The sequence below is a fragment of the Ochotona curzoniae genome, unplaced genomic scaffold, assembly GCF_017591425.1.
Source record: "Ochotona curzoniae isolate NIBS_2020 unplaced genomic scaffold, NIBS_Ocur_1.0 contig_883, whole genome shotgun sequence".
Classification (NCBI taxonomy): domain Eukaryota; kingdom Metazoa; phylum Chordata; class Mammalia; order Lagomorpha; family Ochotonidae; genus Ochotona; species Ochotona curzoniae.
Genome location: NW_024466599.1, coordinates 50,433,880 through 50,490,725, shown reverse-complemented (window position 1 = coordinate 50,490,725; position 56,846 = coordinate 50,433,880). Strand labels below are relative to the sequence as shown.

Genomic DNA, 56,846 nt, shown 5'->3' with positions numbered 1-56,846 from the left:
CGTCATCAGAGTAATTGCCAGCTACACGGAGTGGAGGAAGGAATCACCCAGATTTTACTTTTATTAAACAGATCTTCCAATAACATTAACTTCTTTTTTATTTATGTTTATTTGAAAGGCAGAGTTACAAAGAGAAGCAGGCTATTCTTTTGGATCTCCCACATGGATGCAGAGGCCCAAGCACTTGGGCCATCCTCCACAGCCTTCCCCGGCCCATTCGCAGAGAGCTGGATTGGAAATGGAGCAGCCAGGACTTGGACCGGTGCTGATAGGGGATGCCAGTGCTGCTGGTGGGGGCTTAACACGCTACACCACTCCACAGGCCTGTTAGGCTCATTTCTGAGCCTGCCCCTGTATCAGCAACACCTACCCAGGTTGGTCCTGGGCTTCTCCTCCTGCCTCCTCAGCCCTGGGGTTCCTTCCTTAGCTGAAAATCCTGGGGAGATTTCTCCAGCAAAGCTTCCAAAACCGTGTTGCTCTTGTCTCTCACGACTCCTGTCCTTGCAGGTTTGTGCCACTTAATGCCCACCTCCCCTGACATTTGAGCACAGTTTCAAGAAGGTTCAAAAGGGGGTGTGGGTCTAATCTGCCATATCTGCTCCTCGCCAAGAGAACCCTGTCTCTTTTTTCACAGTGCAATGCTCTCTGGCTACTGACCCTCCTCTTTCCCCCACTCCACAGAAAACTTCTGTTTTAATGAGCTTTTCGCCGAGTCCTGTGGGCCTCCTTCAGCCCTTGTGTTGGTGTGCCTGCGGCTTTGACGCATCCTCCTGCCCCTGAGTGGCCCCTCTCTGGGCTGGCCCTTCTCCTCTTCCAGCCACATCTGCCCTTCTGTCCCTCTGTCTATGAAGGTGGTGCCTCAGCATGCGTGCCAGCATCTTTCATGTCTGTTCTTCACCTGCTGTGTTCTCAGGCTCCAGAGCCACGTGCACGACTCCTGGCAGGTGCTCTGGGAGGGCTTCCCGGAGGAGGGCTTCCCGGATCTGAGCAGGAGAAGTGTGGGAGGGGAGGGGAGGATATTCCCAATCGAGCAAATGAGCCACACTACAGAGGCCATGGGATAGGAGGCAGCATCAGAAAGGATTAGGGTCTCCCAGAGGGTGGTGCAGTTGCAAGCTGTGCCCAGAAGGGATGGTTTGGGGGAAGGTGTCACCAACTCTTGTCAGAGTGGCTGCCCGAGTCCTCCCATGCCTCTGTCCCCTTCTCCCCATCGCCACCGCCACCACCCTAGCTCTGTGTCCCAAACTCACTGCCTTCACCTTGCCATGGCTTTCTTGGAGCGGATGCAAGGCTGTGTGCTGGTTGTTGACTCCCTTCCATGCAGCCACACTGCGTATCTCAACCGCTACCAGCCAGCCACCTTAGACCCCCAGCCTCCCAAACATGGCCAGATGTGACATGGCTGTGCCCTCCTCACCTTCAGCCCCTATCCTGCCTCTTGTCCGGACGCTCCTTGCCTTCCCTCTGCTTGGCCATTATACTCCTGGCCAGCACCTTACTCTTCCCCTAATCTGGCCGGCACCCGCACTTCCCCAAACTCTTCCCCGTCGGCTGCAGTCCTGGTCCCACCCACTCTTCAAGAGATTTCCCTGGCCTTCCCTCTGCCCCTGCCTTGCCTTCCCCTTGGCCTGCTCACCGTCCACCGTGGCCAAGAGAGCCCTTGGTGGAGCCATTCATGTGTTCACAGAGCGTGGCCTTTGCAGGGCTGCAGAGTACACCATGAGCTCGTGAGTTGGCCAGAGCTGCCGTAACCAAATCCCACAGGTTGGATGTTCAACATCAAGGTACAAGCAGGATGGATTTCATCGTCTCTTTTCCCCTTTGAGAAGTATGGCAAGTGCAGCCAGTGCCATGGCATATTCCACCTGCGGTGCTGATATCCCGTATGGGCCCCGATTTGTGTCCTGGCTGCTTTATTTCTTATCCAGCTCCATGACAACGTGCCTGGGAAGGTGTCTGAGGATGGCTTAGCTCCTCGGGCCTCTGAACCCATGAAGGAGACCTGGAAGAAGTTCCTGGATCCTGGCTTCAGATAGGCCCAGCTCTGGCCATTGTGGGCCATTTGGAGTGTGAACCAGTAGGTGCAAGAGCTCTGTCTCTCCTTTGTCACATTTGGATGAACAGAAACTGAGGAGATCGCTTTTTGTGGAAATATTTTATTAACCTACACTGCAGCCATTACCCACACATTCAGGATTTCACGCTTTGTTTAGGAATACACAACCTTGGGCCCGGTGCGGTGGCCTAGTAGCTAAAGTCCTCGCCTTGAATGCGCCAGGATCCCATATGGGCATCGGTTCTAACCCTGGTAGCTCCACTTCCCATCCAGCTCCCTGCGTTTGGCCTGGGAAAGCAGTCAAGGATGGCTCAAAGCCTTGGGACCCTGCACCCGCATGGGAGACCTGGAGGAGGTTCCTGGTTTCCTGGCTTCGGATCGGCACAGCACCAGCTGTTGCACTCACTTGGGAGTGAATCATTGGACAGAAGATCTTCCTCTCTGTCTCTCCTCCTCTCTGTATATCTGACTTTATAATAAAAATAAATACATCTTAAAACAGCTAGCTTCACATAAGGATTAACAAGAGCTTTTTTTTTTTTTAAAGATTTATTTTTATTATTTTTTTCATTGGAAAGGCGGATTCACTCCCCAAGTGAGCGCAACGGGCCGATACTATGCCGATCCGAAGCCAGGAGCTCTTTCAGGTAGGTGCAGGTTCCCAAAGCTTTGGGCCGTCCTTGACTGCTTTCCCAGGCCACCGGCAGGGAGCTGGAAGGGAAGCGGGGCTGCCGGGATTAGAACCGACGCCCATATGGGATCCCGGGCGTGCAAGGCGAGGACCTTTAACCACTTGCGCCACCACGCAAGCTTTGCATGACACCTGGGTTCTTTGTTAATCCTTATCTTATGTGAAGCTAGCCGTTTCTGGGATTGTTTTTCTTAGGTTAATTAGGCCTAAAGATAGCAAGGAAGAAGAGATTAACATAGAGACCGGCATGCTTTGATTCATTATTTATTGCCGGAGGAAGATAAGAAGAGAAGATAGCACTGGGACCAGGGACCCTTTCTCCTGTTATTGATGACTGGGGCAAGGCAGGAGGGAGAGCGCGCTGGGACTCTGGCTGCCGCCTGGTTCAAGGCTGCCAGGTGTCCGTGGCTTGTGATAAGTTTCCTTTGGTGTGCTCAGCTCCTTCACTCCTTCTCTATAACTCTGTCTTTGAAATAAAAATAAACACTTTTTCAAAAAAGTGTAGTAAGGTACATATAACGAAGAAGTTGCCATTTTGGGCCATTTTTAAGTGTACAGGTGGCTGGCAGTGTTCCAGCATCAGTGCAACTCACACTCCGTTGGTCCATTCGTCTCCCAGCGGGTGTTAGGGCTGCTTCTGTGGGTACAGACAGACATCCCTGAGGCTCTGGCCGCCATCCTTCGGGTGTGTGCACTTTTCAGAAAAACTCACGAATAATTCCTATCATGAAAAACTGTGCTTGGATTTCAGAAGGTTTCTGCACCCAATAGCCTTTTAATTCAACTTTTCCACAAATAGCTACACTTCAGAAGTGGAATTGTTAAATCACGTGGCAACCTTGCTTTGCATCTTTTGATGAGCCACCACACTGTTTTCCAGGGTGGATGCATCACTTTACACGTCCAAATAGTTCACAAGGCAGCGCCTCGTGGCAGTTCTGACTTGCACTTCCTTCATGATTAGAAGTGCTGAGCTTGCTCCCTTGCACATGCTGGCCAGTCATATATTTTCTGTGAAAAAAACATTGAAGTCCTTTGATCATTTTTTTATATCACATTGTGGTATTTTATGGTTGAAAAATTTTTTTTCCAGATTCATTTGTGATTTATGTGAGTCACAGAGAAAGAGACAGAGAGAGAGAGAGAGAGAGAGAGAGAGAGAGAGAGAGCGCTTGTATCCACTGGTTCACTCCCCAAATGGCCACAGGGGCCATGGTTTAGCCAGGCTGAAGCCGGGCACCTGAAACTCCATCTGGGATCTGGGTCTCCCATTTGGGTGCCAGGAGCCCAGTACCAAGACCATCCTCTTTTTTCTTTTTCCCCTAAGATTTACTATTTTTGATGGAAAGACAGATTTACTGAGAGGAAATCCAGAGAGAAAGACCTTTTATCCACTGATTAACTCCACAGGTGGGCGCAACAGCCAGAGTCCAGCCAGTCCAAAGCCAGGAGCCAGGAGTCTCTTCTGGGTCTTCTACCGGGATGCAGAGTCTTGAGGTTTTGGGCTGTCCTCAACTGCTTTCCCAGGCCACAGGCAGGAAGCTGGAAGGGAAATGGAGGAGCTGGGAATTGAATGGGAGCCCATATGGGATCCCAGTGCATACAAGGTGAGGATTTAGGCACTAGGCCATCGTGCCAGACCCCTGGGCCATCCTCTTCTACTGTAGCAGGAGCTGAAGTGAAAGTAGATTTGGGATTTGAATCATACTGGATGCCTGCATTCAGGTGGGTTACTTAACCGCCTGCACCATGACACCAGCCATTGTTGTTGAGTTTTAGGAATTCTCTGTGTATTCTGAATATCATTCCTATATCAGCTGTACAAATATTTCCTACAATGCTGTGAGTTGCCTTTTCACTGTGTTATTTTTTTAAAAGGGGGTGGGGGAAAGATTCATTTATTTTTAGAGTTACAAAGAGAGAGTGAGATCTTTCATCCACTGGTTCACTTCCCAAATGTTAGCAACAACCAGAATTGGGCCAGAGTTGGGCCAGTCCAAAGCCAGGAACCAGGAGCTTCTTCCAGGTCTCCTACATGGATACAGGGTCACAAAGACTTGGGCCATCCTCCACTGCTTTCCCAGGCTACAAGCAGGGAGTTGCGTTGCAAGTGGAGCAGCCAGAACTTGAACTGGCACCCATTTGAGATGCCAGCACTGCATGTAGAGACTCAGCATGATATGCCACCATACCAACCCCAGTGTTAGATTAAGTCCTGCGGTTTGTGGAGGATCTGGCTCCTGAACTCCTGTGAATATTTCTCAAAACTGTGATCCAGTGCTGTGAAGAGACAAGACTTCAATATGATGTTGTTGTCTGGGAGATGAGCCACCTCCCTGAGCCATCCCGCAGTGCCTCCTCATGTCTGCCTCACGAGGTCGCTGGAGTCAGCCGTGGGAGCCGGGAGCTGGGCACAGGGCTCTCCCACGGAGGAGGCAGGCGTCCTCACTGTGATTCATCTTCTGGACGACACATGTGCTCATGATGATTCTCCATGAGCTCACCTGTGTGCAGTCACCTGCGGGCTGGCTTACACTCGCTCCGAGAGCCCATCGGCCATCCTCTCGGCTCCGCCAGGTGGATAGTCACTGCCCCTGGAGAGGAGATGGCTTAGTTCACTCTCTCCCTGTGGCTGGCTTCAAAGATTGGCACCTGAGACCAAAGTGAGTGGCAGTTGAACAGCCCAGCACATCCTTCCAGAAGCAATGCCTTTAACCCTTTACCTTGTGTTTCTGGTTTGCTCAGTGAGTACGACTAATCCCACAGAGGCAGGTCCTTTCAACTCCTGATTTGCCAAGACATTTTTACCAACGATGGGTGAACTTCTGCTTCTCCAGCTTCACTCCTGAGGTGATTGTCAGTTTATCCCCACACTGGCAGGCTTTTGAACCAGTCCTAGGACCCTTGTTGGGCCAGCCTGAGCCCAATACATAACAATTTCTCCTGCTCAGGGCCCCATGACCTCGGGCAAGCTTCACCATCACTGGCAGCCTATTTTGGAAAGTTCTGGAAGGCTGCATGGTCATGTGGATGTGCACGGAGCCCTCTAATCAATCCTCAGAGACCAGGACTATTTATTGTTGAGTGTACACCTGACACAGGGCAGGTCCTCCAGGAAGAGGCAGCCAGGCTCGCCAGGGCCCAGACCTCTGATTTTTGCAGTCAGAACACCCCCACGTCCTCACTGTTGAGTCTGGCTGTGGAACAGTGCCAGACTCTGCTGTGTACATTTCTGGGACCGAGGGAGCTGCCAGGTCCCAAGGCCAAGAATTCAGGCTCCAGGGGAACTGTGCCCCGGCCTCTGGCCCTTGGCGTCTTGAAACTTCATCTTCCGGAAACCAAGAGAATCAAAGTAAAGCTTCACTCAGCAGGGAGAATCGTGCCTGGTGCCAGCACTTCCAGCAAGAGCCATGTTCTGAAAATAGATTGTAATACACTGGGCTCATCTACCTTTTAGGATGCATCTACAGAATTTTCCTGTTGCATTTTTAAAAATATTTATTTACTTTAATTGAAATGTCAGATTTATAGAAAGAAGCAGAGACAGAGAAAGATCTTCCACTTGTTGGTGCACGCCACACGTGGCTGCAACAGCTGGAGCTGAGCCAATCTGAAGCCAAGAGTCAGGAGCTTCTTCCAGGTTTCCCATGTGGATACAGGGTCTCAAGACTTTGGACCATTCTCTACTGTTTTCCCAGTCCAAAAGCAAGGAGCTGGAAGGGAAGCAGAGCAGCCAGGACACGAAGTGGTAACCATATGGACTCCCCACACACATGCAAGGTGAGGACTTTAACCACTTGGCTACCACGTCAGGCCCTACCTATGGTTTTCATCTCTGGGAGTCGCAGACAGCTTCCTGTTGCCCAGGGATGCATACAAGATCTCTGTTTTCAACAAGCTTATTGGAGAGTTCCTGTGGACAGCTACACTTGAGGAACTACCGACTCAGACTCATTACCATTAAGCTGGGGGTCTTGGAGACCACCTGGACCACCTGGGGCTTACAGCCAGATCCCAATACCAAGTCTAGCCCAAGCCAAGTGGGAACATGCAAAACTTTGTGCTCAAGGTCAAGTTCAGCTCTCCCTGTAGAGTTCAATGACTTAGATTCCCAAACCCACAGCTTTGATCCTGAGGGTCCCAGGGACCAGGTCTGAGCCTGCACCCATAGCCCAAGAGCCTCTGTACTCCGGTGCTGGCATCCAGATATGCCTGTGACGCCCTCCTAACAACATTGCTGAATTCACAGCAAAATTGTACAAGTTTTTCCATCCACTACCTCCTAATAATGTGTGTCTTGGGTAGGACACCAATCCGTGACTTGTTTTAAGCAGTATTAAGCAGGGACCCTCAAACATGGACAAGCTGGAAAGTGCTGCCACAGGGTATTCCTGCGGGTGGCGGTGGCCTTGGGGCTAATGAGCAGCTAAACAGGCAGTCACCTGTCACCACCACCGCCCCCTGGGTCAGCCCTCATGGGTGACCAGCTGGGCCCAGGGCACTCTCCAGCACTTGAGTCATGCCCTTCTGTGACAATGAGAGCTCCATGAGAGAGGAGGGCTCAAGGACAGAGGGAGCCTTTTGCTCACAGGACCAACTAGGATGAAGGGCGAGGCCACCAGAACTCCAAGCTTACTAGGACCCTTTCCACCTTGGCGTTTGAGGCTGACATGGAGCGTCCCAGATTTCTCTCTACGGCCAACATCGAGTGGATGGGTCTTGACTTTGTGCAGACCCACAATGACACTGTGAACCTGTCATGGCCCATCCCTAGGTGTCAGAATGAGCAGGATCCCCAAACAGGAAGTTGTCAGATGCAGAGGCTCATATTCCGCCATTCCCAGCTGGGAGGGAACAAGGCACAAGAAGCCCCGAGGCTGCCGCCCTCTCTTGAAAGCATATCCAAGATAGTCAAGGCATGCGTGAGGGTGCAGGACTGCACACATGCACCGATCCCCACCGAGCCAGCACCCCACTCCCCCCCACCCCTCATCCCCGTCCTCACAGCATTTTTCCCAAGCCCTGTTCAGCCCAGCAGGTGGATTCAGAGTTGTGCAGTTTCAGAGAAACAATGGCTACTACCTTCTCAAGAACACCTCCAGGGCCACTTTGTTCTGGCCCCTGTCAGCCCAGCCAGCATCCTGTTTTGCTCTAAGGTACTTGACAGCTCCGGGTTTCTCTTCTCAGAAGTTTTGCTGTTTGTTCTCAGGCTACTTCCACCTCCCAGCTCCTACCCTGCTCCAGTGCTTTGAAGTGCCTTCTTTGGAAGCCACCGGCTCAGATCGGCTCCGTTTCAAATGGTGGAAGGGAAGGGCGGGAGGCATAGATCCTCCCCTTCTGGGGCCATCTGCCAGTCTCTGGGGTAGGAAGCGGGAGGGAGGGATGCCTGGGCTGGCAGGTGGGAAGATGACACAGCCACTTTCCCACCCCATCCCCGCCATGCCCCATCCCAACCCAGGAATAGAAGGTAATGAGGGTTACTAGAGAGCACAGGGAGAGCTGCAGGAAGACGTAAGGGCAACTGTGGGTGGGGCAGCCGAGCTCCCTAAGTATTCTGGCAGGACTGGGAAAAACAAGGCTGACAGTGGACAGGACAAGGACAGCTCCAGGGGGTCAGAAGGTGGCAGTGGAGGGTGAGGCGGCCTCAGGGCAGGCTGGCCCTGGGCAGCTGGAGATCTGGTGGGCCCAAGGGACCTGCAAGTCCCCTCTCAAAGGACATAGACCCTGAGGCTTTCCTGAGCATCATGAAAAACGTGACTCATGCTTGGGATTCTGTTTGCTACCCAGGAATGACCTTGGCAGGCTGGTGGCAGTCTCCTCCCTCCTGGATGAGGTTTCTAGTACCTACCTGCAGGTACTAGACCTCCCCCAGTCTGTAGGAGGCAGAGAGGACTCTGGGCTGCTGTGCCTGGCCTCCAGGGAGGCAGTGACTTGAAGAACACCTGTTCAGGGGTGGGAGTCTTGGGGAGCTGACCCTGCCTGGCAGCAGCTGCATCTGGGGAATGAAGACCCTGGCCACCCTAGTCTATGCTAGTCGTTAAAGGGACAGCTCCTGGGCTGTGTGCACTGAGCAGGAACATAATCAGACTGCAGCAGAGGGGCCCCGTTCTATGGGCAGCCCGCGGACGCCCCCTGGTGGAGAAGGATTGCCCTCTTTTTAGGGAATTCCTGCCACCCCTGTGAGGGGCCTGCAGGGGTGCTTAGAATCTGGGGAGCTGGCTGCATCACCCAAAGGCCCACACTGTCAGTTAACATTTTAAAGATATTTAGATAAGGTGAAAGTGCATATGCAATCATTTATGTCTGTAGTGGTAATGACCTGGTTACTGTTGCCAGCGTTCTTCATTCCTTCGTGCATGTCTGCCTTTCCATCTGCTTTCCTCGGCTTGGAAATTTTCTTCTAACAATCCTTGTATTGTAAATCTGCTGGCTGATGCTTTCAGATTGTATGTCTGCAAAATTCTCCATTTTGTATTCATTTTTGAAAGTTATTTTTGATATGCAAAGAATTTTAACGCGGCAATTCTTTTCTTCCACAGCAATAGTTATTCCTTTATCCATGGTTTTGTTTTCTGGTTTTCAGTTACCCACTCTCATTGGTAGTCCAAAAGTATTTCATGAAGCATTTCAGAAATGAACAACTGAATGAACAAGTTGTCACTAGCATTTCCAACAGTATAGTTCTAGTTGCTTTAACACTGTTGTTAATCTCTTGACTGTGCCTAATTTGTAAATTGAACTTTATTGTACAGGCGTCCCTGGAGGAGGGACTATCCCTTGGATAAGGGAGGACTACTGGCAGTGAAGCATGTTGGCACGGTCTTCTTTTTTCCTCTTAACATTTATTTTTACTGGAAAGTTAGATACACAGAAGGAGGAAAGACCGAGAAGATCCTCTGTCTGATGTCACTGCCCAAGTGGCTGCAACAGTGGGAGCCAATACGAAGCCAGGAGCCTGGAGCTTCTTCCAGGTCTCCCACACGGGTGCAAGGTTCCAAGGCTTTGGGCCATCCTTGACTGCTTTCCCAGGCCAACCACAGGGAGCTGAATGAGAAGTGGGGCAGCCGGGACATGAACCAGTGCCCATGTGGTATCCCAGCACATGCAAGGCAAGGACTTAAGCTGCTAGGCTATCGTGCCAGGCCCTGGCTACTGTTTAAAAGGCTGAGTCACAAAGAGAGCGAGCATGGGGAAGAGGGAGAGCTCATTCATCTGCTGGCTCGTTGCCCAAGTGGCCCATAGCAGCCAGACTGGGCACACTGAAGCCAGGAGCTTCATCAGGGTCTCCCCTGTGGAGACAGGATCAGAGGTGGAACAGCTGAGACTTGAAGCAGTGCCATATGGGATGCTGGCATTGCAGGTGGCAGTTCAACCAGCTATGCCATCAGGTCAGCCCCTGGGCCACTATCTTCTGGCTGGGATTGTTTCTAACAGGAAATTTGCCGTTATCTTAGTTCCTCTACACCTTGTCTTCCCTTCTCTTGCTTTTAAGATGTCCTCTTCAGCCTTGGTTTAAAAAATATATATATAGTTCACTGCACTTTACATTGGACCACATAATTTTCTCAGTCTGGGAAAAAACTGTAGCCATTACTTCTTACAGACTGTATCACACCTGTTTTTGTAGGAATTTCAATCACACAAGATGTGGCCCTTGTAGTTGTCCCACAGGTCTCCAATGCCTGAGTCCTCCCTCAAATGATTACCATGTCTTCAGCTTGGATATGGTAGTCTTCACCTTAACAGGTGCTTCTTAGGCTTGTTTTCAAACACATGGTAACTCACTTGACTATCCTTTGTACTCATGTCAGTGTGTCCTTCCTGGGTCAGTTTTGATTGGTCATCCCCACATTACTCATGCTTCCTGCAAACCTGGCGGCTTATCACGTCAGCTGCTGTAAACACCATCTTGGGTGTTAGCTAGCTTTTGTATTCCCATGTTCTCGATCCTTGTTCCAGAGTCACCGGAACACTTGCGTATAAGCTTTGGTGACTTGGAACTTGAGCGACAGGGCTCATTTCTCCAGCACTAGGCTAACACTTTTCTTGGTACTGTGTCAGTGTCATCAGGATCATGCTGTCCGCTGTGGGAAACACAGACACTAGTTTTGGCTCCCATGCTGTGCCTGCAGTCCTGTTGTGGGGGGTCCTCCACAGATACATCCAGTGGAGCGCGCAACTGGAGCACAGGATGGAAACATGCAGACACTCTGCCCCAAGCCTCTCCTGTGAACTCAGGTCCCACTGCCTGCCCTCCACTCAGGCAGCTCACTCATCCTGGAGCCGTGAGCACCCGCCAAATACTCGGGAGAGATGACTTCTGGTTCGCATCTTGTAAGGATCACTGTACTTTGTCCTCTCAAGTACGCTGTCTTCATCTTTGTTAGATACATAAGGAGCAGGGCAACTTAGCAAGACAGAACACTTCTTTGGTAACTGACTTTTTCTAGCAAACTATCACCCAAGGAATAAAAGGAGCTCCTTCCTTATCTATCACGGGCCATGTGCCCAAAATTATTTATTTTTAAATGAAGGAGTCAAGGCTGGACTCTCTTCAAATAATGAAAACAAAAACGAAAGCAAACCACTCCAGAGTGGTGAAAGGCTGAATTTCTGCTTGGCGCTGGATGCTCTGATGTACGCTGTTGGAGGCCAGAGGAAGGCTAGGTGGCAGCTCTCTTTACATTGGACCATACAGAGCGCTGCATGCCCTGTGCGGCCTTCACTTCTTTCCAGTCCAGTTTGGTGTCAGGAACCTCATCCTCCGGCTCGGGGTCCTTCCTCAAGGGGCCCTGCGGGGAGGCCACCACGATGGGCAGAGGGCCACATTCCTCACGAAACTCCACAACGTGCAGGCCCTTCTTATCGGCCAGCTGTTGGTGTGTTTCCTGGGCAAGGTGAAATGCAGAAATTTCTCTGTCACTTCAGCTGATGCTAGGCAACGGCCGCATCACGTGGCTCACCTGCCATCAAGCACTGCAGCCCCATCTCCGCTTCCCACCCTCCGCAACACAGGCACGCAGGAAAGGCCTGCGCCTCCCTCATCTTCCAAACTCCCTCAACATGTGCTGTGCTGTGACCACAGAGGCCCTCAGGCAGGAAAGACAGGGAAATGGGAACATTGGGGATGCCACAGGCAGCACCATGCTGGGAAACCTTAGGACAAACAACCCCATTTTCCAATTTAGGAAGCTGCAAGGAAAAAAACGAAAGTATCTCCAGATTAGAAAAGACTTTTAAAGACACAGCAAAAGCTTCTAACATATTGACCTTTTCTGCCACCTGACTCCAACTGTATAGAAACTAGCAGAACTTCTGTTTCAGATGCTGGGACAGGGTTACCTGGTGGGAGAGCGCGTGGAAGAGGCCCCGGGTGAGGTTGAGCATGTTGACAGACCCAGAGACCTTGGCGTACATGTCCTTGATCCCGATGAGCCGGCAGATAGTGATGATGGCCCTGTGGCAGTGGAGGCCGTAACCTAGGAAAGAGAAGGCCAAGTGAGACCACAGCCACTGGACCCCGTCGGCCTTCAGCTCTGGGTTGTGGGAAAGTGGTTCACCTTCCAGCTTGACCACTTCTCCCTGGCGTGACCCTTGACAACTTCCCATACTTCCAAGAGGACATGGATTTAAACGGAACAAAATTTCTATATAACCTGAGGTTACCTGAAGTCACTTTTTAACCACAGAACTTTGGGTCAATGCAAATCAGAACATTTAAGAATCCTACATCCAGAGCCTGCTGGATATGAAGGTCACAGCCTCATGACCCTAAATCCTGTCTTTTTGTCTACCAGACACAGAGGGGCCACTTCTGCAGGCCTCAGGTAAGGGCAGCAAGCTGTAAGAAAAGGGACATCCAACAGCTCAGAGAATGCTTGACAAAGAACGGGTCCTCAGCTCTCTCCCATTCACACTGTGCTCTTCCCCACCAGAGCCATCATGAGGCCTGCTGGTGCTCCAGGCACTTTGTGCAGCGTGGCTATCTCCTATCTCCCCAAGGCCCTGGCCATGCTCAACCCTAACCTGGGCCTCTTCATTCTGGTGCTTTCAGGATGAGCGAAAACACAGGAGAGGATAGGGCTGTTGTGAACCTCTCCACTTTACCTGCTGCTACAGGTAATGGATTCTGTTCATAGTTACCTCTGGGTTGCTTCTTCATCCTGATATGCGTCCTCTTAAATCTTAAAGAAATGTCATGGAATACTGCAGGGCAAAAGCACAAACACAGGGACTCAGTGTGGGGCCTCGGTGCCTGTGTGAACAGGAACAAGGGCACCACACGCGCCTAGACAGCCAGCACACAGCAGCCAAGGGTGAAGGGCACGTTCCCCCTCACTCACTTAATGCTCCGGTTTGTTTCCCTGTTAGAGATTTCTAAGAAAACACAAAGGTACCCACGGAGCTAGACTGCCACACACACTTCAGCAGAGTTTAAAAGACTACCCACTCACTTGTATGGTCTTCGTATCGTTCTATGTAGTGTAAATAGTGAATTGCTTTATTCTTTGCCTGAAAGAAGGAAAAAGGTTGTTTAAATCTCTTGTTGAAATTGACGATGTCGCAGATATTTCAAAGTATTTTTTACAAAACATATTTTGCCTGTGCAAAAATGTCAATGTATACTTTCAAAAGGAGTTACTTTTAAAAAGTAAATATAGTATCACCATCAAACCTTAAAAAATGAACAATCCTTAGTACCATGAGCATGTGGTATTAACTTAGACAACTATCTTATAGATTTAGTAAGCAACCACAAATCTGATTTCAAAAATGATGTAAAAAACATAAGTATTTCTGAAATGTTTGTTTTTTTTTTTATGAGATAATAACCTTTGCCAGCACGCTTCATGGGACAAATTACGTATTACTTTACAGTTCCCATGGTGTCTAGCACAGAGCTTATAGATCTTTTTTTGAGTGACAACAAAGAAAAAAGTGCACATACTTTTCTGAAGGCATCTATTCGTTCAGTGGCTTTCCCAACAGCAAAACCTTCAAGACAAAGCACAAAAACATGAAAAGGGAGACAGATTTCACATCATACACATTTTATCACATGCCAAGTTTTGGCTCCTCCACTATTTCACAGCACTTCATCTCTCTACTGCCTACCAAAAGAATGGTCATCCAGAACCAGTAAGGGCACAATACTTGCTTATCTGTCATGTGGCACTCCTGAAATATGACACTGAATAATTTATGAAATCCAAGGTTACACACATAACATTGCCATTACCTCTTATAAATCTTTACACTCAATATGCTCAATTTTAGCCCAAAGCCTTGGGACCCTGTACCCGCATGGAATACCCAGAAGAGACTCTGGGCTCCTGGCTTGGGGAGTGAATCAACAGATGGAAGATCTTCCTCTCTGTCTCTCCTCCTCTCTGTATATCTGACTTTGTAATAAAAATGAATAAATCTTTTAAAAAAAAAAAGACATCTGATGTTGGGGAAGGAATTTGGCCTGGTGCAGGGGTGGGGAGCATCCAGTCTACAGTTTGTGTAAGGACTGCAAAATCACTTGATCTGACACCTGCATACAGGACTCAAAATTCAATGAAACTATAGCATGCTAATTTTTAGTAGATACTTTTGTATGGTCTGTGAATAGTATTATAAATCTCCAAATGGCCATTAGAACAAAGGGTTCCCTAAGCCTGGAGTGGTTAAAAAACTGGTTCTATGCCTGATCCTACACTGGGGTGCCTGGGTCAGATTCCCAGCTCCAGCAGACCCCGGGAGGCAGTGTGGACTGTGTCCCAGCTCTGGCTCCAGCCCAGGTGCTGCAGGCATGCGAGCAGTCAGTTAGGGGATGGGAGCTATCGCTGAGTCCACGTCTGTCTCTGAAAGAAAAGAAAGCATCTGACGCCTCCAGGGGAACAATTAAGACATAGGAAGACTGATCCTTTCTTTTCTAAGGGATTTCCCAGCTTACCACAGGTTAAACCGCTAAGGCTTTAAACCCAGGGACCCCGCACAGCCTGTCCCGTCCTCCACCAGCGGGCCATATGCCACCACGCCCTCTCACCTGCTGCTCCGTTCCCGTTGCCCACTGCCACCAGCACCCGGACGGACCTCTTCCTGCCCTCTTTGGCTGTCATATTGAAAACATTCCTCACCTGGAAGACAAAACGCCCCTCTACCATCACACCTTAGGAAAATTCCGAGGTAGGCACCTGGAGCGACCTGTCTGATTTACTCTCTCCCTGTCTCACTACACACTCATCACCCCCACACGATGACTTGGCACATTTTCCCCCAATTCTGTCAGTTCAAGTAAAATGTCTCCAAAAGGAAGCCTCCCTCAGACTGCTTCTTGGGGAACAAACGGAAAAGACTTTCCCTCCCAGTTCCACAGGGTTCTGGGAATGTTTAGCTGACTTTATCCCAACAGGAATTTGAAACTACACAACAGAGTTATCTTAATGAATAGCCCTTAACTGCTGATTGAACTTAATCTTAATGAGTATATACAAGAAACAACACAGCTGCTGGTTAACCTTGAACATTATTTATTACTGATAAGACACTGTCCAGAATCAGAGATGTTAAAACATGAAGTGCAGTTTATGGAAACGATCGCACAGGACTGGAACTGCAGAACAGGAGACGTGGTGGTTGCCGCTGCTGCTGAGCTGCGGGCCATCTCGGAGTCCAGGCCTGCATGTGAGGCAGAGCTGGGATGGCAGGCCACCAGCAGCGCCGCTCATGCAGCAGGCAGCTCTCCACTCTTGGTGGCCCCTTTAAGGGGAGTTAAAGGCAAAGGGGGCCTGAGACCACTGCCACGGACAATCGGATAGGAGATCATTCACATGCATCAGGATTCTTTAAAAGGACAGACTTGCAAAAGCTAACAGCTGGGATGACCAAGACACAAAATGACACAGATCTCATTTCTACCATGCAATGATATGGATGAGGCAAGGCGGGCCACAAACTCAATAATCATCCCGCAAAACAGTTAGCAGTGTTTAAGAAGCAAGCAGCACCGGCTCAAGAGGAAGTTGACTATTTCAGACAATGTCCTGCAAAGACTGAAGCTGCCTGGGCTGCACTGCTGTGCCAAGGTCTGCGGGCAGCCCCGAGAGCACTGCCCTCAAGAACTGATCATTCATGGTATTGCTCAGCTTCCTGCGGCTGCTCCCTATATACATGTGGTCGATAACACCAAGGACAGACTGTTAACGCTACTTCAGCTTTAGGAAGACAGAAACAAGCATTATCCCCAGTTCCTCCCGGGAAGGGCAGCAGTTGGGGCCAGCGTGCAAGTGCGAGTTTGAGTCCTGGCTGCTCCACTTCTCATCCGACTCCCTGCTAAAGGGCCTGGGAAAGCAGTGGATGATGGCCCGAGTGTTTGGGCCCCTGCACACATGTGGGAAATGCAGACGGTGTTCTGAGCCCCTGGCTTTAGCCTAACCAGCTCCGGTCATTGCAGCCATTTCAAAGTGAATCAGCGGACAGGTGTCTGTTTCCCTCTGTCTCTGGCCCTCTCACCCCTCCTTCTCTTTGTCACTTTGCCTTTCAAATAAATAGATCTTTTCTTTTTTTTTTAAATTTTAAAAGGACAGCAGTTAGGACAATCAATATCAGTAACTACAATTAAAGTTCCATTATTCCCTAGCAGAAGTCAGCTCCAAGACAGCTGTGCACCAAAGGCTTTTCCCGGGGGCTGCCCCAAGCCCACCCCCGCCCCTCCAAAGCCTTAAGCCGCTGTCAACCTCAGCATGCCTACCTCCAGGATGCGCGTATCAAAATCCTCGTACGTTTCTGCAAGGAGAGGAAACAAGCACAAAGATGACGGTGTCTGTCCCACCTACAGACGAAGGTGTTCTCCAAGAGACACCGTCCACACTTTGGGGTGAGGATCTCACAACCTTGGGGGCCATGCCCTGGGCCCCACCATTACTCAGACTGCTCCAGCAGCAAATTCATGAACTCAGTTGCCAACCTCCCTGAATGCAGCCACACCCTCCTGCCGCTTCAGCACTCACATTCGTGGGGTGCCAAGACAACAGTCTCCCAGCTCCCAGCACCCCAAGGTCCCTGCCCCTGGGTGGGTCTTGTAACCTTTCCCACTCAGCCAGGACCTCATCAGAATCTGCGAACCTTCTCAGCTTACTCATGCCTTTCTTTCTCCAACCCTGAGTCCACACGGCCACCTGGTCACCCCTGGCCCGCTGGGGCACCTGCACAGAGGGCAAAGTGCAGCACACACTCGGGCTGTCACAGATCCACAGCCTCCCAGTCAGCCAAGTCCTCCCTGCTCACCACAGCAGCTACTTCGCGCTCTGTGTCCTATTACATTTTTTTTAGAGCTCTTTATTGTAGAGGATTACAGCTCAACAGCAGAACTGAAAGCTTCTGCATGCATCGGTCAACTTCAGCCAGCATCCACTCAGGGTCAATGCCTGCTCCAAGCTCTCCCCAGCACCTTCCCCAGGGAGTGGCTCTGAAGCCACGGCCAGCTTTCCCACCCCCACATCTGAGAGGATTCTGGCAGCTATGCTCATCATCGATGCCCTCACTCTTAGCAGGTGACTCCAGAGCTTCCTCAGATGCCACTCAGCAGCCACATGGCTCAGGTGAGGCTCTGCCCTGCCTTCTGTGAACTCACACAGCTAGACACTGGATTGAGGCCCTCACTAGGGACCTGGCACATGGGTTCTCTTCTCCCCCTCTCACAGCTTCCGCTTCTGACGGAAACATCTGCTGTACTCCAAGCAAGTTCACCTTGATCTTTCTGCCCCTGCCTCTCCCTTCTTGAAGCCAAACTTCCCCAGAAGGCAGCCAAGCTGGTGCCCTGGTGCATATTTCTTCTACCCACTGGTAAGAGAGAGATTTTCAGATGATTTCCACTTCTTTCCATACTCAGGGGAGGAAAGCTCTTGTTTGCTCACATGGCTTAAGGCTCGTCAGTCCTGAGTTTCATGCAGACCTTGATGGGGCCCAATGACTGCTTGGCTGACTTCCGAGACTGAGAATGGTGTTGCCCAGGCCTGGGGTTCCACGGGGACCCCTGCGGCCCACTGTTGCGAAGCTGTCCCATTGGCAGCTGCTATAGAGCCATGATGTCCGTCACATTTCTGGCTCTGAGAGGCCACGTGATGAAGCCTCTGGGAACCCAGGGCCTTGCTATCTCCTGGGAGGCTCTGCGCCTCTAGCATTCTGCAAGATGCAGCGGAGATAACACCACGAGACGTTATTTCAAAGACGCACAAATCACCTTTTGGAAAAAGGTAATCTAAATAGACACATAAATAAAATCATTCCAAGGAAATTATGAACTACAAATGCTCTCTCTCACACAGAGGCAAGGAAAACCAGAACTCTGTTACCTCCATTGGGACCAGGGTCAGGGGGCCCAAGACTGACGCCTCCCCAGGTGTTGCCGCTCCAGCCCCGCTCCCGCGTAACCTTCATCTTCCTCCTCCGGTCCCACTCTTCCCTCTGCTGGAGCATGTCGGCCTCGACCTTCGCCTGCTCTTCCTTGCTTCTTTGCCCAATGGTCTGCACTGCCCCATTTCTCATAAGAGGGACATTCAGACCAGGCCAGAGGAAACCAGAACGCCCTGAGGATTTAACAAGATGCACAAGTAAGAATCTGTAGAATCTTTAATGTTAAAATGTCAGGCACAGCATCACACAAAGATAATGAATATCAGTGAGATCTGATCAACGTCTCTTAGCACTACCCAAATTATAAACATAACTACTATGTGAACTAGTCATTCTATTTCATAGTATTACCTAGAGAGACACTCACACGTAAGTATACAAGGCACATGTGTGCTGGACAGAATGATCACGGAAACATTACTTATAAAAGCCAAAAACCCAAGCAATCTAGCTCTCCAGCAAAAAAGGGAATGGTTGCTGCTCTCGGAAAGCAGGAAGCATCCCAGGCAACGCCACAGGGCTATGTCATGCTTGCTGAGCAAATAACCAAAAGACTCCATCTGTGGGACTTCTCCCCAGAATCCCAAGGCAGTACACAGGCCACCGAGCCCAACTCATGAACTCTTCATGAGAAACTGGTAAAACACCCCCAAATCACACGTGGCAGAAACAGGACATCCAGTCGCCCCGTACCCCAGAGAGGACTCACCTTCCCCGATGATCTGGCCCCTGTTCAGATCCTTTCTTTTCTTCTTCTTGGTTCTTTTGCCTCTGCCTTTTCTTGCTCCTGCGCCAGTCTCTGCCAACGCGCCTTTCCAGAGCTCATCTGCTGTCACTGGAATGAAACAGGATTTTAAAAACTGCAGGCCTCAAGCAACCATCTATGATCACCTGCTGAGCATGAAAAGCCAGAAGAGGCCAACTTCATGCCCATCACTGAGGCAAGGAAAGCGAAACAGGATAGCCCTTTGTCTGAATCCTGTGCTTCCACTTGGGATGCCCAAGGGGAGAAAACCCCATCACTACCCACCCCACAAGGGATGCAAAACAGCTCATTATACTGTCTTACCAGTAGATCTGCTTCTCTGACAGGCTATCAGTCATGGTACAGTGTATTCCCTGTCCTTTCACCTCCATCAAGATAATCATTAACTAACCTTCCTAAATACAGCTAAGCCCAAATGCACAGCAACATGCCCGGCTGATCCCAGATAGTGCAAGGACTGAGGCTGCGTGCTCTGCTCTGTCTGAAACAACCATTTGCTCTTAGCTAAGACGATCAAATCACCTTGAACTCTAGTCAGAGTCTACTGAGTACTAGAATGAGTACCAGGGATCTGATAGTTGACATTTGGATGTGTGTGTGCATTTCTCAGATGATACTCGTCTTTAATACGGCATGTGGACTGTGGCACGGCCAGCTTAACCCCATCTGCGAATTCCTATCATCCACAAATTCCATCAGTACTTTGCCTTTGAACCTGTAAGATATTTAAATTCTTTACTTTTGACCATTACTGAAATTTTTCTTGGTGTAGCATTATTGATCGGATTTAAATTCTGCCTTCTTAAGGACTTGCAGCCTTTCACACTGTGCATGTGGATTTCATACTCACGGGCTCTATTCCATTACCAACTTATTGAATAATCAGAGCCTCACAAATGCTGTTCCAGTAAAAACTCTTTAGATACCTACAGGAGACTCTGTTCACCTGAACTACTCAACACTTCTGGAAGACAAACACATGTCTCCATTCTCCCTTCACACTTAGAGCTTAAAAGCTACCTGCTTGCATCTTGAAACATCTTACTTTGATCCTTAGGTAGGTAACTTCAAATGGAAACATGCTTTGGATTTATAACATTTTTCAGTACTTTGTGTCTATAAGGTATGCCGTTTTCAAACTATACTTCCACATTACAACCAATCTTGATAGTGAGGTTGAGAAAAAGTGTGATTCCACAGTCCCCACTGCTGTGTGCATTTCTGATCAAAACAAAGGGTAAAGTTCCACCTTCAGTCAAAATCAACTCACACAACAAGATCACAGCTAAAGACAAAAACACCAACCTCAAACTGAACTACTGGGAGAATTCGCTGTTTTATTGCTTAGATAATGGCCCATATAAATTTTACCAAAAATGTGAACATTCACTTGTAATGGAATTACTAAGAGATCGACCAATTACAGCGTTTTCCTTCACTTAGAATAAGTAAATTACTCACTAATGCTAAAAAGGAATTGAGACTGGTATTGTGGTAAAGCTCATTAAGCCACTGCTCGTGATGCTGGCATGCCATCCTGCAGCGCTGGTTCAAATCCTAGTTGCGCCAGTTCCAACCCAATTCCCAGCTCATGTGCCTGGGAAACCTGTGGACTTCCTAGCTCCTGGCTTCAGGTTGACCTAGTCCTAGCTGTTGCTGGTGTTTGGGAAATGAACCAGAAGATGAAAGATCCAGTTCCACTCTGCCTTTTAAATAAAAATAAATTGATAACTTTTAAAATATACAAAAAGGTGTTTTTAGAATAGGTTGATGACTATTCAAAAAAAATCTCAAAGTCTATAAATCAGATGCAGGCAATTTAATATACAAAGTCAACTCTTAGGAAAAAACTGAGGCCATGAGCACCTAGGGAAATGACTCAGGGCTCCAACTCTGTCTCCTCATCAATCCTAAATCCACATGTGCAACTAAGACTCATTTAAAAAAAAAAAAAAACACTGCTAAGCTCCCTACCTCCAGGTCCTCCTTTCTGCTCTGCTGTAAAGTGATCTCCTTACTAGAAGACTTCCCAGTTACAGTGATCTGTCGGTTACACCTCGAGTCACAGTGCTGCTCGGAGCAGGACACAGAGAAGTCCAGGGCACACTGCTGCATGTCACACAGCAGACCCAGTATTTCTGCATCTGGAAAGATTAAGGCGGTGTGCTGCTTTTTTGTCCACCCCGCACCCCCGTAGTTACTGAATATTCTAAAAGGATCAAGAACTGTCTTTATAATCCTAACTTCTTTTTTTCTGTCTAATACTAAATGGCGAATTCACCCCAAATCAGATGGCCTGTCTGCTCAACTCAGTCAGGCACAACTAAACACAGTGCATGGGCTGCCTTCTGCGTGTTAGTCTAGATCAGTAGGGACTGGGCCCCCATGAGGGCATTCAAGTAAAGCCCTCTTCCTCGAAGCACAGCTGGCAGCACACGAAGGCACATCCTCAATAGCACATCACAAACTTACCACAACAGTACCGACTCATGTAAGCAGAAAAAAAAAAATCAAGAGACAAAAACACCTTTTCTTTTCCTGCTTCATGAAGTGGGACGACTATGGCCATAATACATACGCTTAGTGAAGAAACTGTAGGGTCTGTGCTGCTGGCCCGGCAGGCTGCAGGGAGGAGAAACCCAGCACTGTGTCTGCAGCGCATGGCTCAGGCTGGCATCCCAACGGCTGTCTCGGCGTCCCCATGACGATGCAGGGGCTGTGGGCAGGGGAACATAACCGTTGACTTAGACACTCCTGAGCCACAGATAAACTACCAGCACCAAGTCATCATCTCCAGGCAAATCAAGTCACTAAAATCCTGACCTTAGAAGAACCATCTTTTTGAGGACACTCTAAAAACAACCTTTGACTGGTCCAAGAGTGTCCATCCTGGAGAAGTTATAGTTCATCCACATAGCAGAGCTGTCTAAAGGAAGCAGGCGCATCCATCTCAGGGTCTCTGCATTGCACTATCCACCCCAAACTCAGCAAGGGCTGCTCTGAGCCAACAGCGCCCTCTGCAGTTTGCACCTAGGCAGCGTGCGAAGGTGGGAAGACCTGGGCGTGATGGTTAGAAGAGCAAGATGCAGCAAAGTGCAGAACAGTGACTGGAGTTACCTAACTTCTATGTTCAAAAACCAAGGCGAGAGGTGTGAGAGTATTTTCCAGACTAACACCAGGAGTATATACAAGCAACTGATAATAACGACTGCCTATAGGGAAGAAAAACACAGTTGAGGTTGGTATGAGGGGCTCGTGTTTTTCTATTTTTTGGAATTCTCACCATCTGCATATGATTTAAAAAATCCTAAAACAGCCCGGTGCTGGCCACAGTCACTGGACTGATGCCATGGGCAGCAGTGTCCTGGGAGGCGGAGTCGGGGAGGATGGACAGAGGAGCAGTCCAGCAAGAACAGCACACGCCCCAGCTCTGAGTGTCGCTAGGCAGCCCAAGGCTGCAGGGAAGTGATGGAGCTGAGGACCGGCCCTGGAGGGAAAAGCTAACTTTGCCACCATGGTTTTTCTCAAGGCTAAGCAAGGTCACAGAGAAGCCAGTAACAGCTGCTCCTTACCACAGCGGGCCCAACGCCAGACAGGATCAATGGTGAGCCAGGGACAATCTGGGGGAACTTCAGGGGGGAAGCAATACTGAATGGCTCCAATAAGCTATCCAAAAAGCTCCGCTGCATATGGATATTGAAAATAGAGGAATGGTCTCTTGCATCTCTGAAGACCATTTAATCCCACCTTTCACTTCAGAACAGTGAAGCACAGGTCCACAGTGAGGGACCTGCCCAAGAACAGAAGACTAGTTAACGGGTGGGATTGAAACACCAACCACAAATCCAGAGGAATTACTCAGATACATGGCAGCAGACCTCAGAAGACACATAAACCTATGGGCTCACCGAAGAAATCACTAAATAAAAAGTGAGGCAAGCGTGGTGGCTCAACTGGCTAATCCTATACATATAAGCACCAGCATCTCATATGGGCATCAGTTCATGTCCCAGCACTCCACTTCCCATCCAGCTCCCTGCTTACAGCCCAGGAAAGCAGCAGAGGAAACCCAGAAGAAGCTCCTGGTTCCTAGCTTTGAATTGGCTCAGCTTCGGCCATTGGAGCCATCTGGACAGTGAACCAGCAGATGGAAAATCTCTGTTTCTGTAAATCTGCTTTTCCAGTAAAAATATATAAATCCTTAAATAGTTTATTTATTTTTAAGATTTACTTATTTTTATTGTAAAGTCAGATAATATAGAGAGGAGGAGAGACAGAGAAGAAGATATTCCATCCAATGATTCACTCCCCAAGCGATCACAACAGCTGGAGCTGAGCCAATCCAAAGCCAGGAGCCAGGAGCTTCTTCTAGGTCTCCCATACAGGCGCAGGGTCCCAAGGCTTTGGGCCGTCCTCAACTGTTTTCCCAGGTGACAAACAGGGAGCTGGATGGGAAATGGGGCTACCAGGATTAGAACCAGTGCCCATATGGGATCCCGGCACGTACAAGGCAAGAACTTTAGCCACTAGGTCACCGCACTGGGCCCTGGGATAGCTTTTCCTATAGCAGAGAAACAGCCAAAGCAGAAGCAGGGAGTGGTTCTTTGTGCCTCTGTTCTAAAGTGATATGCACTGCCACTTCTGATCTAGCTCTGTGTTTAATGGCATGAGAAAACAGCAGAGGAGATGGCTCAAGTCCTTGGGCCCCTGCAGCCATGTGGGAGACCCAAAGAAGCTTCTGGCTTCTGACTTTGGACTGGGCCAGCTGTAGCTGTTGCAGACCTTCGGGAGTGGACCAGCAGATGGAAGACCTCTTTCTCTGTAACTCTTTCAAATAAAAATAAGTAAGTCTTTAAAACAAACCCCTCAACCGCACTCCGCCACTCTTTAACTCTGCTATCACAAAATATTGGAAAAACACTCTGGGGACTCCAGGATTTTTCATTACAAACAGTGTGAGTCATTCACTTAGAAAACCATGGAAATGGCAGTTAGACCCAGGAGCCTCACCACTGCTGAGTGAAGTCTTCAACGTCAGAACAGAAGCTGCTGGGAAGGTGTGGAGAGAAAGCTGTCTGGACCATGAAAGACCTGTAAGTTTCAAAGAAAACATTGTAAATACACATTTCTACACACTGAGGCTGGGGAAGGAACATTTTAAACAGTAACACATAAGATTAATGTCTACAGAATAAAGGACCAAATACAGGTGAGTCACTGCTGGGTTCTAAGACCACTTGCCAGGTAGCTGGCATCACACACCTTCTCCGTTCACCCCACATCCTGCCAGTTACCAAGCCCTACAGCCCATTCCTCAAACACTGGCCGACCTGTCAGCTGCACCCTCTCCTCTGGGATCCCTGTGCCACGCTCTCTCTTCAGTCACAGGGCACCAACAGGCTCCTAACAGGTCTTCCTCCTGCTTGCAGTCTCCCCCCATTGAACTGGCCACCTTCCTACACGAACAGGCACCTCACTTCACAGCCCTGAGATCTCACTCTTGGGCTCCCAAGGACCTGTATGGCCTGCAATAGTCCCACAGCCCTGAGTATCCGCTCCAGCCACCCGTCCCTCTCCACTCTCTCCATAAGCCTTGCCCAAAGCAGTCAGTTCTACCACGCTTGTCTGAAATGCCACCTTTTGGGCATGGCTTCCTGATCCTGCACCATCCCTTGCTCCTTGCTGATGAAACCCTTGCAAATCATGTCTCTGGTAAGGACAGTAAGGACTCCGATCCAGAAAATACAAATAACTCTTGGGCCCAACACAATAGCCTAGTAGCTAAAGCCTTGCCTTGCAAGCGCTGGGATCCCATGTGGGTGCTGGTTCGTAATCCGGCTGTTCCACTTCCCATCCAGTTCCCTCTATTGCCCCTGGGAAAACAGTGGGACATAGCCCAAGCTGTTTGGGCCCCTGAACTCACTTAGGAGGCGCAGAGGAAAGTGCTGGCTCCTGGCTGCAGTCTCGGCCAGCGCTGGCACTTCTGGCCATCTGGGGAGTGAAACAGCAGGCGGAAGATCTCCAGTTCATTCCCCCTCTCTAGCTCTGCCTTGCAAATACACAAAATCTTTTTTTTTTTTAAGAAGGTAACACGAAGTTACCAGCTGATCCAACAACTCCATTCCTAGACGTATACACAAGAAAACACGTATATACAAAAACACCACACAGAAAAGCTTTTACAAATAGTAGGCACAATCGCCAAAAAGTGGACACAATCCAGATGTCCAACAACTGCAGAATGGGTAGAAAGAAGGTGTGTTCCTGTTAACCAGACAGCACCTGCTCATGAAAAGTGATGAAGCACCAATACACATCACTGCAGCCCAGCGGAAACTTGCAATGTCACAATGACAGCCAAGTCAGCCACAAGGGAGAGCCTCATGATTTCATTCACCTAATGTGTCCAGAACAAGCCGACTATGCATGGACAACAGATTAATGACTGCCCAGAGCTGGTGGCAACACGGAGCTGAGAGGGTTATGAAAATGTTCTGAACTTGTGCACAGTTCTTTAAAAATACTTATTTAAAAAAACAATGGTCAACATGATGACTCAGTGGCTAAATCCTCTCCTAGCACATCAGAGATCCCATACAGGCATGAGTTCGTATTCCAGCTGCTCCACTTCCCATCCAGCTCCCTGCCTGTGGCCTGGGAAAGCAGTCGAGGATGGCTCAGAGCCTTGGGACCCTACACACACGTGGGAGACCCAGAAGAAGCTCCTGGCTTCAGATCAGCTCAGCTCCGGCCGTTGCAGCCAGCTGGGGAGTGAACCAGTGGATGGAAGATCTTTCTTCCTGTCTCTCCTTCTCTCTGGGAAACCTGCCTTTCCAATAAAAATAAATCTTTTTTTTAAAAATCATTGAAATGAACACTTTAACTGGGCAAATGCAAATTATACCTCAATAACAGTACTCCAAAAAAAAAAAATTAGACAAGCTCTGATGCCAAGTGGTGTTGCGTGCAAAACCTGCAAGTGTTGTCGGTTTCATCTCCAGTGGGATCTCAGCCCCCGTGCCCCCATTTCCCTCTTCTGAAAGCGGGAATAACAAGAACGTCTTTTCACAACTCAAGGCATCAAGCACGTGAAGAGGGGGCATAGGCAGACCGTAGCGGCCATACAGCAGGTGCCCCCTGGTTACAGGAACCCGGCTGGAGGGGCTTGAGAAGGCAGACGTGCTGGCCACAACCTCAGCAATGCAATGTCCAAGCAGGCCTGCAGCCACAGAGCTGCCGGGAAGGAAATTTTCGGTTTTCAGGGGAGATGATTGGATGTAACACCTCCACAGGCGGGGTCCAGGGAAGGCACCGACCATCACCAGGCGGGTCCTAGAGGTCCCAGTTCCGCACAGACTGCCCTTGCCCGGGCTGCACGACCCCAGCAGGGCCACCCTGCCCTGGACGCTGTGGGTGGCCGGGAAGGATGCGCTGGACCAAGGGTTCCTGTGTGGGACCCTCGCCAGTCCAGGAGAAAACCTGGTAAACCGGTCTACCGTCCACTTAAGAGACCAGGGGACGCGCAGCCCAGAGAGGGAGGTCACACAGCACACTCGGCGGGACGGAGGCTCGGTCTGAGAAGCCACTACCCCCTCCGCGCCCCAGGCCAGCCCCGAACCCGCGTCTCCCGCACCCCGGCTCTCACCCGCCGGCACGCCGCACAGAGCCGGCAGGCAGCGCGCGGCCAGCACCGCGGCCGCCATGCTGGAGCCCGGTCGAGCCCTCCAACCTCCGCTCGGGGAAGCCTTGTCCACCGGCTACCGCGGCTGCTCCTCGGCCGACGGGAGGCTCCCGCCTGCGGCTCAATTGCTACGGCCCTCGGCGCGGGCGTTGGTGGGAGAAGGTCGGCCCGGGCGTGACACAACCTGGGCAGAATCCGGCGCTGCGCGGACAGCCTGAATGGGGTCCTCGCGTTAGGACCTGTGGGCGGGGCTGGGGCGGGCCGGGTGTGGGCGGGGTCATCTTGGCCGGGGCGGGGTCATGCTTGGACGTCATGTGGGCGGGGTCGTCTTATCCGAGGGGGCGGGGTCAGGCATTGGAAGTCTCGTGAGTGAGTGAGTGAGTGAGTGAGTGAGTGAGTGTGTGTGTGTGTGTGTGTGTGTGTGTGTGTTCGTTCAGTTCTGATGCTAATACTTGCTCACACACGCCTATCTCAGCCTGGGGCCATGGTTTGAAAGTGTTTTGTTGTAATTTTACTTATTGACTTGAGAGACAGACATGCCATCCACCACCAGCTGCCAGGACCTGGGCTGGACCAGGACTACAGTCCAGGGCTCCTACGTGGGCGGCAGGGACCCAGGTACATCTGCTGCTCCCCCGGGGTGTGAACGAGCAGGGGGTCCCTCGGTCATGACCCCTGCAACACAGCAGGAGCAAGGACACGGGGTGTCCTGGAAAAGCCTACGGCTCTTGCTCAGCCGTGCAGGTTCTGAATTTGGTATTAGAAAATTCGAACAGGAAAAGTCGTGACAGGTTATACTATCAAGATTACAGGCAGGGCCCAGCACAGTGGTCTAGCAGCTAAAGTCCTCACCAGCTAATCCCAGGAGCAGGGGTTCACTCCACACTCCACACTTCCCTTTGCTATGGAGCAGGATCCTAAGTTAGAAGCAACTCTGGGGAGAATACCATAATGGCAATTGAAGCATTCTGTAGTAGTTCTTTTGGCAGAAGCGTTGTAGATAAGAAGATCCATATCTAGAATTGACAGTGTTGCACCTCCCATGATACAACTGGCCCAGTGTTACCATCCTACTGTCAGAGCTGGCTGAGTCCCAGTGATGTCACAGCACTGGCGCCTGCTGTCCAGGCTGGCCCTGGCAAGCCTGGTCATAACCTCCCTCCACAGCCCTTGATCTACAGGTCCTTTTGGCCAGGAAAGAAAACTGGCATCTACAGATGGGTTATTCTACCCACCTCGTTAAAATCCTCCTCCATGTAGAAGTAAACTATAAAGGATGTAAAATAATTAAGCTTGAAAATATCATCTAAAAAGGCTTGAAAATATCATCTAAAAAGGCTGCTGAATTGGAATCAGAACTGGGTATCAGAAAAAGACATTTGTGGGGTGTATAGTGTGAAACTATGCTTGAATGTTGCTCATCCACCCCACTCCATGGCTTCCTGATGATCCATATGAACCCTAGAAATAAGAACTGGTAACATAAAGAAGATGACCACTAAGTACCCAATTCCCTTCACTAGTCAATCAAACATCCTCTCTTGCAGCCCGAGTGGCAAAATGAAGTACCTCTCATGAAGGGCTCCTGTCCTTTAGCTAAAGTGCCAGCTTGATAAAAGGGTGCCTGTTAGAAGGCAAAGACACTGTCTTCCAAGACATCTGGTCCTGGAAGTGCCACAAATGTCCAGGATGGAGCAGGGGTGGCTGGAAGAAGCAACTGGCAGCAGTTCAGAAGGCAACAGCCCAGGCAAGCAGAACAGCAAGTGCTGCTGACAAAATCCAGACATCACGAGCCATCAACACACTGACCCTTCCACACTCCTTCTGCACTCGACCCACTCCTACCGCTCATAAAGAAACATCCACTAAAGGGAGAGGCTGAAATCCCATGTGGCAGTCTTCTTCTAATGGCCACAGGTTCTTTGATACTATTCCTTCTGAGAGACCTGGGCAAGATTGTATGAGGAAACTTTTGTCTGTTCACTGGAACACTCTTGGAACACTGAATTACCAGTTACTTGTTCCTGAAATAGGATTTTACCACATTCTTTGTAATTCTTGGTCTCCCCTTAAGTTCTAGCTCAGTAGTGTCGACTGCACACTGGGTCCCAACAGTGAAGCCCAATCGTCCATCACTACAGTTAAAGCTCCTCAGTGACACTGAAAACCCCTGCCATGTGGGCCCCCCAGCTCATCGCGAGTCGGCCGGCTGTCCAGGCAGACACGCAAGCGTCCCGAGCCGTCCTTCCAGCACACTCAGGTGCTCAGACCCTGCCTCGGAACGCAGCCTCACCCTCAGGACCAGATCTGCTCCTCTCTGGCGCAAACTGCGAAGTCCAGTTCCTGAAAGAAGGAAGCAAGCACCCTCAAAATGCTGATTCTGTCTTCCAAGAGCTGGGGACGGGCCCGAGCATCCGAGAATTCCGTCGGACGGCAATCTCTTTGGAGACTGGAAAGCAGTGACATCATACCCAGGCAGCACTTCATGGTGACCCTAACTCCAGTCTGCCACCTCATCCCGGATGCAGAGACCATACTGCCAGCACCACCAACCAGCCCGAGCTGGCGCAGATGTGCAAACGTCATATTAGCAGGCTGCCGGCTGCTGAGACTTCTGGGAGATGGAGTTCGTGGGAAGACCGCGCCTTGATTGGGAGCGCAGCCGCCGGGGCGCAGGCGCGCTGCTTGCCTGACCTGGAGAGGCGCCGTTTGCCCCGAGCCCTAACCCTGTGTGCCGGAGGTGAGGGTTGCGGGTGTGTGTCTTGGAGGAGCCGAGGGAGCAGAGCAGCCGAGAGGAGGGGAGGTGCTTTCGGGAGCAGATCGGGGAGGCACGGGCGGAGCCAACTGCAGTGTGGAGGTGTCCCAGTTCCGCGAGGTGCGGGCGCAAAGTTCTCCCCTCACCCGGCAGGTGTGTGCGTGTGTTCGTGTGCGGGGCCGTTACCCGTGGTGTTTACCCCCCCGTAGGTCAGGGTCGAGCTTTTAGACTGTAAGTCTGGAGTTTTCCTTCGCTCCCCATCCCTTCTTCCTTCTCATAATGGGGACTTAATGAATGTGGGTGGGATTGACACTACATCTAGGGTACCACCCACCCTGGTTGCTCCCTCTTTCCCAGATAGCGCCTCAGGTGACTCTTTCAGATCCCTGACCTGGGCCTCCTCACGGATGCTCATCAGGGCTGCGTGGAGGAGGCAGGATTTTATAAGGGGTGTTGGGGGAGAGCAAAAAATAGCAAAGCATGAGTTAGATTTAAGGGACTGTTTTATCAGTTCTGCAGGAATAGCATGAGGAAAGTGTACTGGGGCCATTACACAAAGTTATCAGGACAAGACCCAGAAGTAGGATGGATTGTGTGGGTTAATCCCAGGACTCACTGTTCTAGAGGTCAGGTTCAGACTAGGGAGAGGGAGGGATTCGGGTCGGGGAGCCAGTTAGGATTGTGTGATAGTGTTTGAAAAGCACAGTGACAGATCTTTCACCTGCTGGTTCACTCCGCAAATGACTGCAATGACCAAGACTGGGCCAGGTAGAGGCCAGGAGCCTGGAATTCCATCTGGGTCTTCCCTGTGAGTGATTGGCTGTCTTCTGCTGCTTTCCCAGGCATAGTAACAGGAAGGTGAAGGTGAGCAGGGCAGCCCAAATTCAATGAGCACTCGGATATAGCATGTCCAACAACGTGTTAGCCAGCTGTGGCACAGCACTGCCCGGTGAACAGGATGCTGTGGATCTGGATTTAGGATGTTCGTGCTAGGGAAAGGGCAGAGTAATGCTGCAAAGGAAGAGGGGACCAGATAATAGGGATTGGATGGAAAGAGAGTGAGATTGGAGTTTGAATTTGAAACAGGTGGGAAAGTAATAGAATATCTGACAGAAATGTAAAGCCAGAGTAGTTGGTGAAGGAAATTGCCTAGTTCAGAATTTCCAGTCATTTGGGAATGCATGATCAGTTTAGAAAAGGGGTTAGAACTGGACTTGAGGATCAGCTCTGTTGAAGTGGCACGTGGTCCCCTAGCTGTAGGTACAATTTGTGTGAGGGATATGAAGAAAGCTTGGTATGGAGACTGAGCAGTGGACAGCACCTGTGTTTCTGGGGCAAAGTGGTGGAGTAGCTGTAGTGGAGAAGAACTGGCGCAGGATCATAGCAGCAGCGAGTGTTTGAAGAATTAGCAGCTTGTCAGCTGCAGGGACGTGAAGGTCACATCAGGAAAGCATTGGTGATTTTCCAGTATGCCGGAAGCAGACTCCCAGACGCCGAAAGAGTATCTGCCACTAGGGTTTTGTCCCAAGGAAAGCTCTTCAGAAAGATGATTTTGCCAGCAGGAAGCCTTGGAATTCAGTGAGGAGAGTTTGAGGTGAAGAGAAGACTTGTATGTGGGGAGAAACAAATGATACGTGAGGTGGAGAAAAGACCTGGTAATGACAGTGAAGAAGTTCTGAAAGGAAAAAGTAGTGAAAGAAAGAAAAAGAAAGACCCTGGGCCTAACCCACAAAGGCCTGGAGGCAGACCCCAGGGCCTGTTTTGTCGCCCCACATCTCACACTGCCTTGCACACCGTAGATATTCAGTAAATCTTCCCTGAATAATGGAATGAGTGAGTGTCTGAATAAATTGGCCTCAGGCTGCAGCAAAGGAGAGCTTTGATTTTTTTGGAGCCAACTCTGACAAATGCTTTATGTTGATTGTCTTATAAGCATTCTGTGAGGTTAGGCATTAACCCGGAAGCCAACTGTAGCCCAAGCCTTTGCTTCTGACAATTCATGTTTGTGAAATGCTTTCTGCCGCACGGTCCTGCCTCCTGTTGAGGCTCTCCGTCTGGTGCTCATGAAAGTTTGGAATAGCTGTGTAGAAAAGAAGAGAGATTTTGTTACCCTAGGTCCGGTCCTTGTCAACGACGCCAAACCAGAGTAATGAAGACAAATTGGAGGATGTAATAAAAAGAACGTTTATTCTGTTGGTAGCAGGTGGCCATTTCAAGTGTTACCGTCCTCCCCAGTGAAGATGGTTTGGGTTTTCTGAGGAGTTCAGAAGGAAAAGCTGAGCTTGGGAAAACATGATCAGGAGTTAGAGATGGGGGCTCGAGAGTGAAGTCAGATAGGCATACTGGCTGTTTTTTGTACGTCGGAAGTGTCAGCGCAGTTTCTTAAGAGGCATGCTGGGAAAAAATCGATAGCCTCGTCTCAACGCAGGTGAATCCTGAAGACACATTCGGGGTAGGTGAGTGCTGCAAAACAGCATTTGGCTGGCACCCAAGAGAGGCTCCACATTGTGTTAAGACAATCCGGTGCTTATTAACCATCCTGAGCCTCACTTGCCCTGAAGTCTGGTTGGTTAGTAAGGTCTCCTGTGCCTTGGTCAGCCACACCTTGGCCCTGGTTGAGTTACGGTTGGGATTGGCTGTGTAGCTGAAATGGGAGCAGTGAAAGCTTTCCAGGCAAGTGGACAGGCTCTTTGGGAGACAGAGATGGGTGCTCGAGGAGGGATTTTTGCAGGGAGACTGAGATCCCAGGGTGGGGATGAGAAAAGCAGAGGTGGGGATGACCCTGGCTGGCTGTTAGTTACTTGTTCGTTGTGAGCGGTGGATCTGAGCCTGGGTGTGAGTGAGTACTTCCTGGAGGGCTGATCATGAGTTGGAGCCTGATGAGTGATGTCATTCTGGCTGGGAGCCCACGGATAATAGGGACTTTGAAGATGACACCTGCTTGTGTAATGGCCACAGAGCTCTGAGGCTCACCATTGTCTGAGATGTGCTCACTGCTCAGTTTGTTGGAAGCTGTAACCTAATAAACAGACCTTGGAAAATTGTTTTCAAGCATTTAAACATTGCAGTGTTTCAACTAAAATTTGGGATGTGGTTTGATTTTTTTTTTTACACATTTTAACATAACATATCCAAATACTTTGATTTCAAAGCTGTTGTATACCGAACCCTACTCTAAAATGGCAATGCTGTTTCATTATTTTCATTATGTCTCCCTTGGGTTATAGCATTACTTTTGGCTGATCCTAACCTTACTCAGCACATTAAGTACGTGCTTTATGTGCGTTATCCAATGTAAGCATCAAGACAACTACCTGAGATAGGTACTTTTATTATTCCAGTTTTTTAGATAGGTTAAATAGATTAAGAAATTTTCCTAAACTCAGGTAGGAAAAGTGCTGGATTTTTCTTTCAGGCATTCTGGCTTTAGAGCCTATACGCTTAATGACTACACTCTCTTCTATTTCTAAATGTTACTTTTGATGTCTTTCTAGGGCCCAACAGTTATATTTAGATACGCCCCTGGGATGGAGAAAACATAGTGGAAGTAGATCAAAGTGGAAACCACCAATGTCCCAGTCAGTACAAGCTGCATGGCCTGGTTACCAACCAGTGGGATCTTTGTGTGTGTGTTACCCACTGTCTCTTGCAGCAAGATTCAGACCCCCCTCTCTCCTCTCCATGCTGAGTTGTTTGCTTTTAGGAAGCTATGCTCAACTTGTTTTTCCTGTTAGACTTTCTTTTTCTTTAGCTCATGCCTTTCATATGGGTTTTAGCTTTTGCACACTAACGTTCACCCTCAAGGTCTTGTTTAATGATCCAGATATGTCTGGCAACATTTAACTCAGTGCAAAAAAAAAAAAAAAAATAAGATGGATTTTCATGAAAAGGTAACCACACAAACATTAAGCCAGTAGAGTTAAAAGTTACCAGACAAACCAGTAATTCTGTCTTGATCTGATCTTTTAGCATCTTTTTAAAATTATGATTTACTCAAAAGGGAGAGTAACAGAGAGTGAGAGACAGAGGGAGAGAAAGATCTTCCACCTGCTGCTTCACTCCCCAAATAGCTGTAGTGATGAGGGCTGGGCCAGGCTGAAGCCAGAAGCATGCAGCCCCATCCTGGTGTCCCGCGTGGGTGGCAGGGCCCAGGTACTTAAGCCATCTTCTGTTGCTTTCTAAGGCTCATTAGCAGGGAGCTGGAATGAAGGTGGAACAGCTGGGACTCCAACCAGAGCTTTATAAGATGCTGATGTCACAGGCAGGTGGCTTCATCCACCATATGACAATGCATTTCTGGAAACAATTTCCCTTATCAGTATTTTACTTGGCTAGAGGGCACTTTCTTTAGAAACAGGTTGGTTCCTTGCTAGAGGATACCTTCTACATGAGGTGGCCTCAGTATGGCCTGTGCAGTAGTGACTAGTCGCAAATGGAGATTAGTCATTTGCCTAACCTCCATTCCTCGAGTTTGTTTTTTCACACGTATGTGAATGGTTGCAAGTATATGAAGCTACTGCACAAAGTTCATGGAAAAATGGAATTTTTTTTAAAGATTTATTTTTATTGGAAAGTCAGATTTACAGAGAAAAGCTGAGACAGAAAGATCTTCCATCCACTGATTCACTCCCTAAGTGTCCACAACAGCCAGAGCTGAGCTGATCTGAAGCCTGCAGCTTCTTCTGGGTCTCCACTCGGGTACAGAGTCCTGAGGCTTTAGGCCGTCCTTGACTGCTTTCCCAGACCACAGCAGGCAGCTGGATGGGAAGTGGAGCAGCTGGGACTCGAACCAGTGCCCATATGGAATCTTGGCACATGCAAGACGAGGACTTTAGCCACTAGGCTATCATGCCGGTCCTGAAAAATGAAATGATTAATCTAACACAAAAATATTTTGAATCCATGCATTTTTTTCATAATATACATTTGCCGTGAACTTTTTAGAGATTTCCTCTTATATCCCAGGGGTATCTCTGCTTATGAATAGTCATGTACTTAATCTTCTCTGGGCTATTGTTCTGCTATCGAGGTGGCTGTCATAGAAGATAAGTCATGGTAGCACAGAGTTAACTGCCAGGCAAATCTGGGTTCAAATTCTATCTCAGCCTCTTACAAGACTTAAACTTCCCAATCTGTAAAGTAGTAGCTGCCTTATTGATTTATGAGGGTGGAATTAAATTGTCCATATAAAAAATACTCAGCATGTCTTTTAAGTAACATGCTCAATAAAATGCTGATTGTTACCGATGTGCCTAATAGTGTCCACTGTGTCGACAGACTGGACCATACATTAACACGATGCTCCTGTTTTAGAAGTTGAAGGTATCTCAGCTTCTTGCTGCATTGGTCTGTGAGATCATGCATGTACTCAGGAAGGTTAATGTTGATGATGAAGAGTGAAAAGCTTTGCATACATTCTTCCTCACTAAAGATGAACCCCTAGAACTGTCCCAAAGCCCTGGCTGGAAGTGATCTTTCCAAAGTTCAGATCTGAAGAGGGCCCACCCCTGCTGAAGTCCTCCAGGGACCACTAAGCTTGTGGAACAGGGGCCAGGGTCCTGCATCTCGAGCCCATCTCTCCCAGCACTGCCCACAGCCCAGACTACATCCTTCTAAACGAATGTTGCTTGTTCATTCTTTCCACATAAAGACTTGCCTGCCTGTTTTGAAAGCTTTGAGGTTTCCTGCCTGGAATGTACCACCTCTCCCAAGTCACAACAGTGCCTTAGAGCCTACTTGTGCTGAGAGAGCTGCACCGCACCTGCCTCTCTCCCGTGGTTAGCTGAGCCTCCAAGGTGCTCGGTGCTCTGTGGACCTCTTTAGTGCACCTGCCCACCGTGCAGTGAAAGCTTTTCTTCTTCCATATCTGTTCTGTGAGCCAGGCTATGGATTCTGGAGGACAAGGACCGTGTTTATTGTGCTCGGTGTAAGTAGCTGCTACTGAGGGAATGCTTGGTTGGAAGGTTGAGTGAGTGTGTCACAGGAGCAGTGGCCCTGTTCCCTTGACTGCAGAGGGCATTCAGGGAGCCATAGAGGCACCTTTTTCTTCCCCTTCCCAGAGCTTACCAGATCTTTACACTGCCACAGGTTCCAGGAATGCTTGATTTCAGCCATATTGTTATAGAGTTTATGTTACATACGGTGGTGACACAAAGTTGCACAGCCAAGGCAAGTAAAAGGGTTAGTGATGAGGATTCACATAGAGCCTAAGGAGACAGGGAAATCCAAGAATGAATAAGGCTGTTTGCAGGGAAGTTGGTGAGGTAAGGTGCTGCAAAGCCAGGAGTTTGTAGGGCATTGCCCTGGGCACTGGTCCATCCCAGGCCTATCTTCTGAGCTTTTCTCCATACATCCTTAGGTCTGGCTTCCTCAAGATAGCTCATTACCCAGAGGATGCCCTGACACTTGTTTGGTCCATGTCCTTGAAGGACATCATTCAGACTGTACTACGGCTTAATCTGCTGCTCACCTGTGGGCTGCCCACCCCACTCCCTAATCCACGGGGCTGTAGGCATGAGACATGGGACACAGTGGGGCTCCCCCCAACCCCCCGTGGCTGCTGCTTTGGCAGGCGTTGTGAATGGGGTGTTTTTTCCTTTGGAGCAGCTTTGGCTCTTACTCGGCATGTCTTTTCCAGGATGCAGTAATATACAAAATCCCTGATGGGCTTTGTCTAGTTGTCATTCAAAGCACTATGGAATATGACTGTATGATTATTTTGTGAACTCTGCCTCCAGGGAAGACAAGCAGCACGCTGTGGTCTAACTTGCTCTACCCATGGCCCTTGGCCCCGACACTGTGGAGCAGGCCGGGGCTGTTGCTATTTGCTTTACTTGGCCTGCCCTCCTCCTAGGGTGTTAGGGGTGGAAGAAGGTGCAGCTCTGACTGGTTCACTATTTGGAGAGTTGTAGTTTTGTAGAAAATAAAAACAACGACAACAGGGATGATCTTTCTCACACCTTTCTCCTCCCACCCCCTGCTTCCTCAGGCCTTCACCCTTTTCCACCAGGCGAGCGTCTAGGAGGGAATGGCTGCTGTGTCTCTTACCACCAGATGCCAGGTGAGGGGGACTCTTGTGTTTCTGAAATATTCTCCAATCTCCATAATGTCACCACTGCGCTCTTTCCAGGAGCTTCTTCCAGCAGACTCAGCCAGGCAGATGGGGCCTCCTTAGGGCACAATAATTATTTTGTGGCATTCATATTGTATTGGGTATTTTAAGTCTAAAGATGACTTGAAGCATACAGGATGCTTGTGGATTATATGCACACACCATGCCACTTTATGTCAAGGGTTAGAGGGCCCGGCGGTGTGGCCTAGCGGCTAAAGTCCTCACCTTGAACGCACCGGGATCCCATATGGGCGCCGGTTCTAATCCCAGCAGCTCCGCTTCCCATCCAGCTCCCTACTTGTAGCCTGGGAAAACAGTCGAGGATGGCCCAAAGCTTTGGGACCCTGCACCCATGTGGGATGCCCGGAAGAAGTTCCTGGATCCTGGCTTCGGATTGGCATAGCATCGGCCGTTGCGCTCACTTGGGGAGTGAATCATCAGACAGAAGATCTTCCTCTCTGTCTCCCCCCGCCCCCGTGAATCTGACTTTCCAATAAAATAAGTAAAATCTAAAAAAAAAAAAAATATATATATATATATATGTCAAGGATTAGAGCATCCACCGTGTGGGTACGTGCAGGGGATGCTGAAGAATGCCTTTATTTCCTTCCTGTTTGACTCACAGTGTCCTTCAGTGTCCTGTTCTTGCCTTGAGCACATGCCCACTAGCCTGCTACCAGGCATACAACCCACATGGTCCTCGATCTATGTGTTTTACCTAAAAATTGATGGTATGGGTCTGACTGGGGGATTTGGGGAGCAGAGACGTGGTTCTGGTCCTGACTGTTCTTTCATATGTCTATGTGTGACCCCGGTGTCCCTGGGACCATTGGATGAGGCTGGTGAGAAGCATTTTTACAGAGCCCCTCCAAGAGGCTGTGTGTGTCCTGAAGGGTTTTACTGGGTAGAGACATTTGAGTTGCTCTGTTGCTAGCCAAAGGCAGAGGGTCTTAAATGCCATGTTCCAGAATGTCTGTAGATATACCGGATACTCAACCACGGTTTTAGAACCAGGGATACAGATGTAATCTTGCAGAATCACAGACCATTAGAGCAAAATGAGGGATTCTAAAGATGATTCAATTAATGCCATTCTGAGGATTTATAAATAAATAAGGTAAAAAAAATGCAGTTGACAAACTGAATAAGATTAAAAAGATTAAACTGAATAAGATTAAATAAGATTAAATATCAATGCGATTTTCTGGATTTTTTTCTGGTATATTTAAAGTGTGATTATAGATTATACCAAAGAATGTTCTTGTTTTTACAAAATAGACACTGAAATATTTAGGAGCAAAAGGACATGACGTTTACAGTGACTCAAGAAGTGCAGGAAAAGCTAGGAGAATGTACAAGGATATTTCACACTCATGCACATAAGAAATCCTCAATAAAGTTAGTGAAAAAAATGTGTATTGTGGATAGAATATTCATGAACTTTAAAATATTCTGCATCAAAATTAGTTTACCTTTTGATTCCATTTTCCCACAATCTTTAAAAATATACTCTTGAATGTGCAGGCACGGAAAGATAATGTGAGAAATGTTAACACTAGGGAACCAGAGTGATTGGGATTTGGGAATTCTTTGCTCTGTTCCTGCAAGTTTTCTGTAGGTCTCAAAAAGAGCCCATGAATCCCAGCTGTAAATACAGTCATGCCTTGGGGGATCACACGTTTCCTCAAATGCTTCACCCTGCTTTGTCCAAGCCACGCCCCTCCCACCCTGTCCACACCCTGCAGGGTTGTCACGGTTATGACTTGCGTGAGTAAGAAGGGATGTGTTTTCAGGCCCCGGTGACATTTGACGACGTGGCTGTGGTGTTCACGGATGAAGAGTGGCGGCATCTGGTGCCCAGTCAGCGGGATCTCTACAAGGAGGTGATGCTGGAGAACTACCAGAGCATGGTGTCCCTGGGTAAGGCAGGCCTCCTGTGAGGAGCTGACATCTGGGGTCCACAAGCTGGGTGCCCCAGAAACGGACACTAGACTTCTAAACCAGCTGAGAGACAAGCATCAAAGGATGTGGCTTATGTCTACCCCAACCAGGGCTTAACACTGCTGCCATGGTATGAACAGATGCGTCCGCCTAGCCTTAAGCAGCTTACCCCCCACATCTGGTACAGCAGTGAGAGAGCCAGATGGTAGAACAGGGTGTGCACTGGATACAGGGAGCTGGCTCTCCTAAGAGGGCAGGCAGAAGAGGCTGAGTCACATGTACCCAGCTCACCAGCAAGGTGATTTCCTCAGCTCCAGCTGGAGGACTCAGCGCTGAGGTAAGGGCCTGTGCGGAAGAGCGATTTCATGGAGGGAGACAGCGTGTTGCTCTGCAAAGAGGGTGACATGGGCATGGAAGTGCACAGCTCCGAGTAGGTCACCAGAGATGTTTGATGTTGAGTATCTGTTGAGAGGAGCATAAACTGGCTTGTGAAACAGAATGTGTGGAAGGCATTAAGGCAGACTGCTGGTCAGCTGGGCCTGACTGGAAAGGGTCCCTTTTTCCCAAGTTGGAACTCCATGAAAAGAACATTCAGAGCTCAAGTCTAGTTGCAGGAATAACCATATTTTATAATCCCAAATTGGTAGGTTCTTATCAACCAGCTGGTCCTCAGGAAGTAGCAGGTGTCCGTCTAGTGCTGGGTGCGGTACTAAAGCCCTGGGGCTGTGGACTCAAGCCACATCCACATCCTCACATTCCCATCTCGCAGGTGGCACAGAGTCCGGTGTGAGGAGAGGCCCCAGTTGCCGATCCCCCTTCACCGCACACTGGGCTGCGATCCAGCAGTGCTCATCACAGCATGGTTTGCTCATCACAGAACATTCAGAGGAAAACATCCATTCTGGAGAGTCATGAGATTACATTATTTCATAAATGTAATATGTCACCATTAAGATGATAAGGTGGATCTGTGCTAGCTGAAATGAAACACTGTTTTCAACTTATTAGGTGAAAAAACACAGTTCACAAATCAACATAATTTCATTATCCAGCTTTTACAGATGGCTTTCAATAGCAATGAATGCAAGGAAAGAGAAAAAAAAGCATGCAAAATATGAAACGTGATTTCTATTATCCGTACATTGTTTTTAATCTGTATCTCTTTCATTTTCCTACAATTGACATGACTGCCTTGTTTCCAAAAAAAGCATAATACCAGAAATAGACACCCCCAAAGGGTGCCTTCACTCACACTTTTATTCAAGAATGTCCCTTTTCATTCTCACCCCTCAAGCCAAGGACCTTTGTCCTGCCAGTGCTACACCCGGGAGCTTCCCATTCATTTTACAAGGAAGAATAAACCCATGAACTCCAGTGGATTCTGTTGGGACTGCATTGTAGCACAGTGGGTTAGGCGGTTGCCTTTGACGTTGTACCATTTGTTCCCCTTTTAGAAATGAAGTTTTAACCTTCTGACTGAGTGGTTTCTCTGCCTTGTATTCTGAAATTCTGGCCTGTGCCACCTTCTGCCCGTGGCATTTTTCCTCTCTGAAAAACTTACAGGCTGAGTTTAAGCTCTGGAGTAGGTGTGTCTGATTCATCCTGCACAGCCACCTGGCTTGTTTTCCTCTCTTCCTGAGCAGGGCTTCCGGTTCCACAACCTGCTGTGATTTTTCAACTGAAGCGAGGGGATGAGCCGTGCATAGCAGATCTCCATGGGCCTGAGGGAAAAGAATGGCCAGAGGACATCCACCCAGGTACCAGTGTGAACAGGAGGAGGCAGAACTTTGTTTAGTCCTGTGTGTGTTCTCTGTGGGGGTGGGGAGGGATACTGAGCAGCATTTACTCAAAGCCTTCCGCAGATTTCTCGGTCAGTGTTCTCAGATTTGTGCAGTGTCCATTCACGCTCTCGTTTTCCGGTGGATCAGCATCATCTCTGGCCATCCTAATCTCCCACTTAGGCTGGCCATCCTCCCAGTGGACAGCCATCCTCCCCATCCTCCCAGTGGACGGCCTCCTGTGTTCTGATACATCACCATCCGTTCTCTCTCCCGCCACCGTCCTGAGTCCCACATTTCACTCTCCATCTAGTGTAAAACTCAGTTGGGGAGCAAGCCACGTAGAAATCACCGGAGTTTCAGCTTCATTGGAATATCTCTTTTCCACTGTAGTGCTTCCTACCTCAGCAAAAGAAGCTGCATCTATGTTTTCTGTTTGTTTCAGACTGGGAGACTGAGCTCCAGGAGACCTCAGAGGAAGAACAGTCAGAAGGCATATTGAGGGCAAGGTTGGGACGACGGAGTCCTCTGTGTCCTAAACTTGAAATTCAAGTACCAGAGGGTGCGTCGGACACTGGGAAGAGAAGCTCTGTGGTGGACAGTTGCAAGAAATCCCTTTCGCAGGAGAAAAACTTAAGGCAGGGGTCAGCCGCACCCAAGAAAGTCGTCGCTAAAGAGAGAGATCAGGAATGCAGTGACTGTGGCAAGACCTTTTTTGACCACTCGTCCCTCACCCGCCATCAGAGGACGCACACTGGGGAGAAGCCGTACGACTGTCGGGAATGCGGGAAAGCCTTCAGTCACAGGAGCAGCCTGAGCAGACACCTGATGTCCCACACCGGGGAGAGCCCCTACGAATGCAGCGTGTGCGCCAAGGCCTTCTTCGACCGCTCCTCCCTGACCGTGCACCAGCGCATCCACACCGGAGAGAAGCCCTTCAAGTGCAGTGAGTGTGGGAAAGCCTTCTTCGACCGGTCATCGCTGACGCGGCACCAGAGAATCCACACTGGAGAAAGCCCGTACGAGTGTCGGCAGTGCGGGAAAGCCTTCAGCCAGAAAAGCATCCTGACTCGTCACCAGCTCATCCACACGGGCAGGAAGCCTTATGAGTGTACCGAGTGCGGGAAGGCCTTCTACGGCGTCTCATCCCTCAACAGACACCAGAAAGCCCACGCGGGGGAGCCGCGCTACCAGTGCAGCGAATGCGGCAAAGCTTTCTTCGACCGCTCATCCCTTACGCAGCATCAGAAGATCCATACGGGTGACAAGCCGTACGAATGCAGCGAGTGTGGGAAAGCCTTCAGCCAGAGATGCCGGCTGACGCGGCACCAGAGGGTTCACACGGGAGAGAAGCCCTTCGAATGCAGCGTGTGCGGGAAAGTCTTCAGTTCAAAGTCGTCCGTGATTCAGCATCAGCGGCGGTACGCCAAACAGGGCATAGACTGAGAGGGGTGACGCTTGTGTCGGTCTTCCCCATCCTCACCGGGGATGTCCTGCGCGCCTTCCAGCCACTCTGGCCACGCTGCCGATCTCCGGTCCCGCCTCTGCTTGGAATAAACACTAGATCTGCTGTGGCCTATGGCCTGGATGCGGGTTGCCAGGAAGGAGGCAATGAAAGGGTCACACTTAGGAGGGGTCTGTCGCAGAGGTCAGGAGGAGACCCTGGGCCACACTGTGAGTCTGAGAGCCCGGGTCCCAGGGTGTCGCACTGCACTTTAAACAGCTGCAGGCTGCAACGAGAGGAGAGCGCAGGAGGACACCAGGGCGGCACTGTCGGGTTTCTTCCTCAGAAGAGTTTGCGTTTAGAGCCTTTGGTTCCTCTCTCTGCAGGCACTGACATTGCTGTCTGTGTCCCAGCTTGTAGATCTCTTACAATTACTACTAACTAGCTAGCACTTATCAGGGTGTCAACACTCAGCTACGAGTTTTAGAAGGAACAGGTTGATTCTCTGTCCTAGGAAGGGAACAACTGTCCCTCTGTTTTACAGAAGAGCCCGTTCAGAGTCAGTAACTTGCCCGAGGTGACATAGCTAGTGAAGGTCAAGCCAGGTCTCAAATACAGTTCTACCTTCAAAATATATTCTCTGTCAGGTTTATTTATTTCATAATCTATGTACATGTATTATCTCTTCGACTAGATGGGAAGCACTTGGAGCTGTGACTTTCAGGTCTTTGTATCTCATACAGTGCCTTGCAGATAATAGGTGCTCAATAAATATTTATCTGAACGCATGGATGTTCATTTTTACATTCGGAACACCTCTTGGATTCCTATTCCTTCTCCGAGTTTTTATAGCCCTGTCTTATTAGCAGGGGTCACTTCCCAATTCTGGGTCTTCATCGTTCATTATTGAAGAGGCATTGACTGAGCTAGGATGCAGACACCAGCTCCTAAGTGAACACGTCTCTCACAGAAGCTCTAACGCTAGCCCTCCCTCCATCCTCCCAAATCACCATGAAGGGGCGAATGGAAAGCGAAAGGAATTTGTGAGATACTTTTAAGGGTCAGTCTCAACAATCACCCTTCTGTCATGTTTAACATATGTCATTTTCTGGCCATACCTGATAAGCCAGGATCTGGCCCCTCAGTAGTTGATCTATACCAAGAGCCATTGTCATGGTTTATATTTTGCATATTGTGGTTAGGCCAGTCGTTAACACTTTCCCCTCCTTTCCTCACCATCGCCTTCCTCAGCACCTAAAATGGCCCCTATTTAACGAAGACTTCCTTGAATAGTTTACATTTTCCTTAGTGCAGTACCCATTGCTAATCTTCATTTGCACACTCCCAAAACTCCTCTTTCTCTGGTCCCAGCCATACTATTAAAGATCAGGCAGCACACAGCCTTGACTCCATGCAGCTGCATTGCTTTTCACAAGTATTTGTAGAGAAGGATGTGGTTCTGCAAGGCTATCTGGAATTGAACCGCCCTACTTGAATTTCAGTTCAAATTCCAGTGATTCGTGATGAATTTCCCCTAGTAGTGAAAGTCAGACAATAAGTTGCCAGAGACACTTGCGAAATGTGCCAACAACCCTGTTAATCTTGGTCTACCTTAGAGAAAATCAGCAGCAGGAAGAATGGAGATTTTACAAGTTACAGAGAGATCTTCGTCTGCTGGCTCACTCCCCAGTTGGCCCCAGCAGCCAAGGCTGGACCACATCCAAGTCAGGATGTGTCTCCATGTGTCTCCCATAGGGTTTGCAAGGGCCTAGGCTTTCAGACCATCCTCTACTGCTTTGCCAAGTACAGTAGCAGGAAGCTGGACTGGAAGCAGAGCAGCTGGGACTTGAGCCAACACTCATGTACAGTCCCTAGCACGTCCTTTCTTAATGGGGCAAATTATATATCTAGTGGTTTGTGAATATATTTGCCTTTGTATTTAACTGGGATTTGACAGATGCCTGATGGAGCTGCTTTGAAAATATATTTATTTAGGACCCAGCTCATTGGCTAAATCCTCACCTTGTAAGCACCGAGATCCCATATTCATGCTGGTTTGTGTCTTGGCTGCCCCACTTCCCATCCAGCTCCCTGCTTGTGGCCTGAGAAAGCAGTAGAGGATGGCCCAGGTCTTGGGGACCCCATACCTACATGGAAGACCCAGACGAGGCAGTAGCTCAACCCTGCATGTTGTGGCTGTTTGGAGAGTGAACCAGTGGATCGAAGATCTTCCTCTCTGTCTCATTTTCTCTCTGTAAATCTGATTTGCCATTACAATAAAAATAAATAAAAATATTTCACATACATATATTTACTTGTTTAGCAAAGTAATACATAATGATCATTCCTTATCCAAAACACTTGGGACCATTATGGAGTTTTATGGATTTGGGGATGTTTACAGGCTTTGCCAGTTAAGCATCCCTAATCCAAACATCTGGAATTACTGAATTTCACACTGGTGCTCCACACATTTTAAATTTAAATTTAAATTGCCAAAGAGGCAATGAATGGCCTTGGATTGGGTAGGGTGTGCAGGATGCATAATGGTTGGACTAGAACTCTCACTTCAGGTTAAAAAAAAATGTATTATGCAAAATTGAGAAGGTACAACCTCTTTGGGAATTATCCTAAGAGGAAACATATCAGAAAAAATTGGTCCCAGTTTTGCCTAAAAATTGGGGAAAATGAAAAGAGCCTAGATATTAATCATTGGGACTTACATGGATGAATTACACATATACAGTGGACTTACAGTATCATTTGTGCTTTCACAATAATGGGATTTATAGAACTAGGTATTAATGAAATATGATTGACTGCTAAAAGGTTATAACATGTTTGGAACTTGAGAATATTTACAAGCTATGCATAGGAAAAATATCTAGAAGAATCCACACCAGGAAAAAAAAACGAAAAACAAAGTTAACTCCTAATTACTTTTGACTGGAAGGCTTACAATTTCTCCTTTACACTTTTTTATATTTCCTCATCTCCAGGGAGCATGGAACATTTTAAAATATTTCTTGAACCACAAAGAAAATGAGGAAACACATCTTTATGTATTCTGAATGGTGAATACCAAACTGTACACAGTGGCTACTTCATGGGAGAGAAATAGAAGATAAGGGCAGGCTTCCATCTTAGTGTTAATGGTCATGTTTTCTTAAGTTGAGTGCTGGGTTTATAGGTATTTATGTTCATATTTATGCCATGTATATTTCTTAAGGGTTTTTCCCCCCCAGATTTATTTGCTTTATTTGAAAGGCAGATTGACAGAGAAAAATCTTTCATTCACTGGATTATCCTCCAGATGCCTGCAAGTGTTGGGGCTGGGCCAGATAGGAGCCAAGACCTTGAATTCCATCCAAAGGGCAATGGACCAAGTCCTGCCATCTCTCCACGTACATTAACTTCAAGCTGGACCTGAAGCAGAGCATCAGGACTCAAAGAAGGCACTCCAACGTGGGATGCCAATGCCACAGATGGCAGATTAACAGGCTGTAACACAACACAAGCCCCTTCAGTTTTAATGCTTTTCAAAGCTAAATAGAGGGATAGGCGTGGTAGCCTAGTGGCTAAAGTCCTCACCTTGAATGTGCCGGGATCCCATATGGGTGCAGGTTCTAATCCCGGCAGCCCCACTTCCCATCCAGCTCCCTGCTTGTGGCCTGAGAAAGCAGTGGAGGGTGGCCCAAAGCCTCGGGACCCTGCACCCGTGTGGGAGACCTGGAAGAAGCCACGGTGCTAGCACACATGGAGCCTTGTGTCAGATGGATGAATAATGGAGCTGGGCACAGCGAGGCCTTGGCTGTTGGTGTCTGTTGCGGGCGACAGTAAAGGGGGAGGGTTGAGATCTTTCTTTCAACATTGATAATACTTCCTCATCTTCCCTGGTTATCTTTTGCCCCACTCCATCCTCTTTTTTTCTAATTCCATCCTGTCTTCATGGACAGTTCGCTTCTCTGATGCCAGCCTATCTCCCTACTTCCTCCCTGCTGTCTACCCCCCTAACATGCAACCACTGCCCCTTCATTCCTACACTTCTCTCCCAGTTTCCTGCGAGTGCTTTGCCTACAATGCTCTTCTTCTGGCCACCCATGTGGTCAAACGTCTTCTCCTCAGTTAAGTCTCAGCTGAAATGTCACTTCCAGACGACCCTTGTTGAGGATCCCTCTCCAACTCTGGTTTAGCTTTGCTCTTTCCTTCACCGTGCTATACTTGTATCTGTCTAGTAGAATGGAAGCCCTCTGAGGGTAGGGACAATGTTTCTCCAGTTCACTACACTCCCAGTGACTTCTTCCTACATCTAGCAGTTAATAGACATGCTAGATAATAAATATCTGATGGACAAGTACCGATACTTGCATTTTGGGCCAAATGCCCTTCTTCCGTTTCCTTTTCTTTTTTAAAAAAGATTTTTATTTATCTCTATTGCAAAGTCAGATATACAGAAAGGAGGAGAGACAGAGAGGAAGATCTTCTGTCTGATGATTCACTCCCCAAGTGGCTGTAACGGCCAAAACTGCACCGATCCAGAGCCAGGAACCAGGAGCTTCTTCTAGGTCTCCCACGTGGGTGCAGGGTCCCAAGGGTTTGGGCCATCCTCGACTGTTTTCCCAGGCCACAAGCAGGGAGCTGGATGGGAAGTGGAGCTGCCGGGATTAGAACCAGCACCCATATGGGATCCTGGTGCACTCAAGGCGAGGACTTTAGCAGCTAGGCCACACCACACTGGGTCCCATCTTCCATTTCTAATCTCTATTTGTCTCTTATTTCTCAGCCTCTACTTTTTAAGGAGCTCCTAATAAGATCAGCAATATTTTGTATTCAGGTTTTTTTTTCTTGAAATAAATAGCCTTTTCCTTTGCATTCGTGCTTAAAAACCAGTGACGTCTGTTTTTCTATTTGTTTTAGACCAGACATCTAGACTTGACAGGATGTAAACTCACAAAAGCATACTAGTGGAAAACCTCAGGAAAAGATGATCCTTTAGGCCTTGCACTTGACCCTGAAAAGTCCGAGAGCAGACAGGAAGAAACTCGTGTTGCAGGGAGAGTTTGGAGAAATCCCTCAAAGACAGTTCAAGGGAAGACTCCACTGTGACATACAACGTGGGCATCTTAACTGCTGGGGTGTCTCCAGGAAAATCAGGGTCTCTGCCTGAGCCCCTTCTAGCTGCAGCTTATGTCCATTTCAGTACCACCGTCTCAATAAAGAGTCTTACTATGCCACGACTTCCCTAGCAGGTTTCAAATGAACATTCCAAGATAGCTCCAAATTGGTCAGGTCTTCAATATGATTTCTCTCTTTCTTAAAAAAAAAATAGTTTTATTTGAAAGGCAGATTTTGCAGAGAGGAGAGGCAGAGAAAGGTCTTGTATGTGCTAGTTCACTCCCCAAATGGCTGCAACAGCTAGAGCTGAACTGATCCAAAGCCAGGAGTTTCTTCAAGGTCTCCCATGTTGGTGCAGGGACCCAAGAACAGGAGCCATCCTCTGCTGCTTTCCCAGACAACAAGCAGGGAGCTGGACTGGAAGTGCAGCAGCTGGGATTAGAACCGGTGCTCCATTGGGATGCCAGCACTGCAGACAGATTTGCTTGCTACACCACAATGCTGGCCTGTAGTCATTTTGTTTAGGCTCTGCCAATCTTTGGGCATCCTGAACATACCCCCTTATCTTTCTCATGTATTTCCTTGTGACTTCTTAGGAGAAAAATATTTGGAGCTGGCATTGTGGAATAATGGGTAAAGACACCGCCTGCAACCCTGGCATCCCCTAAGGATGCCAGTTCCAAGACTCAGCTGCTCCACTTCTGATCCAGTTCCCTGCTAATGCACCTGCGAAAGCAGTGGAAGATGGCCCAAGTGGGAGACCTGGATGGAGTTCCAGGCTTCTGGCTTCAGTCTGGCCCAGCCATTCTGGTAGATGAATCAGCTCCTTCTCTATCTCTTACTATCTCTGTCACTCTTCCAAATACACAAATACATCTTCAGAAGAAGAAAAGCTGCTAAAGAGGTGAATGATCAATTATCCTCAGGTTGGCAGTTCAACTTATGGAGCCATCTCACAGATTCAGGCAGACGAGGGAGCCTGATGAGGAGTATGCCCTATGGGGTTTGCTCAGGAACTGGAGGTGGGGGAAGAGATACGGAGAAGCGGCGACTTGAAGGTGTCTCAGTTGCAACAAACAGAGGACAGAGCTGGCAAGTACTGAATGGCGGCTTTGAGGCACCTGTCTTCGTGCAGTCCCAGGGATCGGTTCTTCTTAGAAGCTGACCATGGCTGAGCCCAGGGGATCATCGGGGTTGTGTGCCGAGGTGCAGCCTGCAGCAAGCATCCCTACTCACTTGCGGTCACCTGAAGTCATCTGGGCCACAACGGAAGGGGCAGCAGTGGAAGCCGACGCGGGAGGGAGAAGCTGCAGCCTTCCTCCTCGAGCAAGGCACGCCAGTGCAGCGGGCATCCCGCGGGGCCGAGGCGCAGAGCACGGCAGTGCAGCAGGCACGCCGCTCCGCATCGTCATCTAGGGAACCGAGATGCTTCGAGTGGCACCTGCCAGGCAGCAAATCTGGGCACGCCCCAAGGTCCTCTGGGAAGGGGCGTTCGGGGCGCGCCATGCGGAGGATTCTGGGAGTTGTAGTTTATATGCTCGAAGTTGGCCAGAGCCACTGAGCCTGGATGCCTCTTAGATGCTATTGTTGCCTGTCTCCACTACGTCGGGCGTGAGGCGCGGCCAGGAGTGAAGCACCGCTCCTTCCAAGTCTGCACGGAAAGAAGGCGGCGGGGAGACCCCCGAGTGCGGGTGCTGGGCCCCAGTCGAGACCCCCGACCCTGCTTTCCCTGTGATTGTCGTCTCGGCTGGACCGGAGGAGGGAGGCGCCATGGAGGTCCAGGGCAGAGGTGAGGTTTGGGAGTGTTGGGGACGTAGGAGAAGGAGGGAAAGGCTGCCCTCTGGCTGGGACGGGCTCGGGAAGGAGAGCTGGGCTCACATTGCGGTTTCTGGGACTAAGGGGTTTCATCTCCCCCCTGCGACCGCCAAATCAACAGGTCTGACAGACTGCCTTTTGTCCGCCCTATTTGACAGATAGGATTCGCGACGTGGTAGCATTTCTTTAGAATCCTGGTGTTCCTGTGTGGTGCTTTTCCCAGACTCAACATTTTTCACAGGTAGCCAGGATTGCATCTGAAAAGCACAAAATCATTTAGCCCGGAGGCAGCAGTGTTGGCCCACACTGGATACACAGAAACTTCCAGTTTGCCTTGGGCTGCCCCACCACGGAGAGGACAGACAGACGCGTTCCAGTTACAGGTCCAGAATCTCGGGCGAAAGGCCAGTGGGGAGCCGTGGCGCCCAGTGTCAGGGCTGCCTTGATTCGGAGATGGTGTGAGAATGTTCTGCGGTTGCTGCGTTGATTCTCGTTAGATGTCGAGAAGCTAGTGTGTGGCCGCAAGGCCAGAGTAACCGTGCTGGCCCCTGTCTCCGCTTCTAGGATCCCTTTCGGAGGAGTCAGACCCTCTCGGTGCTGGAAACCCGAAAGAAGCTGGCGAGACAGCGGTGCTGCTGACGGCTGGTTCCCAGGTACAGTGTCCGATGGTTTTATGATTCCTCTGTTTGCAGTGCCGGTTCCCTAGAATGCTGGTGCAGCCTACTGAGCTGATACCAACCGCATAGGAAGTGCCAGCGTTGCTTCCGCTAACCCGGGGAGTGTTTGCTGTACACCTCCCAACCATTCAGAGTTGTAAATTGGACTCAAACTGAGATGCAAGGTCATAAAAGCCGCTTTTTTTTTTTTTTGACTAACGGAGTTTAATAATGTAAAATCTACATGAGTGAATAAACAATGTGAAGAAATATGGTTTTTCTTTTCAAGATTTAATTACTTATTTGGAAGCCAGAGGAGAGAGAGAGAGAGAAAGGGAGAGATGAAAAAGGATCTCCCATCTGCTGTGGCCATGCCCAAGAGGCCACAAGGGCCGGAGCTGGATGGGTAGAAAGCCAGAAGCCAGGAGCTTCCTCCACGTCTCCCGTTTGGGTGCAGGGGCCCAAACACTTGTTTCCCAGATACATCAGCAGGACGCTGGATTGGAAGTGGAGCAGCCAGGACATGAACCGGCGCTCCTACGGGATGCTGGCACCTCAGGCACCACCTGGTGCCTCACACTGCTGGTCCCAAACTATGTATTTTTAAAACTAAGAATTGACTGATACAGATAAATCATGGAAGATACTTCAAAAGATTTCTTTTCATTACCTGGAATGTTGGGGAAAGGTTTATGATCAAAACTGCACTTGGAAAAACCCAGAGAAATTGAGTTGCTGGAGACTTGAGGACAGCAGTCTTCTTAGAGAGAGCAGCTTTGGGGGAAATGCTCAAAGAATTGGAGTTCTTCAAGGGGTGCGCGAGGCCCCGTGGGACCAGCTCCCGTGTGCTTCGTGGTCTAGCGGGACAGAAAGTCTTTTCCGTGTGTGTAACCAAAGAGAACAGAACCTCGTGCTGCAGGAGAGGCTGGGAAGGCACCCCTGGAGGCGTGAGCCTGTGTGCGATGGGATTGCAATACCTGAAAGGATTGAGCGGTGGGGAGTTGTGCAGGAGCCACAAGTGGCAAAAGAGGAGATGGCACACATTGCGGCAGCTGAAAGATGGCCTGTGATTGGGGCACAGAGAGAGTGAAGATGGCGCCTTGAGAGGTGGAGTTAGATGACAAGGACGCTGTAGGCAGCTCTCATAAGATTTTGAAATTGAAGGCCTGGTGCAGTAGCCTAGCAGCTACAGTCCTCACCTTGAACGCGACAGGATACCATATGGGCGCCGGTTCTAATCCCGGCAGCTCCACTTCCCATCCAGCTCCCTGCTTGTGGCCTGGGAAAGCAGTTAAAGATGGCCCAAAGCCTTCTGCACCCACATGGGAGACCCAGAAGAAGTTCCTGGCTCCTGGCTTTGGTTTGGCTCAGCTCTGGCCTTTGTGCCTCACTTAGGGCGGTGAACCAGCAGATAGAAGATGTTTGTCTCTCCTTCTCTCTGTAAATCTGCCTTTCCAATAAAAATAAATAAATCTTGACCAAAGAAGAAGGAGAAGAGAGAACAGGAGTCATTTTCTGACTTTATCCTTCCTGTCCCCCTCCGTGCTGTCAGCTTCAGCTGACCTCTGGGAGGAGGCCGCTGTGAGTGCCCATGTGTTTGTTTTCTTCAGGGATCAGTCAACAAGGACGCGGCTGGAACCCTCAGCCCTTGGGGGCCGCTGAATCCCCCCGGAGCAGTCATCCTGGAGGAGCCTAGGAATCTGGTCTTGCTGGGTAAGGCTGCCTTCTCCAGGGCCGGTGGGTTTCCCCAGTGTCGTACCTTGGCTCCTGCAGTTCCTCGGAGCGCTGAGGTCTTAGAGTCAAAGATTCTTAATTCCTCCACAGCCCGAGACAGGCAGTGTCAACCCTGCTTTGCCCCCTAGATGTAGCTTAATACTGCTGGTGTTAAGAACAAGCACCTTGCGGGCCTGGCGCAGTGGCGCAGTGGTTAAGGTCCTCACCTTGCACGCCCCGGGATCCCATATGGGCGCCGGTTCTATCCCGGCAGCCCTGCTTCCCTTCCAGCTCCCTGCCTGTGGCCTGGGAAAGCAGCCGAGGACGGCCCAAAGCTTTGGGACCCTGCACCCGCGTGGGAGACCCGGAAGAGGCTCCTGGCTTCGGACTGGCATAGTATCGGCCGTTGCGCTCACTTGGGGAGTGAATCATCGGATGGAAGATCTTCCTCTCTGTCTCTCCTCTCTGTATATCCGCCTTTCCAATAAAAAAAAATAATAATAAAAATAAATCTTTAAAAAAAAAAAAAAAAAGAACAAGCACCTTGGGCCTGGCGCGATGGTGTAGTGGTTAAGGTCGCTTTGCACGCCCGGGATCCCATATGGGCACCGGTTCTAATCCCGGCAGCCCCGCTTCCCTTCCAGCTCCCTGCCTGTGGCCCGGGAAAGCAGTTGAGGACGGCCCAAAGCTTTGGGACCCTGCACCCGCGTGGGAGGCCCGGAAGAGGCTCCTGGCTTCAGATTGGCTGAGCTCTGGCCACACGGCTGCCTGGGGAGTGAATCATTGGATGGAAGATCTTCCTCTCTGTCTCTCCTCTCTGTATATCCACCTTTCCAATAAAAATAAAATAAATCTTTAAAAAAAAAAAAAAAAAAAAAGAACAAGCACCTTTATCTCACAGGCCTCTGGCATTTGTCTGCACTCCCTCAGCAAGAATTTTGGGACAGATTTCTCATGGAAATAGCTGTGAAGAGGGTAGATGCTTATTCTTCCAATAGGGAAAGGTAAAAACGGGCAACGTAATTCTGAACTCTAACCCCTATCTTGATTGTCCTTCCATCTAAGCACTGTTGAGAAAGTAATGAGTCGAACCCTGCCTCCTTCACCCGTCTCTCCCTGGTGTCCATCAGAACAAAGGAGCTGGCATTGTGGTCTGCGGCCGTACCACCCTGAACCTGCCGGATCTCAGAGCAAGGGAGCTAATACTGAGTTCTTTACCAGATTTTTTTTTCCTCTTCATTCTCACGTACAGGGCTTCCCATTTCCAAACCGGATGTCATGTTGCAGTTGGAGCATGGGGAGGAGCTGGAGACAGAAGCATCGGAAGCAGCCGGTGCAGGTGAGTGCGTGTTGGAGGTGGTGACGGTGGAAGTCCCAGGCTCAGGGCTGTGCTTGCACAGTAGCCTCTTTCAGAGATTGCTGGAAGAGCTGTGCAAAGACGGAAGTTCCCAGACCTAGCTCTGCGGAGGAGGATCTATTCATAAAGTCAGGATTTCATTCTTTTACAGGATAAATATTTTCCACCTTTTCAGAGCAATTCTTTCTCCAAAATAAGATGAAATGAACCTGACATTTTGATGTTTATGAATAACTTGGGGGATAGTGCTAACTATGCTCTCCGATGGGTGACTGTGAGTTCAGCTTTGCCTTAGCGTTGTGGTGAAGAGCACAGATTCTGGGGCCGGTCTTTCTGGGTTCAAAGCCGATCGTAGCTACTCACTAGCTCTGTGCCCTCTCACAAGTGACTTAGTATCTCCGTGACTCAAACTCCCCCAAGTGTTAAAACGGGGAGAATGATAGCACTTAACTTACAGGGTTGTGATGAAGATCAAGTGAAAAAAAAAATCCAAGTGAAATGTTTAGAATAGTACCTGGCCATAGACGATGGCTATCTATTTAAGATCTAGTGATGTTGTCTTGAGAGATGTGATCTTGTGGCTGGTGCGATAGTGCCAGCATTGTGTATGGTCACCAGTTAGAGTCCCAGCTGCTCCATTTCTGACCCAAATACCTTTTTAAAACAGCAGAGGATGGCTCCCCTGCACCCGTGTGGGAGACCCAGAAGAAGCTCCTGGCTCCTGGCTTTGGATCGGTTCAACTATGGCTGTTGCAGCCACTTGGGGATTGAAACAGCAGATGGAAGTTCTCTCCCTGTAACCTCCTTTCAAATAAAAAAGAGAAAGATGTGAGTTTGACCTTGTCACTTCTGTTATACTGAACTACCATATTACACTACCAACTAATTCTTTTTTATCCTTATTGCTGAATAGCTGAGACCAAATAGTACTACTCGATTCCCAGTGAGTTCCTCACTCTGCCAATGCTTCTGGTCTTCTGCCTACCCTCCTGGCCTTCTGGAGGCCTAACCCTTTGGCTTTCTGTGTTCTCCAACTTGAACCCTTACGATGAGACAGGCAGGTCCCTTCCTGTCCTTGCTGACCATGAGTTCTTCATGAAGATCTTGCCTGTCACTTCTGCCAGCTGGAAGTCCATCGGGCTTTACCCTATTGCTGCTCTGACAAGCCAGACACATCCCTGTATGGGGTGTGAGCATGCTCTGTTGTACTGTCGGTTCATATAGACCTGTGGTTGGAACAGGTGTTGAAGATTGTCCAGACAGTTTTAGCCAGGAAACCTTTCCCCCTAAACTCTTTTTGGGGGAATCCCAGGATCTTAGGACAGGTATCCTGACAGTTTGGAGTCTGAGCACAAAGGCCGTTGACCTTTCACCCTGCCCCGCTAACTGCTCTTTTTCCTTTTTCTTTTTTAACTTTATTTTCTCTTATTCCTTCTAATTAGCTGAGTTGGGGGGAGGGGCGATGATATTAGGCAATCAAGTGAGTGATTGTTTTCTGATTGCTGTACTTTGTAATAATTTCAGTTTGTAAATCTCAAGCATGTTGAATGCCAGTTTCTAGGATTCATATCTCATCTCGAGACATAACCAGAGGCGTGTGTGTGTGCGTGTGTGTGTGTATGTGTATGTGTGTGTGTGTGTGTATGTGTGCGTGTGTGTGTGTGTAAAGGGATAGTTGTTACAGACTTATGAAGAGGACGTATTAAAGTGGGAAGATTGATGGCAAGATGATGATGTTCTGGTGGGTTGGGTACAGTGGGTCATTCACAGGAAATCTTTTTTTCCGTTCTCATTACTCACTCTTCCAAATTTGGTTTCTGTCTGCCGATTTCCCATATCACTTCCACTAGCTTAAGTATTATTATTATTACTGTTGTTATTATTTGAAAGGCAAAGTGTCGGAGAAAGAGAGAGAAAGCGTTTTCCCATCCACTGCTTCACTCTCGCAAGTGGCCACAGCGGCCAGGGCTGGGCCAGTTGGACGCCAGGAGCCAGGATCTCCAGGTGGGAGATAGGGACCCAAGCATTTGAGGGCATCTGCTGCTGCTTCCCTAGGAGTGCTGGCAGGGAGTTGACTTAGAAGTGGAGCTCGGTACTCTGTCGTGGAGTGCCGGCATGGGAAGCGGTGGCATAACTTGCTTCACCACAGTGCTGGCCTTACCTCAGCTAAATCTTGTTCTCATTTCTTTTTTTTTTTTTAAGATTTATATTTTTTTTTATTGGAAAGTTAGATTTACAGAGAGAAGAAGAGACAGAGAGAAAGGTGTTCCATACACTGGTTCACTCCCCAAGTGGTTGCAGGGCTGGAGCTGATCTGAAGCCAGGAGCCAGGAGCTTCTTCCGGGTCTCCCACACAGGTGCAGGGTCCCAAGGCTTTGGGCCGTCCTCCACTGTTTTCCCAGGCCACAAACAGGAAGCTGGATGGAAAGTGGAGCAGCTGGGATGCAAACCAGCACCCGTAGGGGATTCTGGCACATGTAGACAAGGACTTTAGCCACTAGGCTACCGTGCTGGGCTTGTTCTCATTTTTTTACCTTGTTGCAGGGAGGAATGCTGAGTACTTGCTAACTTTCTTCTTTCGTGCACATCTCCTTTACCCAGTCCTCTTTCTTTTCTCGTAGTCTCTCAAGTTTGCAAGGCGATTTCTGAGCACTTCCGAGTTCATGTGTCTCCTGGAAATGCTTAGCTTGCTTCATTAGTTCCCTACCGCAGCAGTTCTTTTCTTTCCAAGTAGGAAATAATATCTGTGTATTTTGCTTCTTTCAGACTGGCAGGGAACACCAGAAAGCAAGGTGCCCAATCTAGAGAAAGATGTTTCTGCAGAGGGACCAGCCCCTGGCATGCTAATACAGAGATTTCCAAAGGAAGGTTCCAGTGAGTGTGAGGATTCCTTGGAGAGTCAGCAAAAAAAACATGAGAAACATTTAATACAAGAAGTTGTGACTCAAAAGAAATCTGGGGAGAGAAGTCACCGTCAACATGACACATGTCAACGAAATTGTAGCTGGAGGTCCCTGCTTGTTCAGCAGCAAGGAGAGCGACTATATAGCTGCGATTCCCTTCAGAGGCAATTAAAACAGAATTCAGACATAACTAGGCATGAGAGAATTTGTGCAGGAAAGAAACCTTGGAAGTGTGGTGAGTGTGAAAAGGCCTTCAGTTACTACTCAGCTTTTGTCTTGCATCAGAGAATTCACACCGGAGAGAAACCCTACGAATGCCAGGAATGTGGCAAAGCCTTTAGCCAGAGCATCCATCTCACGCTCCACCAGAGAATTCACACCGGAGAGAAACCCTACCAGTGCTGCGAGTGCGGGAAAGCCTTCAGCCACCGCTCGGCCCTCATCCGGCACCACATCATCCACACCGGGGAGAAGCCTTACGAATGCAACGAGTGTGGCAAGGCCTTTAACCAGAGTTCCTACCTCACTCAGCATCAGCGCATCCACACCGGGGAGAAGCCCTACAGGTGTAATGAGTGTGGCAAGGCCTTCAGCCAGAGCACCTTCCTTACCCAGCATCAGGTCATCCACACGGGAGAGAAGCCCTACAGGTGTAATGAGTGCGGCAAAGCCTTCAGCGATCGGTCAGGCCTCATTCAGCACCAGAGAACCCACACCGGCGAGAGGCCGTACGAGTGTGGCCAGTGCGGGAAGGCCTTTGGCTACTGTTCCGCCCTGACTCAGCACCAGAGAACTCACACCGGGGAGAAACCCTATCAGTGCCACGATTGTGCCAAAGCCTTCAGTGACCGCTCAGCGCTTATTCGTCACCAGAGGACTCACACTGGAGAGAGACCTTACAAGTGTAAGGATTGCGGGAAAGCCTTCAGCCAGAGCTCATCTCTTACAAAACACCAGAAAACACACACGGGAGAGAAACCATACAAGTGTCAGGACTGTGGCAAAGCCTTCAGTCAGAGTTCGTCCCTTTCTCAGCACCAGAGAACTCACGGCGGGGGGGAAAAGCAAGGAACACAGACGAGGCTGTAGTGAGCGCTCAGGCTTTGGCCAGCAAAAAAGAATTCATACTGGCTAAGCACGGAATGTTCGGTGTATTTTGCTTAGGTGCTTACCAGACATACTGTGCAGGCAACAAAAATATGTGAAGAGTGTGATGCAAAAGGACTGGAAGTCACTGTTGATGGGAAGCATAGCTTACTTAGACCGTGATGGGAAGGGTGTTAACATTTAAGAGCATCCTCGGGGAGGACCCTGAATTCTCCCCGAGAAAACAGAATTCTCTCTAGCACACGAGTGTGTGTCCGTGTGTGAACTAACACATCCTTGAGAAAGAAGTTGCCATAGTGGAAAGATGGGCTAGATAGTATAATGCTAACAGGCTAATGTTTCTAAAGAGAAAAATGGTCCTTTTGGGGGGAGAAATAAGACAGGGAGAGTTCACAGTGAGTGTGTCCAGGGTGGAATGTGGTGGAGGGTGGCAAGTTGTGCTTTAGTTTTAAGTACAGGAACATTATGGAGGTAGATGGGAAAGGAAGAGGCATGGGGGCAGCTGGGTGGGACAGCCACTCACCTGAATATTTACAGCCAGGAAAAAGGTAGGAC

At 49.2% G+C, this 56,846-nt stretch overlaps 3 protein-coding genes across 3 annotated transcripts; 2 read left to right on the top strand and 1 right to left on the bottom strand.

Moving 5' to 3' along the window:
• Positions 1-11,254: 11,254 nt before the first annotated feature.
• Positions 11,255-26,796, bottom strand: MRPS5 (mitochondrial ribosomal protein S5). Its single transcript, XM_040993514.1, has 12 exons — positions 26,561-26,796; positions 23,926-24,006; positions 21,494-21,631; positions 18,859-18,984; positions 18,089-18,322; positions 16,486-16,520; positions 14,782-14,872; positions 13,696-13,742; positions 13,202-13,259; positions 12,891-12,953; positions 12,090-12,226; positions 11,255-11,635 (listed from the first exon to the last, which is right to left on the bottom strand). The coding sequence occupies exons 1-12, from the start codon at positions 26,616-26,618 to the stop codon at positions 11,411-11,413; spliced, it is 1,293 nt and encodes a 430-aa protein (XP_040849448.1). The 5' UTR covers positions 26,619-26,796; the 3' UTR covers positions 11,255-11,410.
• A 2,496-nt stretch (positions 26,797-29,292) lies between these two features.
• Positions 29,293-42,588, top strand: ZNF2 (zinc finger protein 2). Its single transcript, XM_040993512.1, has 5 exons — positions 29,293-29,336; positions 36,340-36,411; positions 38,256-38,382; positions 40,047-40,160; positions 40,627-42,588. Exons 2-5 carry the CDS (start codon positions 36,379-36,381, stop codon positions 41,625-41,627), a joined length of 1,275 nt encoding a protein of 424 aa, XP_040849446.1. The 5' UTR covers positions 29,293-29,336; positions 36,340-36,378; the 3' UTR covers positions 41,628-42,588.
• Positions 42,589-48,510: 5,922 nt separating this feature from the next.
• On the top strand, positions 48,511-56,273 carry LOC121164951 (zinc finger protein 391-like). The gene is made up of 3 exons (XM_040993352.1): positions 48,511-48,529; positions 49,120-49,208; positions 55,470-56,273. The coding sequence occupies exons 1-3, from the start codon at positions 48,511-48,513 to the stop codon at positions 56,271-56,273; spliced, it is 912 nt and encodes a 303-aa protein (XP_040849286.1).
• Positions 56,274-56,846: the final 573 nt, after the last annotated feature.

Bases quoted from the DNA above. Each gene is read 5' to 3' on its own strand.
- MRPS5 (XM_040993514.1), bottom strand. From the start codon at position 26,618: ATGGCGGCCGCGGTGCTGGCCGCGCGCTGCCTGCCGGCTCTGTGCGGC. The intron at 18,985-21,493 runs GTATGTATTATG...GTTTCATTCCAG, and splicing joins CTACAGTTTCTTCACTAAGC to TGACAGCAGATGAGCTCTGG. The intron at 13,743-14,781 runs GTGAGAGGGCGT...TTTGTCTTGAAG, and splicing joins CAACGGGAACGGAGCAGCAG to GTTTTGCTGTTGGGAAAGCC.
- ZNF2 (XM_040993512.1), top strand. From the start codon at position 36,379: ATGGCTGCTGTGTCTCTTACCACCAGATGCCAG. The intron at 36,412-38,255 runs GTGAGGGGGACT...ATGTGTTTTCAG, and splicing joins CTCTTACCACCAGATGCCAG to GCCCCGGTGACATTTGACGA. The intron at 38,383-40,046 runs GTAAGGCAGGCC...CTTCCTGAGCAG, and splicing joins CCAGAGCATGGTGTCCCTGG to GGCTTCCGGTTCCACAACCT.
- LOC121164951 (XM_040993352.1), top strand. The intron at 49,209-55,469 runs GTACAGTGTCCG...GTCTTGCATCAG, and splicing joins TGCTGACGGCTGGTTCCCAG to AGAATTCACACCGGAGAGAA.